The sequence below is a fragment of the Eretmochelys imbricata genome, chromosome 27 (assembly GCF_965152235.1).
Source record: "Eretmochelys imbricata isolate rEreImb1 chromosome 27, rEreImb1.hap1, whole genome shotgun sequence".
Lineage (NCBI taxonomy): Eukaryota > Metazoa > Chordata > Testudines > Cheloniidae > Eretmochelys > Eretmochelys imbricata.
In genome coordinates, this window is record NC_135598.1 from 5,863,929 (window position 1) to 5,935,333 (window position 71,405).

Here is a 71,405-nt window from a genome sequence, read left to right on the forward strand (position 1 = left end):
GCCTGACTAATCTAATCGCCTTCTATGATGAGATTACTGGTTCTGTGGATGAAGGGAAAGCAGTGGATGTATTGTATCTTGACTTTAGCAAAGCTTTTGACACGGTCTCCCACAGTATTCTTGTCAGCAAGTTAAAGAAGTACGGGCTGGATGAATGCACTATAAGGTGGGTAGAAAGTTGCCTAGATTGTCGGGCTTAATGGGTAGTGATCAATGGCTCCATGTCTAGTTGGCAGCCGGTGTCAAGTGGAGTGCCCCAGGGGTCGGTCCTGGGGCCGGTTTTGTTCAATATCTTCATAAATGATCTGGAGGATGGTGTGGATTGCACTCTCAGCAAATTTGCGGATGATACCAAACTGGGAGGAGTGGTAGATACGCTGGAGGGCAGGGATAGGATACAGAGGGACCTAGACAAATTGGAGGATTGGGCCAAAAGAAATCTGATGAGGTTCAATAAGGATAAGTGCAGGGTCCTGCACTTAGGACGGAAGAACCCAATGCACAGCTACAGACTAGGGACCGAATGGCTAGGCAGCAGCTCTGCGGAAAAAGACCTAGGGGTGACAGTGGACGAGAAGCTGGATATGAGTCAGCAGTGTGCCCTTGTTGCCAAGAAGGCCAGTGGCATTTTGGGATGTATAAGTAGGGGCATAGCGAGCAGATCGAGGGATGTGATCGTCCCCCTCTATTCGACATTGGTGAGGCCTCATCTGGAGTACTGTGTCCAGTTTTGGGCCCCACACTACAAGAAGGATGTGGATAAATTGGAGAGAGTCCAGCGAAGGGCAACAAAAATGATTAGGGGTCTAGAACACATGACTTATGAGGAGAGGCTGAGGGAGCTGGGATTGTTTAGTCTGCAGAAGAGAAGAATGAGGGGGGATTTGATAGCTGCTTTCAACTACCTGAGAGGTAGTTCCAGAGAGGATGGTTCTAGACTATTCTCAGTGGTGGAAGAAGACAGGACAAGGAGTAATGGTCTCAAGTTGCAGTGGGGGAGGTTTAGGTTGGATATTAGGAAAAACTTTTTCACTAGGAGGGTGGTGAAACACTGGAATGCGTTGCCTAGGGAGGTGGTGGAATCTCCTTCCTTAGAAGTTTTTAAGGTCAGGCTTGACAAAGCCCTGGCTGGGATGATTTAATTGGGTATGGGTCCTGCTTTTGAGCAGGGGATTGGACTAGATGACCTCCTGAGGTCCCTTCCAACCCTGATATTCTATGATTCTATGATACTGCTGCACCTTGGGAAGGGGTCTTGCTGGGTTTTGGCAAATCTTAATGGGTTGGGCCAACCCAATGCACCCAACCTGATTGGCATGATAGGCTCACAAGGCTTACAAGGAGGGAGAGACCTTAGCCAGCAGTTCCTGTTGCAGTGAGGAAGGGCTGAGGTCGGACTTCTCCTGTAAACTGCCAGGACCTCATTGTGAGTGGGATCAGGCACGTCCAGATACACACCATTTGAGGTACAGCAGATTATACAATTTAATTTACACAGCAAGTCTTTTCCCAAAAGGTTAGCAGGTGAACAAGGGCTTAGGAGGAAAGCATGACGGTCAAACAAAGGACCGATAGAAATGGACAGAGGTGAAGAGATGGAGTGGGGAATAAGAGTATTGCCCACCCCTACCACTTTTGGATCGACCAGGGTGGTAGGGACATTTACTGAATCCAAAAAGAAAAGGAGTACATAAACCACCAATTTATGTGGTTAGTATGCATCCGATGAAGTGAGCTGTAGCTCACGAAAGCTTATGCTCAAATAAATTGGTTAGTCTCTAAGGTGCCACAAGTACTTCTTTTCTTTTTGCGAATACCGACTAACACGGCTGTTACTCTGAAACCTGTCATTACTGAATCCAATGGCCCATTTACTTGCAATAGTAACACACACCATCACTGGGTCCCTAGGGCAGGTGGACGGTGGGAACCTTGGCTTGGCCTTCCCCTTCTCCCCCCGCAATGGGCAACTATTACGGGGTCCCTGTATGTTCTGGAGCTGGAAGGTCATTAACATAGTTTTAATGTGGCTGTGAGAGTATTGGGTTTTACTTAAACTTTTATTTTTACTTTGTTTACAGGTGCTAATTTTTGCTCCAGTCAGCTTTCTTTGGGCAGGCTGTGAGAATTTTATTTAACAGCTTTTTTCTGATTTTATTTAACCTTTTTAGGTTATGGCCTGGATTTTGCTTGGGCCACTGAGCTTTTTTACAAAGGCAACTCAGTGTTTCCCTAGGCATGACCCTTCATAGAAGGTGGTTTACATCTGCCCATGTAGGGTTATAACAGTTTATAACAGTTTTCAATTTCTTTTTTAATTTAACAGGGTCCTCTTTTATTTTTGGAAAATTTTAAAGTAAATTATACAATTTTGTAGGAGACCAAGGTGCATGTGCAGACACCGAGGTCTTATGACCCGAAGCACCAATGCCTGGGAATTGGCGCAAGGGGAACATTTTCTCAGTACAGGGAGACACTGTCTGAGGGGTGAACGTAAGGGGCTTCTGTTGTTTAATATTTTTTGTCGGCTTAGTTGGATTTAAATTCTTTGCCAATTTTTTTTTAATCTCTTTTAATTGTGTTGTAAATTTCTCCTACTCCTCATTTGAGATTCACGGCACCGTTTTTTGTTTTGTTTTGTTTTTTCCTTCTGTTTTTTCATGCCAGTAGAAATATGCCTCACACTGACACTGGCCAGAAGCACACTTTTGAGGTGCACAATCTTGTCAAGGTCGAAGCTTTCCCTCTAAGGGAAACCATAACTTAAAATTATCCCAATCCCTGGTATACCAATTCCAATTTTTCCAGAAACTTGCAAGTGAACTAGTGTGTGCCTTTTGGCAGGACAGTGATCCTTTTTGACTCACCGGCCCCCATTTTAGCTGACGAGTGCAGGAATCCCTTTTGGACCCCCGGCTCCCAGAATCCCTACGGATCTTTTACTCGTCCCACTCGAGTAAACAAACAAAAGAAGGTTTGTGTAGGGCCTCCACGACTGTCTTACAGCCACCCTTAAGCAAAGAGCATCGGCTGGCACCGCATACTCTGTCGCTTCGGGTGAGGTTATCAGACCAGTCAGTGGCTTTTCAAACCGCCTTCAGGCGGAAACCAGAGACAGGGGAGGAAAGAGGGTACAGAAACAGACTGTCCGAGGACGGAAGGGATGGGATCACACACTCCTAGACCCAGACAGGCCCCTCACCGGTCATGAGCCCACGGCTTTGCAGGGTGCTCGGGGTGTTTTCCTGTGACTCACACTCACACAGGTCTATCGACCTTCACTTTCACACTGGCACACGGAACCAGGTCTATCCACAACCTGCCCAGCCACCCTCAGTGGCTCTTCCCAGGGAAACCAAACCTGGATGGGACTCTGACCCACCCCAAGGGCGTCAGGCATGTCTGGCAGCAAAAGTCCAGATAGAGTGTACAACTTACCCAAGCCCAGAGCCTACGGGCAGTCCTCCACCAGAAACCCAAAACAGAGATTTCAAAAGGTCTCTTACCTTTCAGATGGGCCCTCGGTCTGGCGGAGAACTGCTCGTGGTCCTCCAGTTCTGGGGGTCGGCTGTCTATTCAAGTCACGGCACCAAGATTTGTGGTGGAAAAATTAACCACGCGTTGTGTTTGGATCAGAACCAAGCCTGAGGCTCCTTTATTGATTACAAGTGCAGGGAGGTAACAGCTCTAAGTAGCTGCCCCGCCGTATACAGAAAATACAGGAGCTTATATTGCTGAAAACCACAATTTGTTAAATCCACTTCTTTTAACAGCATTTTCCTTATTTGTCATATAATTCAAGTTTCAACAGTAGCTTTGCCTTAGTTGGAGTTTAGCAAAAACAAGCTTTTCCTGCTATTGACAGGTGTTTTCTTTGCAGTTAATGGTTTTTTTCTAACTTCTAACAGTTATGGTTACATTTCTTAAGCTGTGCTGTTTGCAATCACCCCTTAATGGAATTTTTCACACTCTTTTCTTATGCTTTATATACACAGTTAGCCTGACCAAAGTTTTAGGCCTCCTTGGGAAATTTAGGCCTACTTGGGTCCACTGAATTTTTCCTCCACACCAGGCATCAGGCCTCGCTGGGCTCCTTGACTCACCTCAAGGGACTTTGTCAGTGGGGCTCAGGATCCCAAGTTCCTAAGTCTCTTTTGAAAACAGGATTCATGTTCCTAAGACACTTCAGTCCAGATCCATGGCAGATAGGCACCTAAATATTTTTGAGAATCTGGGCCTTTGGTGCCTTTGAAAATATGACAACCTGCACCACTCTTAATTATAGGAGCTCTTGGTTCAAAAAAGAGCTAGATAAGTTCATGGAGGATAGGTCCATCAGCGGCTATTAGCAAAGATGGTCAGGGTGCAATTCCATGCTCGGAGCGCCCCTAAACCTCTGACTGCCAGAAGCCAAGAGAGGAAGATGGGGTGGATCATGCCAAATTGCCCTGCTCTATGCACTCTCCCTGAAGCTCTGGCCACTGTCAGAGACAGGATACTGGGCAAGATGGACCATGATCTGAGGTGCGTGGCAGCTCTTACGGTCTTCTGACCAGCCTTCCTCTGTAGATTGAGATTCTAGCCCAGATTTTCAAAAGTGGCCTGAGATACGGGGGGTGCCCCAGACTTCAGGTTCTCAACCTGACACGCCAGCTACGGGCTGGATGTTCAGAACGTACTGAACCGCCCATGCTCCAGAAATCAGGTCCCAGGCAACTGTCTCCTTCAAAGCATCCCACCTTCAAGGACCCCAAATCACTAGACACCTCTGAAACACTTGACTAGCCTTTCTATTTAATGCTTGAGGGTGTTAGATGTGAAACCGAGAAGGAGCTTTTAAAAAATGTCAGGCCTGATTTTCATTGATATCAAGGACAGTTTGCACTGCGTAAAGGGGCCTGCAAGTGAGAGTGAATTCTGTCTACCCTTGTTTGGATGTCTTCCACACTGTCAGAGACTTAACATCGATGCAAATCAAGGCCCATGAATTTTTGTCTTGAGATACCCTGGTGATTGGCTCTGTGAGGTCTGTGCTGAGATCTTGCATTTTCCTTTTTTTTTTCGCTGCTTTCTTAAAGATTTAATAAAAAGAAATTAAAAAATGAGACTCCTGAAGCAGGGCTGAGATGTTATCGAGCGCAGGCTCATATGCACATTCGGTATCGGCTGCCTCATCTCCTTGCAGGGCTTTTGTGGCCAACAGCTCCCCCTGCAGATTCATTGTGCTCCTCTGCCCCAGGCTCCTCCAGGCCAGGAAGAAGACAGCTGCAGGTACCTGTGAGCCCTGTACTATAAAAAAGATGTCAAGCAGCTGACTGGAATCTAAAGAAGGGCAGCCAGATGGATGAAAAGAGGCTTGGGGAACCCAACCCCCCACAGCCAGATGGAGAGAGGCAGTAGGATAGTGTGGTTAGAAACGCTACCGAAAAACCCAGCGAGAATCTAGCATGGTGTTTGCAAACCGTCACTCTCCTCACGTGTTACTATAGTTCTTCCTCCTGCCCTATGCCTGTCTTGTTTACAGAGTCTGTAAGCTCCTCAGGGCAGCGACTACAATAACAATACTGAGCTCTTTCATCAGTAGATCCCAAAGTACTTTACAAAGCAGTGACCCTCAGCGGCCACGAACTTCCAGCTGATCCACCTTCGTTGTGTCTTTTCTCCCACAGAGGAAGAGCAAGCTGCATTACCACATTGCCGTCATCATAAACTACCTAGGACACTGCGTCTCGCTAGGAGCCCTGCTCCTTGCCTTTGTCCTCTTCATGCGATTGAGGTAAGAGACCCAAGAAGCCCAGGGCTGGTGTCCGAGTGGCATCCAGGCTTTGTTCTCCTCCTTTCTCCTGCCAGTAAGCAGCCAGAGACAGGTTCTCTTGTGCGGCTCGCTGGGATTGAGACAGAAGAACTAGACTTGGTCAGAAAATAGGGAAGAAACATTTTTGTTTCCATCTACATTTTCCATGGAAAATTTCAGTATTTCAGCAGAAATTTGAATACCAACAAATTTCGACCAAAAACCTCAATATTTTGATTTGGAAATGCCTCATGGGCATTGTAGTTCTGGCCTTCATGCCTCCATTCCCTTCTGTAGGCCAGGCTGTCTGGTTGGACTACATCTCCCAAGATGAACCACAGCCTTGGGGATGAAGGGTGATGCATTATGGGAGTCCATCCCAAGGTGCATCGTAGGAGATGTAGAGCAGCTGGGGAGCCTGGCCCACGGAGGACAATGGGGACATTAGACACCTGAACTATGGCTCCCATGAGGCATTGCTGCAGCAAATCCAAACTGAAATGTTTCAGGTTTTGGCTGAAATATTTTGATTTGGGTACATTTCATTTTTCAACAACAAAATTTCCAAGGAAAGCAGGCATTTTTCACACAAAAAATTGTTTAGTTAAAATCCAATTTTCTGACACAAAAACAGTTTAGACAGGAAATTTCCAAGCAGTTCTAGGAAGCACTGTTTTGAGCCCCTGCCCGCACTTCCCATCTTGTCCATATTCCCCAACAGTCACTCCACACAGACCTATAACTCAGAGAGCTTGGGGAATGGATCGCGACCTCTGTGCCTGAAGAGCGAACTGCTTGTGTCTTTTTTTGCTCCGTTGAGTTGGTGGACAATTTTTCAACAAAACAATTTTTGTTCGAAAATTCCGATTCTTTGAAACCCAAACTGTTAGCGGGAAAGAGTCTGATTTGACAAAGTTCCCATTTCAAAACTTTTCTAAAAAAAAAAAATCACATTTGTCAAAACGTCCCATTACAACATTTTCTAAATGAAAAGTACCAGGTTGAAAATGACTTTTCATTTCAAAATTTAAGCTCATTTATTGTACAAATAAATAAATAAACAAGGTTGAAATGTTCTAAAATGATTAAAATGAAATATTTTGATTGATACACACACACCCCAACTGAAATTTTCTTTTAGAGTTTCAGTTGGTGGAAAATTTGGAATTTTTGATTTTTTGTCCCAAATTGGGAAAGTTTTTCAAAATTGCAAAATGTTCATGGGACAGGAGAGCCGTTTCCTGCCCAGTTCCACCCCTGAGCTGGGTAAGCGGGTTCTGACAGGCACGGGGCTGGACTTCGATGCAGGTGCTCAGCTTGGGAGACATTCTGTGCGGCACAGGGCAGGACAGCTCAGGGACCTGAGTACAGGAGCTTTTACTCTTCAGAGCCAGGCCAGCAAACACAGCCTGATTCAAGCCAATGGGCGTTACTTGTACCTGCAGTAAGAGACTAAGGCCCCGGGCTGGTATCAACTGAAAGTGATGGTGGCTAGGTGGCCTGCGTGCAATGAGTTGGGTGCGGAGAGGGAAGGAGGCAGGCCCCCATACCACAGAAACAACCGCCGGCATGAACCAAGAACCAGGAGGGTTTACTAAGGGGACTTGGCTGGCACGTTGTCCTGGCTCACACACACACACACACTCGCAGGCACACGAACAGGGGTCTTGCAGACACAGAGCTAGAGGATTTGCTAAGGAGATTTGGCCAGCATGTCCTGGCTCTCACACACAAACACAAACACACATACAGGGCACTGTGGAGAGGCACCACTAAATCCCCTCTCTACAGGAACTTAGGGTACCTCTACACAACAATTAAACACCCACAGATGGCCCGGGTCAGCTGATTCAGGCTTGCAGGGCTCAGGCTGTGGGGCTGTAAAACTGTGGTGTAGACATTCGGGCTCGAGCTGGAGCCTGGGCTCTGGGACCCCCTTAAGTCCCTTGTAGGTCACCAGTTTGACTCCAGCCCAGCTCAGTGGGGATAAAGAGCTGCTCCCACCTAGTAGAAGGTTGAGATGAGTGTCACAGTGTTTGGGGTGATATCCAGATGGGGGAGGGGTTGTGTCACCCTTTTAGATACAGAGTATAACCCCTAGTGTGTTGGGGTTCACTGAATTGGTCAGGCCAGCTGAAACTCATCATCTGCCACCAGTGAGCCCCTTGTCCTCTGGCAGTGGGGTGCTCTTAGGGTCACAATGAGTTAGGTGGGCCTCAGCTCCAGCTCCCTCATCACAAACTCACCCCCGTGCTTTGCACTGATTGGCCAGCTCCGCAGGTGGACATCAGGGAGGTGGGGAAAAGATTGGATAGGGCAGAGGATGGTACTGCTTTGACTCCAAACCGCAAAGGTGTCCTAACAGCCCCTTCCCTTCCCCTCTTGTGTGCACAGGAGCATCAGGTGCCTGCGGAACATCATCCACTGGAACCTGATCACAGCCTTCATCTTACGAAATGCCACCTGGTTTGTGGTGCAGCTCACCATGAACCCGACCGTGCATGAAAGCAACGTGGTGAGTCCAGCAGCAGCCAGTGTGGGTGGCTACACACCCAGTGTGCCGGGCATTTCCCAGCTCAAGTCACAATCGCAGTAACGCTGCAGCAGCACGAGATAGTCAAGTGGCCCTAGGGGAGGGTGGGCAGCCTCCACTGAAGCTCCCGGCCCCACATCTTTGCTGCTATTTTTAGACATGTTCTCTAGATTAAAGCTAGTGCTGGTATGGTCACCCGGGCTGCAGTCACACACCCGAGGTGCAGTGGAAACATACCCTGAGGGCGCTGGGCACTGCCTTGGGTGCCATGTTGCACACCCAGCATACCGGGCACTGCCCAGGGTGGTGTGTGATACCCAGTGTGCTAAGTTGAGGTTAGCCATACGGGGTGGTGCTGCCCATGTGGCGTAGCACGGCGCATGAGCGAGGTGCTGCCCAGCCCGGTTGGGCTGTGGGCCCTGGAGCCGAGAGCTGTCAGAGTGACAAGTAGGTGCCGTTGCAGTCAGAGCTGCACTAACCAAAGAGGCAGGTCGTGCCAGCCCTGGCCTGTGTCTGCTGTGTGGTTGCACGTGTGAGTTAATCCCCTGGAGCAGCCTGGCTCCGGGATGTGATTAAACTGGCGCTTGGCCTCCGGGAGACGTCCCGGCCCCGAGGCCCCACGCGGTCATCAGAACCTCAGCAAGTTAGTGCGGAGGGGAGGAGACATGTGCCCCTGACCTTTGCCCGGGGAGGCTGGCAGGGGCACCAGAGTCAGTCTATAGCCTAGACCAAGTGCTACTCACCCCCAGCCCATAGATCTGCTTCTGAGCCCCCAGGGCCCCTCCACCTGCCCCTCTCCCCCACGGACCTGGCTAGTTTTCTGCAGGCAGATTTGCAGCTCCTTGGGTTCAAACCCTTCAGGCTGCCCTGGCTGGCCCAGCTGGACTCCCAGCAGGGTCCCCCAGGACTGCAGGCCAAGGTGTAACTATCACCAGCTCCCACCAGCACCCACGGTGAGAAGCCACCTTGCAAACGGATACAGAGTGGATCCCTTAGCACTCCAGAGCTTTGCTTCTTGCGGCTGCGCCGGATTCTTCACAGCCGGCAAAGAGCTGAGAATGCGGGTAGGTGCTGGGCAATCTCCCCTGCCCTCCACTCTGCTGATACACCTCATGCCTGATCCACAGCCCCCTGCTATTCTAACCCTGGGCTGCCCCCCAGCTGTGCCAATGCACCTCTCTCCTGACCCACAGCCCCCTGCTATTCCAGCCCTGGGCTCCTGATACAGCGTTCTGCCAATGCACCTCATGCCTGACTCACAGCCACCCCGTCCCCAGCACCCCGAATCTGTGCCCATGCCAAGATTGAGGTGCATTGGCAAAGCCTTGCAGGGCGAGGATACACAGGTCCTTCCTACACTGTTAGGCCTGGCTCTGCCCAGTGCTTTTAGCTCCTTCCATTCCCGGAGCAGGAAATTCACCCCCATGATATGGTTCACAAAAGGTGGGGGGTCCGTGTCCATGACCCTTGGCACCCAGCTCCTTTTCTCCCCCATCCTCCGGCATCACCGCGCAGCGTTCCCCCGCACAGGCCTTGCTGCACAATAGTCCAGGTCTAATGCCACGGGAGGGGGAGGTGAAGAGGGGAGAGGCGAGCGGGTACAGGACATGTAGAGTCAGATGGGAAGGCTGGGAGGGAGTTCGGGACAGTCTGAAAGCTGAGGCTGGAGTTTCCGTACTGCAGAGGCGGAAGAAGCAAATTTGGCCCAAACATAATTGGCCAGGGGTCAAACTCTGCCCTACACAAACCCCACTGACTCTGCTCCGGGAGTAAGTCAGCCCAGAATTCGTCCCTAGGGGGACGTTTACATTGTGAGTGGCAGCCCGGCTGCGAGTCTCAGCTCCCAGGCCGACAGAGTCACGTTTGCGGGGCTGGATCTCAGGCTCCAGAACCCTCCTTCCTGCCTAAGCTTCAGAGCCTGAGCTCCAGCCCGAGCTGCGCTGTCTCCACAGCTGCTCACTGCCGGGGGCGGCGTAGACGGCGCTGGGCGCTGCTGGCGTTACCCAGCGCTGCAGGGCCATGCGCACGGCACCGGGCCCAGGCAATCAGGGAAGGGAAGCTGGTGGCCAGCAGGCCGCCTGGCAAGAGAATCGGGGACAAGATAGGCCAGTGGCAGGGAGGCAGGTGTACTGTGCCAATGCCTCCTGCTAATCCCCCTCCCCTGTGCAGAGCACGCTCCATCCCACAATCCCAGCACCGGCTCCTGCTCCAGCCCTGCTGACTTGACCGTCGACCCAGGGTCTGCTCTGAAGCATTCCAGAGGGCTTGCTAGTTTTTATAGCCAATGTCACTTGGGGGCTTTGGCGGCTAAGAGGAAATAGATGGGAGTGGAGGCCTGCTGAAGGGGGGGCCAGGGAGGAAGAAGCGTCCCAGACGGCAGTCTGACAAGATGAGGGCTCAGATCCTTGAAGGTATTTAGGCACCCAACTTCCATTGATTTAGGCACTTAAATGCCTTTGAGGATCTGAGCCGAAGTTCACGCGGCTGCACCCAGGGCTGGTGTGTGTCCAGCAGGACCGGCCCCTCTAACCCTCTCCCAGCAACCCTCACTTCCAGGTCAGCCCGGCTCCAGCCTGGCGTTGGGGGCGGTGATTTGAGGGGTTACATGGTCTCTGTGAGAGGAGGGGAAAGCGGGGCATGGAAGCATAGCAGAGGAGAAGAAGCCATGTCCATGCCCAGGCCACCCCTGGAATATGCCTGTGCCAGGGGCCTCTCAACAGGGAATCGCCCGTGTGAGATGCACTATGCGCAGTCAGCCCTGGGGGTGGGTATCACAATGCAAGCAAGTCGCACCTCGCTTTAATTTACTGTATGCGGAAGGCCATAGAACTACCCCGAGAGGCGCAGGGGACTAGCCTGGGACTTACGTGACCTTTGTTCAAATCTGTGTTTCCCACTGAGCGCTTGGGTTAGTTTGTGCCTCAGTTTCCCATGTGCCCCAGAGGGATAATAGCAGCATCCAGCTTCACAGGGGGTGTTGTAAAGATAAACATATGAATGATTGTGAGAAGCTTTGATGCTACAATAATGGGGACTAGATAAGAACTAACATAGATTCAAGTGATATGGGGTCTCTGCCACTGACCCAGTGGGTCTCCCTGGGCAAGTCACTTTCTCTGTGCGCCTCTGTTTCCCCTCGGTAATATGGAGCTGCTGGGGCTTCCTACCTTTGAGCTCCTGTAGAAAGAGTACTGTCTCTGTTCAGCACCAGATGAATCAAGCAGCCCAGTGGGGAGAAGAAACTCTGAAATGGCTGAGCTGTTTGTTTTATTGCTTCATGGTCTGTTCCTAACGCACACCCTCTCCTGCTTCCTTTGTATCCCTCCCTGCCGTGGCAGGCCTGGTGCCGCCTGGTCACAGCCGCCTACAATTACTTCCATGTCACCAACTTCTTCTGGATGTTCGGCGAGGGCTGCTACCTCCACACGGCCATTGTGCTCACCTACTCCACCGACAAGCTCCGCAAGTGGATGTTCATCTGCATCGGCTGGTGTAAGTCCCATGGAGCACGGGCAAGACTGGGGCATTCACTGCGGTTCTGACTTTCTGTGCAAGCCCTTTCCTGGTTGGGGCCGGCTGGTGAGCAGTGGCCCCGGGTGCGAGTTGCACCACCACTATCACTCTCCAAGTGCATCATTGCGTCCTGCAGGGCAGAGACAGATGGGAGAGAAATCAGTGCAGAAAATTCAGACCTCACAATGTGTGCCCCGGGGTGGGCGCCAGCCCTGCACGCGGGGGATCCGTGCGGACACCGGGGTGGGCGCCAGCACTGCACGCGGGGGATCCGTGCGGACACCGGGGTGGGCGCCAGCGCTGCACGCGGGGGATCCGTGCGGACACCGGGGTGGGCGCCAGCCCTGCACGCGGGGGATCCGTGCGGACACCGGGGTGGGCGCCAGCCCTGCACGCGGGGGATCCGTGCGGACACCGGGGTGGGCGCCAGCGCTGCACGCGGGGGATCCGTGCGGACACGGCGGTGGGCGCCAGCGCTGCACGCGGGGGATCCGTGCGGACACCGGGGTGGGCGCCAGCGCTGCACGCGGGGGATCCGTGCGGACACCGGGGTGGGCGCCAGCCCTGCACGCGGGGGATCCGTGCGGACACCGGGGTGGGCGCCAGCGCTGCACGCGGGGGATCCGTGCGGACACAGGGGTGGGCGCCAGCGCTGCACGCGGGGGATCCGTGCGGACACAGGGGTGGGCGCCAGCGCTGCACGCGGGGGATCCGTGCGGACACCGGGGTGGGCGCCAGCGCTGCACGCGGGGGATCCGTGCGGACACCGGGGTGGGCGCCAGCCCTGCACGCGGGGGATCCGTGCGGACACCGGGGGTGGGCGCCAGCCCTGCACGCGGGGGATCCGTGCGGACACCGGGGGTGGGCGCCAGCCCTGCACGCGGGGGATCCGTGCGGACACCGGGGTGGGCGCCAGCGCTGCACGCGGGGGATCCGTGCGGACACCGGGGTGGGCGCCAGCGCTGCACGCGGGGGATCCGTGCGGACACCGGGGTGGGCGCCAGCGCTGCACGCGGGGGATCCGTGCGGACACCGGGGTGGGCGCCAGCGCTGCACGCGGGGGATCCGTGCGGACACCGGGGTGGGCGCCAGCCCTGCACGCGGGGGATCCGTGCGGACACCGGGGTGGGCGCCAGCGCTGCACGCGGGGGATCCGTGCGGACACAGGGGTGGGCGCCAGCGCTGCACGCGGGGGATCCGTGCGGACACAGGGGTGGGCGCCAGCGCTGCACGCGGGGGATCCGTGCGGACACCGGGGTGGGCGCCAGCGCTGCACGCGGGGGATCCGTGCGGACACCGGGGTGGGCGCCAGCCCTGCACGCGGGGGATCCGTGCGGACACCGGGGGTGGGCGCCAGCCCTGCACGCGGGGGATCCGTGCGGACACCGGGGGTGGGCGCCAGCCCTGCACGCGGGGGATCCGTGCGGACACCGGGGTGGGCGCCAGCGCTGCACGCGGGGGATCCGTGCGGACACCGGGGTGGGCGCCAGCGCTGCACGCGGGGGATCCGTGCGGACACCGGGGTGGGCGCCAGCGCTGCACGCGGGGGATCCGTGCGGACACCGGGGTGGGCGCCAGCGCTGCACGCGGGGGATCCGTGCGGACACCGGGGTGGGCGCCAGCGCTGCACGCGGGGGATCCGTGCGGACACCGGGGTGGGCGCCAGCGCTGCACGCGGGGAATCCGTGCGGACACCGGGGTGGGCGCCAGCCCTGCACGCGGGGGATCCGTGCGGACACCGGGGTGGGCGCCAGCGCTGCACGCGGGGGATCCGTGCGGACACCGGGGTGGGCGCCAGCGCTGCACGCGGGGGATCCGTGCGGACACCGGGGTGGGCGCCAGCCCTGCACGCGGGGGATCCGTGCGGACACCGGGGTGGGCGCCAGCCCTGCACGCGGGGGATCCGTGCGGACACCGGGGTGGGCGCCAGCCCTGCACGCGGGGGATCCGTGCGGACACCGGGGTGGGCGCCAGCCCTGCACGCGGGGGATCCGTGCGGACACCGGGGTGGGCGCCAGCCCTGCACGCGGGGGATCTGTGCAAACAGCAGGGGTGGGCGCCAGCCCTGCATGCGGGGGATCCGTGCAGAGCAGACAAGCTGCCAGCTTTCCCCCAAAGGGGAATGTAACAGCCCCTCCCATGGTACCTCTTGCCGGTCTTGCCACGATGAGCCTGGATAGATTCTCTCATGGTCGTGAGGCCCCAGCTCTGGTTGGCCCGGCTGCCTTGCCCTACTGCTGAACCACATCTTCTCGCGGCTCCTAGAGCAGCAGGAACTTGGAGCATTTGGAGGCAGCACCCACTGGTGGATCAACCCCGCACTGGACCCAGATTCCCTCAGGGCTTGGCACAAATGATCTGCAATCCCCCGGGGGCAGCCCACAGTGTGTGCTCAGCCACAGAACATCCTGTGGGCAGCAGAGGGGAGGGCCCCGGACCAGGAGGTATTTCTTCCTGCCTAGCCCCTGAGCTTGTAGTGTGGGGCAGAGCTTTCCCGGAATCCGAGCTCCAGGTCTCACTGGGGATATTCAGGGCAATTAGCGTCTATCTGCATTGCACGGGCAGGCAGCGTCCTGCACGAGCATGTACCAAGCTCAGTGCAAAATCCAGGACCGGAGCTGGCCGTAGCAAAGGAGAAACCTTTCCCCAGTCGCGTTGTCTTTGTTTCAAAACTTTCACCTCATTTTTTTCCTCATTCACACTTCCAAAGTGCCTTGGCCACCCCAATATTGGGTTGAAAAACAAGGAGGCGGAGGGGGACAGGTCCTGAAAACATCGCCAGCATTTTTCCCCAGTTCCCAGATTTTGAATTTGTAAATTTCATTAGAAACCATCTTCCAACCAGAGCCGACACTTTGGGGGCAGCGTCTTGCGAGTGCCCCCCAAGTCCTGGTCACAAATCTGGAGTAGATCTTCCCAGGACCTTCATCTGTACTTCTGCCACTCAGACCGATATGTTTCTTTCCTCGCAGGTATCCCTTTTCCCATCATTATTGCCTGGGCCCTGGGAAAGCTGTATTATGACAATGAGAAGTAAGCCTGTTTTCTACCACATCTATTAGCACTGGGAAAATATTGATATGGTTCACTGCTCAGGATGGCTGCTGAACAAACAAAGAGGTGGATATGTTCCCACCCTAAAGAGTTCACAGAAGGCCGGCTACATGCAAAGGGTGGGGAAAGACAGACAAGCTCCTTCCTTGGTTTGGTGCACGAGCCCTAGTCCTGCTCAGTGACTGGCTGCTGCTGGGCTTTCCCCGTGAAGTGATAAGTGAGGACTGAAGGGGAGACGTTAGCCTGAGCCTGGGATCCTACAAAGTGTTTGCTAAATGGAGCTGGGATTTAATCTGCCAGCAGAGTTATACATTGACTCCACCTGGGCCACTTTCACAGAGACCTGCTAATGGAGGACTTAGCTGGAACATGATGTGTTCTTTGTGTGAACAGTGGCATTAAAATTAGCCCATTTCGGTGCCTAATAACTTGCCTTGTTTTCCAGCCACGGTTTTGCCTCGTGACTCTAAGACCTTTCCCACTCCTGCACGATTTGCACCGGTTGAGATGTGTGGCAAAAGCCAGGGAGACACTCTCAGGACTTGTCCCCATGGGATGTTAGACTTGTATACTTATACTGCTTTGGTTATACCCTTATAACTGCCCGTGTGGATGCTGTAATTCTTGAATACCAGGGTCTCTTCAGTTTAGATTAGACAACTTACAAAGCAACATAAACTAACCCAGCAAAAGGCCCTCTTAAAGCTTGCCTACACTCTCAGTTTAATTCAGATTAGGGTAAAGTGCGAATTTAAAGTGCATTGCTCTTCCTGACTAACTCCATGTGTACGCCCCCTTCTTCCAGAATAAGCATGCTTGATTCCTCTTTAGTTAAATTAAACTAAACCAGAGCAAGGTCCTTTAATTCCAGAAGAAGCACATCCACACATGTTGCTGATCAGTAATAGCTATTCCAGAATAAATCCAGTAGACAAGCCTCTATTCCAGATTAAGAGTCTCCACACGGGCAGTTATACCCAACTAGTTATTGTGCTTTAAATTCACACCCTACCGTACACCGATATAACTTCCTATGTAAACAAGGCCTTAGGAGGGGCTCTTCCAAGGAAGTTGTGCCTAGATTCAAGGCCCTGATGCTGACCGCCCCATTCGCTTGACTTGCAGATGCTGGTTCGGGAAGCGAGCAGGAGTCTATACCGATTACATCTACCAAGGCCCCATGATCCTGGTGCTCCTGGTAAGAACAGATGTTCTTGCTCACTTGATGAGCTTCAATCTTGTTCTGATTGTGGTGGCCACATTCTCCTAAGCTGCTCCAGCCTCTTGAGCCAGGGAGAGCTGCTCTGCCCATGGGATCGGTGAAGGGGGAACATTTCTTAGGAGATCATCTGCCTCAGCAGACTGAGGTCTTGGAAATAACCACAACCCCGAAATGCCCATCAGTGTTTCACCCCGATGTGCCGAAGCCAGCCAGTCAGGGTGTCTGACACTCAGCTGCTTCTGTGGGGTGCCTTGGGGAAAGCCTGCAGGTCCCATGGCAGCCGTTGTACTGTGATTGCTGGCAGCCCCCTGACAGGGTGACGTGAGGGGAGAGAGCAAAGGATAAAGAAAAAGCAGAGCAGGAATGGAGCTAGCCAGCCAGCATTGCTTTGAGCAAGGAAGGACGGGTTAGAACGTAATGTAACTGCCTGGGTCAGCACTGGACGTCCCATCCAGTGCAGTCGAGCGGCTAACTAGACAAGGCCCTCATTAAACCGTTTGATCCCAACCCAGCTGCTAAGCCCCCACCCTCCAAAATCTGACTCCCTTGGCTCTCAGCTAATAAACTCTTTAGGCATCTTGGGCTGTCTTCTGTTTGTACAGCTCCTTGCACCCTGATCCTCCAGGTGCTCCCACCATATAAACCATAACAGGTAATCACACTGAAAATCGCTCCCCTTTCTGCACCTGCTTCGGCACCCCCAAGCTATTCTTCACCCCAACTTCCAACTCCTACCTTTTCACCCTGCTGGTAGGAGACCCTACCTGCTTGATTCCTCTCCCAGCCGGAAACCACTCTCCCACTTGTAACCCCGGGTCTGTCCCTCCCATTCCTGCCCCTGAAATACCAAAACTCCCCCCACCTTGCAGGTTTATCACTTCTTCTCCCAGCTGCCAAACTCCTTCTTGTGTCTGACTCAGGTCAGCTGTACAGTGTAGACAGATCACTGACCACAATGGACATCTACCAACCATCCCAGATGGGCACCATCCTCAATTCCATGGCAAAGTGGCTTGCCCAGATTAGTAACATTATCTATTTGTTGTATTCTTGTAGCATTTCCAGGCCCAAGGCATGGATCAGGGCCCCATTGGGCTAGGCACAGTACAGACCCAAATGACAGTGTCTGCCCCAAAGAGGATCCCCCAAGGATAACATTGCAAGACAACAGGTGTCTGCGACAGACAGGGGAATACAAGACAACCCTGGTCGGCAGAACAGAGAGCGGGTGGTATCAGCACACCCGCTGCCTAACTGGCGCCTAGTTTTTTTCAGGCTCACGGCAAAGGGGAGTTGTGAGGAGGACAAGAAGGTGGTTTTGTTGATGTTTATGGGGAGCACGAGGGGCCGCACTGGAGAAGGCACGAAGGTGCTTGTTAGAAAGTGGCACAAACAGGCACCGGAGGCTGGCGTCTCTGGGCAAGCAGAGTGGGGCGTCAGCGTCTGGGGAGCGAACGAGAGCTGAGGCGGGAATAGGCCGTGAAAGCAAAGACGAACGGTTTGTGTTTCATGCAGCGGAGAAGGGCAGGCCAGTGGAGGGGCCCCAGGGCAGAGTGCTGGGAATCAGCAACTGAGACAGCACTCTGGTCACTGGCGAGCCCACTCGGGCCTGAATGAGGAGATCAGATCAGATTGGGGGGGGAAGCGAATGAGCCCATTAACGAGGAGGCCGTGTTGGGGGAAGGAGCAGAAGAGAAAGGCTAGTAGGTCTGACAAGAAGGAGGAGACACCTCTGCTCCGCCCACCTTCGGAGAAGGGGCAGTAAAACTGGGGGGTACTGTAAATCCAGCCCCTGCACTAGTATGTCGAAGGTGGTGGAGTGAAACACTGCCCAGTGGTATAGGTCTGTGCCAAGCAGAGGGTGCGCCGTCCCACCCCATCCCAGAGGGGTTGTGGTGACATGCCAGGGAGATGCTGTTTGAATGGACTGATCCTGTAGGGATGCCAAAATATTCCCCGTGCCTGGGAAGTTCCTTTTTCACCTTTAAAATGGTCACAAAAGGAGCATCCGTTCCACCTCATCTTTGCTAAACAGCTCAAACAGCACGCATCAGACCAGCCCTGGCTTCTCAAGGCCTGTTGGTATCTGAGTGCGTTTGGCGAGGAAATGAATCGGGACTCACCAGACGGGATTCATAGAATCATAGAATTTCAGGGTTGGAAGGGAGCTCAGGAGGTCATCTAGTCCAACTACCTGCTCAAAGCAGGACCAATCCCCAACTAAATCATCCCAGCCAGGGCTTTGTCAAGCCTGACCTTAAAAACTTCTAAGGAAGGAGATTCCACCACCTCCCTAGGTAACCCATTCCACCCTCCTAGTAAAAAAGTTTTTCCTAATATGCAACCTAAACCTCCCCCACTGCAGTTTGAGACCATTACTCCTTGTTCTGTCATCTGCTACCACTGAGAACAGCCAAGCTCCATCCTCTCTGGAACCCCCTTGCAGGTAGTTGAAAGCAGCTATCAAATCCCCCCTCATTCTTCTCTTCTGCAGACTAAACAATCCCAGTTCCCTCAGCCTCTCCTCATAAGTCATGTGTTCCAGTCCCCTAATAATTTTTGTTGCCCTCCACTGGACGTTTTCCAATTTTTCCACATCCTTCTTGTAGTGTGGGGCCCAAAACTGGACACAGTACTCCAGAGGAGGCCTCACCAATGTTGAATAGAGGGGAATGATCACGTCCCTCAATCTGCTGGCAATGCCCCTACTTATACAGCCCAAAATGCCATGTCTTTGCAAGGTGTTTGTGATGCCAACCTGGTCATTGCCCAGCTGACCGACCCTTGTAAACAGAAGATGTGAAGGAGTGTGACACACTGGGACTTGGTTTTGCGGTGGGACTTGGGATGTGTTGGCAGGAGGGGAAAAGCCATGTGAAAGGCCCCCGTGGCTACTCCTCCCTTCCCGCCGATCAGTAATAATACCCAGGGCTTTTAATCACCGGTATCAACTGGCCTCCCCTCGATTCCTCTGTATAATTGGGCCTGGCTTCTCATTTCCAAGCCCTTTAGGTAGCCAGACTGTTTTTAATCTGTGTCAGTTTTGCTTGGCCCTGTCTGCAGCTCCCCCCATGACCTCATTAATGGAACAGCAATTAGGGAAGCTGCCAGGCAATGGATTGATTGCCTCCAGGACTCACAGAAGCTTATTCACCTTTCTCTTTCTTTTCCTTCTTTTTCTTTCTTCCGCCCCTTTCTCCACCCCTCTGTCTTTTAACCCTTCCCTTCCAGCTCTCCATCTCCATCTCCCACCACTTCTCTTCTCCCCTGGAACAAAGTCCAGATCTGACACTGAAGTTGACCCCCGAATGTCTTGCTAATAAAGTGCTTTGAAGATGCTAAATGAAACTGCCCCCTTCCCCGAGTGCCATCCAGCCTGTGTGTTGAACGAGGCGGGGGCCTGTGGAAATCATGGAAGTATTAAAGACTCCATCAGAATTAGAGCAGGATTGACATTTTTTTCATCAAAGCTTTTTTTCCAGCAAAAAATGTTTTTTTTAAATAAAAATTACATTGTTATTTTTGAGGTTTTTAGATGAACCACCCTCCCCCCCAATTTTACAATATTGAAATGACTCCATGAATTTCCCAAAACATGGAGGGAGAAAGGGTTTATAAGTGTGTGTAATAAAGCCCATGTGAGACTGCAAGACTGGAGCAACTCAGTGATGCCACATCACATGGGCCCCATTTAAGATCAGAAAGATCGTTTTCCTGCAAACACCCACTGGGATCTAAGAGTCGAGCTGGGTCTTTTCCTTCTCCTTCAGCATCCCCAGGAATAAATGAGGCCCTCGGTTGTATGTCAACTGAATTGTTGGCTAAGTTCTAGTCTTATACACTTGGCCAGCCCTAGGGGCTTGAGTGAGTTTCATAGGATCATAGAAGATTAGGGTTAGAAGAGACATCAGGAGGTCATCTTGTCCAACCCCCTGCTCAAAGCAGGACCAATCCCCAAGTAAATCATCCCAGCCAGGGCTTTGTCAAGCTGGGCCTTAAAAAGCTCGAAGGATGGAGCTTCCACCAGCACAGGAGAGGCTGACTGGAACTTAGTCCTGTCGCTGAGGCACGGGAAGGAATCGATTGTAGCTCACTTGCCCAGAGCTCTGCTGGCTCTACCAGGTTCCTAGCAGCGACAAGCTGATGGTCCCCCCAGTGCAAGGGAGATCACTATGGAGGTAGTGTAGCTAGCCTTATACCATTACCCCAAGGTAGGGTGCATGACTCAGGGGACATGCTGTGCTCCAGCCATCCCCAGAAACCCAACAGCCCCTTGAGGGTCATTAGCAGCCAGCAGACAACAGAGACGCTCTGAGGATGCTCATAACTTGCACCACAGGCTAAACCAGCTCCCAGCAGCCCTGGGGATCTGAGGAGTGGGAGCAGAGCATGCACCAGCTTTTCCACCTTCCCCACGGCATGCCGCACTTAGTCCAGCTTGGCTCCTGGGGCACGTTATGCTTGCTTATGCCAGACTTGAGCCTGGTCCTTTGAGATCAGCCCTGCTGTCTGGAGATGAATTCTGGGCACCCAGCTGGCATAGGGCAGGTGGCCTGGCTCTCAGAGGGTCTGCTCCCCTCTAGGGCCTGGTTCCCCCTGCCATGCAGCAGCATCTACTCCTGTGTGCAGTGAGTGAGTCTGATGCCTGCCTTATGCCAGGGCAATCACTGACACACAGCTCAAGGCAGAGGGGGATCTGGATGGCTGGGCAGCAGAGCCTGTCTGCTCAGAACTGGCCCGCGGGGAGAGAGCACTCGTCTCCCACCAGCATATGGTAAAGAGGCCTTTTCATCCCCTGCCTGCCACAGAGGCAGAGCGGCACAGCCGGGCAAGGCTGGCTCGAATCGATGCCTCCTTGGCACCACAGCTTTCTCTGCAAGTTTCTGCCCCTGGGGAATGGTTTTCCCCCCGGATGTGATGGCACTGAGCAGCCATCAGGGTAACTGCATTCTCCAGCCAGGTCCTGTCGCTACCCCGGGAGCAGGAACAGAGAAGTGGGGGGGAGGGGGGCTGTGCTTTTTCCCACCATCAGAAGAGAAACAGCATTAAGGTTTGAGCTTCGTCTGGTGACCAAACCCCAAGAGACAGGAGCTTGGCTGCATCTCTAACTGGAGGGGCTCTGTCACAGAAGATTTATAGAGGGGCTATTTGATTCCCTGTTCTAGTCTGACCTCCTGTATATCACAAGCCCTTAAAGTTCACCCAGTGATGCCTGCATTGAGCCGAGCAACTGGTGTTGGACTAAAGCATTAGCCATCCACCTCTCCTGTCAGCCAGCCTTGGCTCTCTGGACACATGCCTGGGCCTGACCTGCAGCCAGATCCAAGCAACCTTCTTTCTCCACGGTCAAGGAGGCAGCCAAGCTGCGCAGCCCCACGCAGGAAAAACCGCTCGGCCGGAGATGCCTCACAGACTGACCAAGAGGCCCCAGAAACACTCAGGAAGCCTGAGGGGCAAAGCATTTGAGTGACAGACGTAGCCATGGCTGGAGGGGACAGGTGCGGAGAGGAACCAGCCAGGGACTCCAGCTGTTCAGAGTAGAAGCAGCCAAAGCAGGAACTTTGGGACATTCAGAGAACTTTCCATTGCCCCTGCCCTGTCCCCCTCCTCCCCTTCCCTTCCCTTTTCTTTCTGTTCAGCTGATCCGCTCCGAACTAACCCCCCACAAGAATAGTTGCTGCCATCCCACAGCTAGTGTGTTTCTACCCCCACCCCAGGTCTAGCTGCTCTGTTTCAATTGTGAGCAATTTGGGGCAGGGACCAGCAACTATTCCATGTCTAGCACCTAGCACAGTGGGGCCCCATTCTTAGGCATGACCATAAGAAATGCAATAAATAATATATGTTATTAGACTAGCCACTGGAGGAGGATTTGATGCGCGCTTGGCCAGTGGGTTGCAAACTACTGCTAGCCTACAGGAGAACAGTGGCGAGCAGGAGTCCAGACTCTGGGTGGGGAGTATGGCCTAATGGTTGGTGCCGATTAGTGACAGACTAACCAAAGCCTGTTGGCTTTGAAAGCCTCGGGACTGAGTGGATTAGCTGCAGAGCTGCCGCGTGAGAGGTCTGGGTGCTATCCACAGCTCTCAGTTGGGGTCTGAGGCCTGGGTCAGTAGAAGGGTTGGGAGCAGCACAGAAACAGAACCAGCAGCCAGGTGAGGTGAGAATTAAGCGCCTTGGCTTCTGGCTCTGAGCTCTGTTGTCCCCTGGGCTACGAGGTGTTTGGGGAGGAGCTTGTGCCTGACAGCCAAACGCAGGGCACATCCTGCAAAATCCAGTAGGCTTAGGAGATGTGACACCCCATCCCCTGCTGTTACAGCCCTGAGCTCCGAACCTGCAGCTCTGTCCATAAACCCCAATCTGCCTGCTAGTCCGCTCCCGATCCAGTCAGGAGGGACCAATTGTGCCAGCTTCAAAGGGAATGTAATGCTATGTGTTAGGGGGCTTATTCCTTCACCCGCTTCCTTCCCTGGTCCTTCTTGCATGAACAGAGAGCATCAATACCCGAAGTCCAAAGGTGCAAACAATTTGATGTTTATTGGGGTGAACTTCCAGCAAGCATGATTCCAGTTTCCTTCCTTAGTGTCCTCCTTCCCAGCTCTGACACCACAGAGCCTTACACCTGTGTCCTTGTTCCCATTCCTGCCCTTAGCCAAACATGATACCAATTTCCTTACCCCCATTCCCTGTTCACATCTCCCCCTTTAGCAAAACATGATTCCAATTTCCTTACCCACATTCCCTGTTCCCATCTCCCCCACCCACACACCCCCCCCCTTCCTGATTGACTGCAGACTAGATAGTAAAACTTGAGTTCTGCTTAGCTATACCTTAACCAATCATTTTCCTGAAATTTAACTAACCAATCCTAACATATTGTAACATGATTATGTAACCAATTATATCCCACCACCTTAATTAGTTTACACCCAGCAAAATTAACTATACAGCAGACAGAAACAATCACAGAACCAGACAGAGATTATACAGACAAACAATAGCAAAGTGGGAACTATAATGACAAAACAATACAGAAGTGAGGATTTCACAGCCCAGCTATTGATAAGTGAGTTCTTGCCAGGCAGGATGCTATCAAACTAAGTTTCCTTGTACATTTTCTAGGCACTTCCCTTTCTCTGGAGGTGATAGGCACTATCAGAACAGGATTGTATCCTAACAGCCCAATAGCACCTTATTTCAATGTGACTAGTTTGGAATGTGAGGATGTGACCGTTCACTTCCCAGCTTATGGCTGCCTCTGTTGCTTAGCCAAAGGCCTTAATCTAAGAACAGGGCCTCAGACTGTCACAGTAAGAGAAGGACCTTACATTGGCAGACAGTGATTTTGATTCTTTCTTTTATACCCCTAACTAGCCAAGTGATAAGAATACACCTAAATTCTTCGAGTACAGGCCTTTACCGACAGGCCTGAATATCTATATCCTAACACTATGGACAGATGCCTGCTAGGAAATGGAATGAAACACCAACCTCATTTCCCGTGGGCGTGAAATCAGGACCCAGCGCAGGTGTCCAGCAGCAGAAGGCGAGTGCTATGGGAAAAGGCTCTGCAAGACTTTCGGCAGTGGTTCTCTGGGCACTAGATTTTATTTTTTCTGGAGTCCTTTCAGGATTGTTCCGTGGCTCGCGGGGTGAGGCATGGGAGACGTGTGAACACTGGCGACTTTCCACCGTTTGTCTCTTGCAGATCAACTTCATCTTCTTATTCAACATCGTCCGAATCCTCATGACTAAGCTCCGAGCCTCGACCACCTCGGAGACCATGCAGTACAGGTAGCAGCATGCCTGCCAGAATGCCACTGGCAGGACGCACTGCAGAGGGACAGATTGACTGAGGGGGGCCCCAATTCACTTCTTTCCTGGCGTTTAAATAAAGTAACATGGAGAGCTGCCCTGACTAGCCACTGGCTGCCCAAGGCCTCTCTGGGCCTCTCAAAAGCTGGGCAGGAGTCATGGCATGGGAATGCCCTGGCCTTGCCTCCCTGGTCTACCTTTGCCATGGGCTGCTCCTTGTACTGGGGCCCTGGACACTGGCTCCCTGAGTTCATTAATCTAATAACTCCGGCTCCAATGCCTGCACCCCTTAGTACCTCCTGCCCCACAACCCCCTGCGCCAGCCCTGATCCCCCTCCCACCCTCCTAACCCCTTGGTCCCAGCCCGGAGCACCCTCCTACACCCCAAATCGTAGAATATCAGGGTTGGAAGGGACCTCAGGAGGTCAGCTAGTCCAACCCCTGCTCAAAGCAGGACCAATCCCCAATTTTTGCCCCAGATCCCTAAATGGCCCCCTCAAGGATTGAGTTTACAACCCTGGGTTTAGCAGGCCAATGCTCAAACCACTGAGCTATCCCTCCCCTCCTCGCTATCCATCCCTCCCCACCATCTCCAAATCCCTTCATCCCCAGCTCCACCCAAAAGTCTGCACCCCCAGCCAGAGCCCTCCCACACCCCAACCCCCTGCCCCAGCACGGAGCCCCCTCCCGCCCTCTGAACCCCTTTTCCCAGCCCAGAGCACCCTCCTACACCCCAAATCCCTCATCCCTGGCCCCACCCCAGAGCCTGCACCCCCAGCCAGAGCCCTCCAATACCCCTGCCTCAGCCTAGATCCCCGTCCCACACCCTGAACCCCTCATTTCTGGCCCCATCACAGAACCCACACTCCCAGCCCAGAGCCCATACCCCCTTCCACACCTCAACCCTCTGCCTCAGCCCAGAGCCCTCTCCCATACTCTGAACACCTCGACTCCACCCCCCATCCCGGAGCGCCCCCTTCTTCACCCCAAACCCTTCATCGCCTTTTATGATGAGATTACTGGTTCTGTGGATGAAGGGAAAGCAGTGGATGTATTGTTTCTTGACTTTAGCAAAGCTTTTGACATGGTCTCCCACAGTATTCTTGTCAGCAAGTTAAGGAAGTATGGGCTGGATGAATGCACTATAAGGTGGGTAGAAAGCTGGCTAGATTGTCGGGCTCAACGGGTAGTGATCAATGGCTCCATGTCTAGTTGGCAGCCAGTATCAAGTGGAGTGCCCCAAGGGTCGGTCCTGGGGCCGGTTTTGTTCAATATCTTCATAAATGATCTGGAGGATGGTGTGGATTGCACTCTCAGCAAATTTGCGGATGATACTAAACTGGGAGGAGTGGTAGATACGCTGGAGGGGAGGGATAGGATACAGAAGGATACTAGACAAATTGGAGGATTGGGCCAAAAGAAATCTGATGAGGTTCAATAAGGATAAGTGCAGGGTCCTGCACTTAGGATGGAAGAATCCAATGCACCGCTACAAACTAGGGACCGAATGGCTAGGCAGCAGTTCTGCGGAAAAGGACCTAGGGGTGACAGTGGACGAGAAGCTGGATATGAGTCAGCAGTGTGCCCTTGTTGCCAAGAAGGCCAATGGCATTTTGGGATGTATAAGTAGGGGCATAGCGAGCAGATCGAGGGACGTGATCGTTCCCCTCTATTCGACATTGGTGAGGCCTCATCTGGAGTACTGTGTCCAGTTTTGGGCCCCACACTACAAGAAGGATGTGGATAAATTGGAGAGAGTCCAGCGAAGGGCAACAAAAATGATTAGGGGTCTAGAACACATGACTTATGAGGAGAGGCTGAGGGAGCTGGGATTGTTTAACCTGCAGAAGAGAAGAATGAGGGGGGATTTGATAGCTGCTTTCAACTACCTGAAAGGGGGTTCCAAAGAGGATGGCTCTAGACTGTTCTCAATGGTAGCAGATGACAGAACGAGGAGTAATGGTCTCAAGTTGCAGTGGGGGAGGTTTAGATTGGATATTAGGAAAAACTTTTTCACTAAGAGGGTGGTGAAACACTGGAATACGTTACCTAGGGAGGTGGTAGAATCTCCTTCCTTAGAGGTTTTTAAGGTCAGGCTTGACAAAGCCCTGGCTGGGATGATTTAACTGGGAATTGGTCCTGCTTCGAGCAGGGGGTTGGACTAGATGACCTTCAGGGGTCCCTTCCAACCCTGATATTCTATGATTCTATGATTCTATGATCCCTGGCCCCACCCCAGAGCCCACACCCCAAGCCAGAGCCCTCTCCCGCCCTGTGCCCCAACCCCATGAACCAGCCTGGTGAAAATAAGCAAGTGAGTGAAGGTGGAGAGAGTGAGCAATGGGGGGGGGGCGGGGGTGGAGTGAGTGGGGGAGCCTTGGAGAAGGGGTGGGGAAGGGGCGGGGCAGGAGGCGGGGCAAGAGTGTTTGGTTTTGTGTGAATAGAACGTTGGAAACCCTATTTAAAGATCCTTGCTCCTGGCTATAAGAGCGCTCTGGTTTTGCCTGCTGTTCCTGGCCAAACGTTCCCCATTCCTCCCACGTACTCTGCCACTCCCCACCCCAGAGGTGGCTGCATTTCGGCAGCACTGTCTCTGAAGCCGCCTGGAACTCTCATTAATGAATGATCTCCTTTGGTTCCTGCAGGTGCATTGTGGCCCCAAGGGGGGCTGGCAACTTTCACACTGAAGGGGACTCAGGCAAAAAGGACAGTGCAACGGGTCTTGGGGTGTGAAGCTTTCAGAGGCTGGGGTCTACCTTCGAAAAGCACCAACATGACTTCAGAGCACAGCCCCCATTAACCCTAATCACCCTAATCACTCAAGGCTTTTGAAAAGGCAGCCAGAGAGCCCAGGCCAGAGACCTGGAGCTGCTAGGTCCTCCACTAAAGGGAGCAATTAGCAGCTGAGTAATGGCCTTTGCAGAAGCCTCCCGCCATGGGAGCAAACCTTCTGCTCCCCAAAGCTGGCCCTCCCAATCCCGGCACGGAGGTGAGAATTAAATTGCCACTTGGGAGCAAAGCAAAGGACTAATGAGGAGGAATTAATCGATGCAGCTCAAACACCTGCCCGCCAGAGCTTTTGCCGGCACATGGCACAGAAAATTTAACCCTCCCTCTGCTGAGTAGCACTTTCCAAAAAGAGACAATCACCAAGTCCTAAAATTCCAGGGGTCTTGCAGGGATGCTGGTGCAGATTTTTAAAAATATTTAGTGGTCTCATTCCCATGGGACTGCCTCTATTACAGGAGCTCAATGTTATTGGGGGATGCTTCCCCTTCAGGAGAGGAGCCAGATTGTACCTAGCACATGGTTGAGATGAGGATGGATTTGTACTTACCTAGACAGCTTCTGAGGCTTAGGGACAGCCAGAGCACAAGGTTGTGTCCGTGCCCATCCTGGCTAATAGCCACTGATGGACCTATCCTCCATGAACTGAGTTAGTTCTTTTTTGAACCCTGTTATACTTTTGGCCTTCACAACGTCCCCTAGCAATGAGTTCCACAGCTTGACAGTGTGTTGTGTGAAGAAATACTTCCTTGTGTTTGTTTTAAACCTGCTGCCTATTCATTTCATTGGAGTGACCCACGGTTCTTGTGTGGAGGGGTAACTAACACTTCCTTATTCACTTTCGACACACCAGTGATGATTTTATAGACCTCTATCATATCCCCCCTTAGGCTTCTCTTTTCCAAGCTGAACAGTCCCAGTCTTTTTAATCTCTTCCCATATGGAAGTTGTTCCACCCCCTCATCATTTTAGTTCCAGGTCCAGGTACACTATATCGATTGGATCACCCTTGACCACGTGTTTGCTGAGCCCCTCAAAGAATTCTAATAGATTAGTGAGGCATGATTTCCCTTTACAAAAGCTGTGTTGACTCTTCCCCTGCATATAGTGTTTATCTATGTGTCTGATAATTCTGTTCTTTACTATAGTTTTAACCAACTTGCCTGGTACTGAAGTCAGGCTTAGTGGCCTCTGGAGCCTTTTTAAAAAATCAGTCTTACATTAGCTGTCCTCCCGTCACCTGGTACAGAGGCTGATTGAAGTGATAGGCTACATACCAGAATTAGTAGTTCTTCAGTTTCACATTTGAGGTCCTTCAGAACTCCTGGGTGAATCCCATCTGGTCCTGGTGACTTATGACGGTTTAATTTATCAATCTGTTCCAAAACCTCCTCCTATTGATACCTCAATCTGGGACAGTTCCTCAGATTTGTCACCTGAAAATAATGGCTCAGGTGTGGGAATCTTCCTTGCATCCTCTGCAGCGAAGACCAATGCAAAGAATTCATTTAGCTTCTCACAATAACCTTGTCTTCCTTGAGTGCTCCTTTAGCACCTCAATCATCCAGTGATCCCACAGATTGTTTAGCAGGCTTCCTACTTCTGATGTACTTAATTTTATTTTTGCTGTTAGTTTTTGTGTCTTTTGCTACTTGCTCTTCAAATTCTTTTTTGTCTAATTATACTTGACCTGCCTAATTATACTTTCCTTCTTGACATACCAGAATTTATGGACCTTTCTATTTGCCTCTGTAGGATTTGACTTCCAGTTTTTAAATCCTTTTTGCCTCTAACTGCCTCTTTTACTCGTTTTTTAATGATGGTGGCATTTTTTGGTCCTCTTTTTTTTTTTAATTTGGGCTATACATTTAATTTGAGCCTCTGTTAAGATGTTTTTTTAAGAGTTTCCATGCAGTTTGCAGGCATGTCACTCTTGTGACTGTTTCTTTTAATTGCTGTTTAACTGGCTTCCTCATTTTTATGTAGTTCCCCTTTTGAAGTTAAATGCTACTGTGGTGAGCTTCTTTGATTTTTTCTTCCCAACGAGGATGTTAAATTAATTGCAGGATGGCGCTATTACCAGCAGTTCAGCTATATTCACCTCCTGGACCTGACCCTGTGCACCACTTAGGACTGAATTAAGAACTGCCTCTCCCCTTGTGGGCTCCAGGACTAGCTGCTCCTTGAAGCAGTCTAGAAAGCTTGGTGTCTAGAAAATGTATCTCTGCATCCCATCCTGAGGTGACACATACCCAGTCACTATGGGACTAGCTGAAATCCCCCATTATTATTGGCAAAAAGAAAAGGAGAACTTGTGGCACCTTAGAGACTAACCAATTTATTTGAGCAGTGAGCTGTAGCTCACGAAAGCTCATGCTCAAATAAATTGGTTAGTCTCTAAGGTGCCACAAGTACTCCTTTTCTTTTTGCGAATACAGACTAACACGGCTGCTACTCTGAAACCTGTCATTATTATTGGGTTTTCTGTTTGTTTATCCTCCCTATTCTTCCTGTCACCAGACTGGTCAGGTGGTCGGTAGTGTATTCCTACTGCTATACTCATATTATTCAAGCATGAAACTTCTATCCAGAGAGATTCTATGGGACAGTTTGATTCATTTAAGATTTTTCCAATATTTGATTCTGTGCTTTCTTTCACATACAGTGCCACTCCCCCACCAGTGCAACCTACTCTGTCATGCCTAGACATTTTGTACCCAAGTATTACCGCATCTCATCGATTATCATTGTTCCAGCAAGCTTCTGTGGCTTCCCCACTCCCCTGCTCACAATAATCTGATTGCCGTACCTTTGTCCAGTAAGAGAAATTGATCCCAGCCTCCCTGCTCAGATCTGCCTGGGGTAGTGGCAGGGGGAGGAATCAGCTGCTGTGCTGATGTGGTTCAACCCTGTGTTCATTCCTCAGGAAAGCAGTGAAGGCCACGCTAGTCCTGCTGCCGTTGCTGGGCATCACCTACATGCTGTTCTTTGTGAATCCAGGGGAAGATGAGATCTCCCGGGTCGTTTTCATCTACTTCAACTCCTTCCTGGAATCTTTCCAGGTATGCGCCCCGGCGGTATGCGCCCAGCATCATCCCCGCCTGGCCAGAACCGTGCATGCACCGGCAGGCCCTGCTTTACCAGTCCATGCCCCTGGCCAGAACCATAGCCAGGAAATATGTCACCCAGCTGGAAAATGTGCCTGAAGCTGCATCAGACGCACATCCTGGGGATGCTGAGCTCGCCCGGCCATATCGAGACCGGTGGCCACCCTCACTGACGTCACTGCTGGGTTCTACACCAAACCCTGTGAAATGGCAAGATTTTACCCAGGCTGGCCCCACAACCCAACAAACCGGAGATTGGCTTAAAAATCACGAGATCAAAGATATGAATTGAGGGGGAGTCTATTTCTTTGCCTTCTGATTTCTGGGCCTGTCAGTCACACCCCGGTCACATTTCCAGCTTTTCTCTGCAACCACAAGGGCTAGAAACTTCCTGTTTTGTTTAATGACAGCCAAGATTCTTACTCCATCACTTGACTCCAGGAGCTCGGGCTTTAAGTAAAGCACCTGTGACAAGAATGGACATGTCTGATCAATGCAACGCAGGCGGCTGTCAGCCCCAGAGTAGCCCGTGGGCCCTGGTCCCTGCTTAATACAGTTCATAATTACTGTGTTTCTTTCTTCCAGGGCTTCTTTGTCTCCGTCTTCTACTGCTTCCTGAACAGCGAGGTGAGCATTTCCTTGTGAGGTGAGGGGATGGAGGGGGATCTCTCATCTGTACAGCTTCCACATGGCAGTTCCCGCTGTACCTGACAAATGAAACAGCCCTGCCTGCCCAATCTAATGACTGTATTAATGGATGGGGAGATGGGCCCAGGGCTGGTCATCCTGGGAGACCTGGGCTTTCCTGACACTTGAAGCCATAATGAAACAAGTGTGGTGGATTTAACCTGGTCCCCAGTATTTCTGTGTCCAAATCGGCTGGCAGGGGTAGTAAAGACCAGGGACTAAGGTGCATCGGCAGAGCTGGGTGTAGTTCCAAGACTGGAAGGGCAATAGTCAACTCATCAGTGGGAGTCACCTTCTCCCAGCAATGCCAGATCTGTTCCCGCAGAGCTTGTAATCGGCACTACTCAAAAATACACCAGCTCCCTGCCCTGCATTTCAGCAACAAACTGAGCACTGCATCGTCTGGAAGGCCAAGAGACGGTCACAGCTGTGTGCAGTTGCTACATTCCCTGCCTGTGCTGAACAGATTCTGGGTTTGTTGCCCTCCTTGGGATTAATTTCCAAGGTACGAAACTGTGTCACCAGGAAACACACACACACACACACACACACACACACACCCTCCTAATATCACTTCTGGGGAAAGTGGGTCAAAAAATGGCAAGTATTTGTCATGGGAAAATCTCAGGCTTGAATCATTTTCATCAGAATTTCCCATTAAAATTTCTTGGGTTCGGGGTTTTTTTTAACAAAAAAGAAAAACTGGAAACAAACATTTTCAGTGTCTTGAAAACATTTATGGGGGTGGGGAAGTTGGGGGGGTTGGTTAAAAGGGTCAGATTTTGCAAAAACCAAACATTTTCCTGAAAACTGAACATTTTCCCCAAAGGCTTTTACTGTAAAATCATAGAATCATAGAATCATAGAATATCAGGGTTGGAAGGGACCTCAGGAGGTCATCTAGTCCAACTCCCTGCTCAAAAGCAGGACAAATCCCCAATTAAATCATCCCAGCCAGGGCTTTGTCAAGCCTGACCTTAAAAACTTCTAAGGAAGGAGATTCTACCACCTCCCTAGGTAACGCATTCCAGTGTTTCACCACCCTCCTAGTGAAAAAGTTTTTCCTAATATCCAACCTAAACCTCCCCCACTGCAACTTGAGACCATTACTCCTTGTCCTGTCCTCTTCCACCACTGAGAATAGTCTAGAACCACCCTCTCTGGAACCACCTCTCAGGTAGTTGAAAGCAGCTATCAAATCCCCCCTCATTCTTCTCTTCTGCAGACTAAACAATCCCAGTTCCCTCAGCCTCTCCTCATAAGTCATGTGTTCCAGACCCCTAATCATTTTTGTTGCCCTTCGCTGGACTCTTTCCAATTTATCCACATCCTTCTTGTAGTGTGGGGCCCAAAACTGGACACAGTACTCCAGATGAGGCCTCACCAATGTCGAATAGAGGGGGACGATCACATCCCTCGATCTGCTCGCTATGCCCCTACTTATACATCCCAAAATGCCATTGGCCTTCTTGGCAACCAGGGCACACTGCTGACTCATATCCAACTTCTCGTCCACTGTCACCCCTAGGTCCTTTTCCGCAGAACTGCTGCCTAGCCATTCGGTCCCTAGTCTGTAGCTGTGCATTGGGTTCTTCCGTCCTAAGTGCAGGACCCTGCACTTATCCTTATTGAACCTCATCAGATTTCTTTTGGCCCAATCCTCCAATTTGTCTAGGTCCCTCTGTATCCTATCCCTGCCCTCCACCGTATCTACCACTCCTCCCAGTTTAGTATCATCCGCAAATTTGCTGAGAGTGCAATCCACACCATCCTCCAGATCATTTATGAAGATATTGAACAAAACCGGCCCCAGGACCGACCCCTGGGGCACTCCACTTGACACCGGCTGCCAACTAGACATGGAACCATTGATCACTACCCGTTGAGCCTGACAATCTAGCCAACTTTCTACCCACCTTGTAGTGCATTCATCCAGCCCATACTTCTTTAACTTGCTGACAAGAATACTGTGGAAGACCGTGTCAGAAGCTTTGCTAAAGTCAAGAAACAATACATCCACCGCTTTCCCTTCATCCACAGAACCAGTAATCTCATCATGGAAGGCGATTAGATTAGTCAGGCATGACCTTCCCTTGGTGAATCCATGCTGACTGTTCCTGATCACTTTCCTCTCATGTAAGTGCTTCAGGATTGATTCTTTGAGGACCTGCTCCATGATTTTTCCGGGGACTGAGGTGAGGCTGACTGGCCTGTAGTTCCCAGGATCCTCCTTCTTCCCTTTCTTAAAGATTGGCACTACATTAGCCATTAGCCTACATTAGCGGCTGTGATTGCAGAGCCATTGGCCATTATCTTTGAAAACTCGTGGCGAACCGGGGAAGTCCCGGATGACTGGAAAAAGGCTAATGTAGTGCCAATCTTTAAAAAAGGGAAGAAGGAGGATCCTGGGAACTACAGGCCAGTCAGCCTCACCTCAGTCCCTGGAAAAATCATGGAGCAGGTCCTCAAAGAATCAATCTTGAAGTACTTGCATGAAAGGAAAGTGATCAGGAACAGCCAGCATGGATTCACCAAGGGAAGGTCATGCCTGACTAATCTAATCGCCTTTTATCATGAGATTACTGGTTCTGTGGATGAAGGGAAAGCAGTGGATGTATTGTTTCTTGACTTTAGCAAAGCTTTTGACACGGTCTCCCACAGTATTCTTGTCAGCAAGTTAAGGAAGTATGGGCTGGATGAATGCACTATAGGGTGGGTAGAAAGCTGGCTAGATTGTCGGGCTCAACGGGTAGTGATCAATGGCTCCATGTCTAGTTGGCAGCCGGTGTCAAGTGGAGTGCCCCAGGGGTCGGTCCTGGGGCCGGTTTTGTTCAATATCTTCATAAATGATCTGGAGGATGGTGTGGATTGCACTCTCAGCAAATTTGCGGACGATACTAAACTGGGAGGAGTGGTAGATACGCTGGAGGGGAGGGATAGGATACAGAAGGACCTAGACAAATTGGAGGATTGGGCCAAAAGAAATCTGATGAGGTTCAATAAGGATAAGTGCAGGGTCCTGCACTTAGGACGGAAGAATCCAATGCACCGCTACAGACTAGGGACCGAATGGCTAGGCAGCAGTTCTGCGGAAAAGGACCTAGGGGTGACAGTGGACGAGAAGCTGGATATGAGTCAGCAGTGTGCCCTTGTTGCCAAGAAGGCCAATGGCATTTTGGAATGTATACGTAGGGGCATAGCGAGCAGATCGAGGGACGTGATCGTCCCCCTCTATTCGACATTGGTGAGGCCTCATCTGGAGTACTGTGTCCAGTTTTGGGCCCCACACTACAAGAAGGATGTGGATAAATTGGAGAGAGTCCAGCGAAGGGCAACAAAAATGATTAGGGGTCTAGAACACATGACTTATGAGAAGAGGCTGAGGGAGCTGGGATTGTTTAGCCTGCAGAAGAGAAGAATGAGGGGGGATTTGATAGCTGCTTTCAACTACCTGAAAGGGGGTTCCAAAGAGGATGGCTCTAGACTGTTCTCAATGGTAGCAGATGACAGAACGAGGAGTAATGGCCTCAAGTTGCAGTGGGGGAGGTTTAGATTGGATATTAGGAAAAACTTTTTCACTAAGAGGGTGGTGAAACACTGGAATGCGTTGCCTAGGGAGGTGGTGGAATCTCCTTCCTTGGAAGTTTTTAAGGTCAGGCTTGACAAAGCCCTGGCTGGGATGATTTAACTGGGAATTGGTCCTGCTTCGAGCAGGGGGTTGGACTAGATGACCTTCAGGGGTCCCTTCCAACCCTGATATTCTATGATTCTATGATTTTCCAGTCATCCGGGACTTCCCTCGTTCGCCACGAGTTTTCAAAGATAATGGCCAATGGCTCTGCAATCACAGCTGCCAGTTCCTTTAGCACTCTCGGATGCAACTCATCCGGCCCCATGGACTTGTGCACTTCCAGCTTTTCTAAATAGTCCCTAACCACCTCTTTCTCCACAGAGGGCTGGCCATCTATTCCCCATGTTGTGATGCCCAGCGCAGCAGTCTGGGAGCTGACCTTGTTAGTGAAGACAGAGGCAAAAAAAGCATTGAGTACATTAGCTTTTTCCACATCCTCTGTCACTAGGTTGCCTCCCTCATTCATTAAGGGGCCCACACTTTCCTTGGCTTTCTTCTTGTTGCCAACATACCTAAAGAAACCCTTCTTGTTACTCTTAACATCTCTCGCTAGCTGCAGCTCCAGGTGCGATTTGGCCCTCCTGATTTCATTCCTACATGCCCGAGCAATATTTTTATACTCTTCCCTCGTCATATGTCCAACCTTCCACTTCTTGTAAGCTTCTTTTTTATGTTTAAGATCTGCTAGGATTTCACCGTTAAGCCAAGCTGGTCGCCTGCCATATTTACTATTCTTTCAACTCATCGGGATGGTTTGTCCCTGTAACCTCAACAGGGATTCTTTGAAATACAGCCAGCTCTCCTGGACTCCTTTCCCCTTCATGTTAGTCCCCCAGGGGATCCTACCCATCCGTTCCCTGAGGGAGTCGAAGTCTGCTTTCCTGAAGTCCAGGGTCCGTATCCTGCTGCTTACCTTTCTTCCCTGTGTCAGGATCCTGAACTCAACCAACTCATGGTCACTGCCTCCCAGATTCCCATCCACTTTTGCTTCCCCTACTAATTCTTCCCGGTTTGTGAGCAGCAGGTAAAGAAAAGCGCCCCCCTTAGTTGGCTCCTCTAGCACTTGCACCAGGAAATTGTCCCCTATGCTTTCCAAAAACTTCCTGGATTGTCTATGCACCGCTGTATTGCTCTCCCAGCAGATATCAGGAAAATTAAAGTCACCCATGAGAACCAGGGCGTGCGATCTAGTAGCTTCTGCGAGCTGCCGGAAGAAAGCCTCGTCCACCTCATCCACCTGGTCCGGTGGTCTATAGCAGACTCCCACCACGACATCACCCTTGTTGCTCACACTTCTAAACTTAATCCAGAGACACTCAGGTTTTTCTGCAGTTTCGTACCGGAGCTCTGAGCAGTCATACTGCTCCTTTACATACAGTGCTACTCCCCCACCTTTTCTGCCCTGCCGGTCCTTCCTGAACAGTTTATAACTATCCATGACAGTACTCCAGTCATGTGAGTTATCCCACCAAGTCTCTGTTATTCCAATCACGTCACCAAAATGATTCGGTCTTGGGAAATTACAGCCGGAACAAAACTTTCCATATGAATGTTCGGTTTGGCCCCATTTTTCATTCAACATCCTTTTCGATAAGGACATTTCAGCAGGCTCTGCTCCTGTGACCAGAGAAAGGCTGCTGCTGGGCTGGCTGAAGGAGCGTGAGGCTATTTTGATACAGTGCATGGCAAAACTTCCGCAACAAGACCCCAGTCCAATTTGTCCATTAGTTAGTGTCCCTGTAAACCCTTTCCTAAGATGAGCAGAGTTTGCCAGGGCAGCACACCAGTGTCGGTTGCACCATCTGTTTGAATACAGGGATCATTTCACCAAACCTACTGCATTGTGACCCAAGAGAAACGGAACATGTATAGCCAAACAAAAGCCCCTCTCTGGGCTGATCGGTTGTGTTTCCGTGTTTCACACAGAATCAGAGGACTGGAAGGGACCTCAAGAGGTCATCTAGTCCAGTCCCCTGCATTCCTGGCAGGGCTAAGTATTATGCCTCCCTGTAATTGCTTTCACACCTTTGCTAGCTGTAAGAATGGATGGCTGGGTACAGGACAGAAACAGCAGATCCCGCGGGACGGGGAACATAAAAAGCCTTTTCCGACGCTGAAGGAAAACACAGCATCTCTTTTCTGTATCCGTCCATAGCCTTCCCTTGGGGAGAGACAGCTCCCAAGCCAGCAATTCTGTGAGCTAACAATCTGGTGTTTGCTAAAGAACTCACCAACCAGGGCTGCTTTCTGTCTTGGGATCTTTGTGGATGGATTTTTTTTTATTATGATTATTTTTAAAAACTTTCTTTTTAAAACTGTTTCCCACCTTCTGCAAAGCAGCAAAATAATCTAGTTAATAATTCAAGGATGAGATTGGCTTTGCCCTCCCCGTCACCAAGGCGTGAGCTTTTGTTCAGTCACTGAGGATGAGTGATGTTCTGAGCCCCTTCATGGCTTATGCTTTGATAACAGGCAGTTTGCTGTGGTCAGTCAGGCTAAAACTGACCAAGGAGCAACCAGGGGAGCAAATCACTGTTCATTCCCTCTGAAACACCTGGCATTGGCCACTGTGGGAAGACAGGAGACTGGGCTAGATGGACCTTTGGTCTGACTCAGTATGGCCATTCTTATGTTCTGAATAGGCCCAGATCCCCAAAGGTGTTTAGGCTCCTAACTTCGAGAGGAAGTACTTGAGAATTTGGGCCATAATGCTGGGCACTCAGAGAGAGCTCAGCTATTTACCAATTCATCCTCACAACACACTCGTGGAGAATTAGCGTGGCCCCTCTTCACAGAGAGGGCACTCGGCCCAGGCAGAGAAGTGACATGGCCAAGGGTTGTGCGGTGAGTCAGTGGCAGAGCTTGCAGTGCAACTGGAGTCCTGATGCCCACTTTCCTGCTGTAACCACTAGCCAGCACTTTCTCCCAGAGCCAGCAAGTCCCACTGCAAGTCCCTTCCTCTAATCACCTGACAGCATTCCTGCCCCAACAGCCACTCCCAACAGGGAAGGAACATTAGCTAGAAAGGGGCTGAAAAGATAAATGTACTGGACTGGCTCCCGGGGAGCTTGAAACCCCGAGGGAAGATGTGGGATGGGATGAACTAGGAATCCAGGGGACTTTGCAATGCATGCTAAGATCAGCATGGAGGGGAAGGGACAGACATCTTGGTGACAAGATGCATTGCTGCAAATTAGCCAGGGCAGCGGAGGAACTGAAAGTGGGACTTCCAAGAGGGCCTGTTGGGAAGCATCTCAGAATCCTTCCTGAGCCCACCACAGGGCAGCCAAGATGGAGACAAAGGAAAGCCGGGGCTCTTTTTTCCAGATTACCCATGGAGGGTTTTAATGCAGTGTGTTGGAGACCAGGGAGCCGATGTGTGATTCTGTTATTAGCTTCCCTGCAGGCTGACTTGTAAACCCCTTGGGGCAGAGCCATGACTCCTCTGTGTGGCCTGAGCCCTGTTGGCTTTCAGTATGTGGTAAATAATACCAGCACCCCTCTGCGGAGAGGTTGCAGATGTCAGGACCATTCCTGTTAGAGGAGAAATCAGTAATGTGGAGGCTGGGGATATTGGTGTAATTTGTTTATTTACTGTATATTCACCAGTCCTGGAACAGAGGTGGGCACAGATAGCACACAGGCCATCTCCTCTTTCAGTACACTCAGCCCAAATCCCAATGCCAGCTCCCAACTCTATCCCTGGAACAGACTCTACTTACAGAGGTTAAGGCAGAGAGCAAACTCTCCTGCTACTTGCAACAGCTCCCCCCAAGGAAACCGCATATGAAAACCAACAACACGGCATTTCTTCCAAGACTAAAAACTTCCTCACACACTAAGAAAAAGAATGTGTAGGTCTATATGTAGCACTGCCATCTGATAACAATGGCAGGGCTACATATAACATTATTTGAGATAACACTGATATTATTTGAGATGTCTGTTCCAAAGCATGTTTCCTGTCTAAGTCATAAAGAAACACGAAGCCCAGAACAAGGGGAAGATGCTGCCAGATACTGAATTTGTAGCAGGTGGAGAGAGGCTATTTCTTTCCACATGGATCAGATAAAAAGCTCCTTTCTCTGACCTCCTGTTGCTGTGATCTTTGACCCTGAACTCCCCTTCCCCTATGTTGCAAATCTGCCTGGCATTTCCTTCTGCAGCCTCCCCCATATGTTACAACTTCCCATCTGCCTCTTTCCTCCTTGGTTCCTACAAGTCTATCCTCTGCAGCGGCTGCTGTCCAGCCACATCCGCAGCCTCCCCAATCACAGCTCTCCAGAGTCTAGCAAGTGCAGAATGCTGCCTCCCTCTTCAAAGAAGCATGGCCCCGTACACCCCACTCACCAGCACCGTTTAGACCCAGTTCAAAATCCACCCCACACTCTGCCTTTGACCTGTACTGCCCTCCCCACTCCCTTCCTTTAGCATTGGTGTCCTCTCTGCCCAACCCTTAGACACTGTGGGTGCAAGAGTCTTCTCTTCTGCAGCTCACACCATCAGCAGCAGCTTCCTTGTGTCTCTAAGTGCAGGACTCTGCACTTAGGACAGAAGAATCCCATGCACCGCTACAGGCTGGGGACCGACTGGCTAAGTGGCAGTTCTGCAGAACAGGACCTGGGGATTACAGTGGATGAGAAGCTGGATATGAGTCAGCAGTCTGCCCTTGTTGCCAAGAAGGTTAACGGCATATTGGGCTGTATCAGTAGGAGCATTGCCAGCAGATCGAGGGAAGTGATTATTCCCCTCTGTTCGGCACTGGTGAAGCCACATCTGTAGTATTGCGTCCAGTTTTGGGGCCCTCGCTACAGAAAGGATGTGGACAAATTGGAGACAGTCCAGCAGAGGGCAGCAAAAATGATCATGGGGCTGGGGCACATGATTTACGAGGAGAGGCTGAGGGAACTGGGGTTATTTAGCCTGCAGAAGAGAAGCGTGAGGGGGGATTTGACAGCAGCCTTCAGGATTTATTTTGGAACCTGAAGGGGGGTCCAAAGAGGATGGAGCTCGGCTGTTCTCAGTGGTGGCAGATGACAGGACAAGGAGCAATGGTCTCAAGTTGCAGTGGGGGAGGCTTAGGTTGGATATTAGGAAACACTATTTCACGAGGAGGGTGGTGAAGCTCTGGAATGGGTTACCTGGGGAGGTGGTGGAATCTCCTTCCTTAGGGGTTTTTAAGGCCCAGCTTGACAAAGCCCTGACTGGGCTGATTTAGTTGGTGTTGGTCCTGCTTTGAACAGGGGGTTGGACTAGATGACCTCCTGAGGTCTCTTCCAACCCTAATCTTCTATGATTCTATGATTCTCCATCTCATCACCATGCTGTCGGGGCCTCCCATAGGATTGCAGCAGGGCAAGCCGGGCTAGCAGCTGGCGCTTGCCCCAGTGAGCAAATAACAGGCAGCTTAGGACTGGACCTCGCTGGAGACAACCTGGGAATTTCAAAGCCCTCCAGAATTTCCGTGCTCGCCCAGGGCCATGAAGCGCTGAGATGCAGACACGCCCAGTAGCCATTACATAGACCAGGCTCCTCGATCCCATTCCTAGCTCCACTGTCAGACAGGACACGCTGCTGGACTGCACAGAGTGTGTGGCCTGGTTCTGCTGCAGAGCCCACAGCGCAGGCAAACAATGCGTTGAGACTGGATTGAGCTGGGGGGGCTCCATGGGAAACAATCGTCCCCTGCACTAACTCGGGACACAGCTCGGAGCCAGGGGAATGGAAAGGGGGCAGAGCCAGCTACTCAGCAGCCCCAGCTGTCTGGGTGTTAGATATTTGGAAGGCTAATGACGGGCACTAAGAAATCTGTTCCCACGCAGCTGTTTCGTCCACCCTAGCACCCGTTGGTGGAATTCGCACCTTGCGGTCAATAAAACGCCCTTCAGCAGTAACTCCAGGAAGTATTCTTTGCATCATACGGGAGGTCAGACTAGATTAGCACAATGGGCCCTGCTGTCCTTGGAATCTGTGAATCTCTGATATTTACCAGCCAGCCAAGGCATCTGCACTGCTGTAAGTTTGAACTGACACAGATGCGGACTAGACAAGTAATAAAGAAACTCTGTGAGCCCATCGCTCGCTTACCCTCTATCACACACTAGGCAGCCTCAGGTTTATTAGACGCTAGCTCTTTTTTTATAGCTGAAGTCCAGATTTATCTCCTGCTGCTTGTCTTTCACGTTCCTGGACCCGGGTTCATTTCTCTCCTTTCCTGTCAGACCTTTAAAGTCAGGATTTATTGAGGTCGGTGTCCAACAATGGAGAGTGACTAGCCGGGAGTGGGAGTCGGGACTAGTGGGACCTATTCCTGGCTCTGGGAAGGAGGCTGCCTTGTCAGTTAGAGCAAAGGTTTTGGAATTAGAACTGCTGGGCTCGAATCTCCCATTGCAATGACCCAGTGGGGTGACCTTTTGCAAATGCCCTGTCCCTGCATCTGCCTCAACTCTCTCCCCGTCACACTGGGATAAGAATTTTTCACAGATTCATAGGCTCTGGGGGGATCAGAAGGCTCCACTCTGATCACCTAGTTTGACCTCCAGCATAAGGCAAGCCCCAGAACTCCAGGGTGACCTTGGGCAAGTCATGTCCCTGCTCTGTGCCTCAGTTTCCCCATCTACAAATACAGGATAATGCCAGGAACTGTTCCTTCCTGGGGAATTTGAGGGCGTAGTTCATTGATGTCTGTAACCTGCTTTCAGCCCCTTAGCTCTAAAGTGTATTGCAGTACTGTGCAACGGGAGAGGGAAATCTTGCCCTAGTTCTGCCGCAGGTCTCAGGAAAGCCCTCGCCAGCAGCATGGGTTGTAAATGCCCTGTGTCCTCTGCAATGTGTTGGCAGGTCCGTTCTGCTGTCCGGAAGCGATGGCACCGGTGGCAGGACAAGCACTCCATCCGCGCCCGTGTGGCCAGAGCCATGTCCATCCCCACGTCGCCGACGCGCGTCAGCTTCCACAGCATCAAGCAGTCAACGGCTGTCTGAGGGGAGGAAGCCGTCGCACGGGACGGGAGCCAAGGTTTGCAGCAGAGCCTCTGCTGCTTGTACTGCACACGGCGTGCGGGCCATGTACTTCCAGGATGGAACCCCAGCCCACGAGCCCAGCAGAGCCCGGGCAGGGACTGTCTGACACCAAAGAAACCCCTTGCCAGTGTCCACCCTGGGAGACTAGCTCTCAGAGCACCTCTTTCTTATTTTCCCAAGCCCTCGTGAGGCCAGAACCTCCCTTGCCCAGGACTGTGGGTCTGGGCAATATCTGGTGGCCCTGGCAAGGCCTACAGCAACTGAGGACAATGGTCCAGTGAGGACTTCACATTATCCCAGGGTCGGCTGTGGGCAGAGCCATTCCCCGAGCGATGCCGGGTGTGCTGGAGATATGGCAGAGTCCAGCACCCGCCCCGATCCTGACCTAGCAGCCGGCGTAGTGGAAACCTTTGTTTGTCCGGTGAGAGCCCTGGTCCTGCTAGCACTAGTCACATGGATGGGATGTGGCCAGTCTGCATTTTTGCCTCTCTCCCCATTCCCATGCATGTCACTGCCCCTCTGGGGTATAAATTCCTCGCTCCGGTTCAGCGGCTGCACAGCAGGTCTCTTTGGAGTGACTGCCTTCAAGGGTGTCGTGAAAGCTCCGTTTGCGGCACATGGCGATGGCATCTCTGGAACAACCCTGTCAGAAGCCACTGCCACCGCACGGCCTTGCTAACCCGTTCTGGGGGGGCAAGCCTGGGAAATCCGCTTCCAGGCTCCTGCTGCCAGTGCAGATGCCCTGAAGAACCTCTGCAAGCTGCGGTGATGGGGAGGGATGCCCTGATGTGCGTTAACCCAGAGGACAGACCAGCTGCTTGGGCCGTGAATGTAGTTTGCCTGGTGCCATTTCTGTGCTTTGCCTTATGCCTCCGTTTTATTACGACCCTGAGAGTATTCATCCCCCCACATCCACCCTGCCCCCCTGCTCCAAGCAGGATACCTGGCGAGGTCACGCGGCAGCCCCTGCCATGCAGTCTGCTGCAGAGCTGGGGTCGCCCTGCTGCCCCCTGCAACTCCAGCATGTGGTGCCTGGCGAGGCCCCCCGGCAGCCAGGCCTGCACGTCGCTGAGTGAATGCAGCATTTGTGAGAGTAACCTGAGCCTGAGTCTTCACTGCAGCGTTCGCCCAGTGACCGGCCCTCGCACTCGCTCCTCTGGCGTTAGCCCAGCTCGAGAGTGGGCATGCTAGCTGCGGACACGTTGTGGTAACGCTCGCAGGACCCCGCCAGGCCAGCCCACGCCAGCGGAAAGCCCCTCTGCACCCGCGCCAAGGTGGCAAGAGCCAGAGCCTGTAGGGAACAGGGAGATCGGACACCAGGGGAGGGAGTGGGTCACTGGCACTCAGTAAATGAACACCAGGTGAGCAATGCCAGTGGAGATACAGCAAGTGGGGGGTGAGATGGTTCCTCCCAGAGCAGAGACCTGGCATGATAGGGCCCCGGGCTGGGTGTGAAGAAGAGGAAGGCAGCTCCCATTGAAACCCCAGGAAAACATTGAATGGGGGGGGTTGGCGTCTGCCCATGGCAAGACAAGGATTTGGAGGACACCTGGGTTCACACCCGGATCCTTGGGAAGAAGGCGTCAAAAGCTACACAAAAAATCTTTTAACTTCTCCCAAATACACATGCACACATACACCCTACCCACATATGCACTCTCATATGCACACATACACACTCACATACATGCAACTCACACACACACATAAAGCACCTTGGTTTTATGCCTCATCAGACAACACAGCTTTGATGTATTTATTTCTAAGATAAGCAAAATTTGGTCCAACTCTGCTGCGTTGTCTACAGGCCGCAATTCCCGCAGGATCACTGTCGGGGTGCAGAAGGGGACATGGGGCTGAGCTGCCCCCTGGTCTCAAGCTGCTCCTCTGGGCTTTCTTTCCAAAGGGTGTACAGCTGAGATGGAGAACTACAGAAAGCACTGAGGAGAGACCAGTAGGTCGTGGGTGGCGTGTTCTGAAACCTGCAGTTTTACAATCCAGTGACTTCTGCATATTTATGCATATTCATCCAGTATGCAAATAAGGATATTGAATCATTTGCATAAACCCTCCAGATTTCTGGATCTTCGGCCTTGTATGGCTATACCCTCTGGTGGGTAGAACTGTGTGGCAAACATTCCCAGCTGCCCTGAACTGCTTTAGCTGAGAGCCAGGGAGCAACTCGTTTGTGGGCAGGGTTTGCTTGTGCCTTCTCTACAGAAAGATTGCAGATGACTAACAAAGAAATGCAAATCCTGTTTTTCTCAGCCCGTAAACTCATGGCAGTGACAGTGGAATTTGTCGATGTTTTAATCTTTCGTATTTTAATTCCAAAAATGTCCATTTTTCTAACCTGCAAGTTTTCTCAGGAATGGCTGGGTTACGACTAATTCCTCAGTTGTTGAAAAGCAAGTTTCAAAGTTCCAAAAAGGTCCCATTTTGACGTTTTCTAAATGGTTTTCCAAGTCAAAAGGACTTTTTGTTCAGAAATTAAAGCTAATTAGAGTGACAACATTTTTAAAAAAATATGATTGAAATTGAAATAAATGTTTCAAACGGCCCAAAGTGAAATTTAGGAGAGGGAGGTTTGGTGGGGGAGGGTCATGAAAATGTTCTAGATTTCCACTTTTCATCCCAACTTGGGATGGGAAAAATGTTCAAAATCTGAAAAATCCATTTCCCATCCAGCCCTACGTGACAAATCTGCACGCATCTCCTTGTACTGACCTTCCTCCGATGGTCCTTGCTCAGCGCTATTAAGTTCTACCAGGAGTGCCAGCATCTCCTCTGAAATACCCCTCTCATTCCATGGCCCTACCTCCAGCTATGGCCTTGGAGAGACTATATCCGGAGCCAGTGTCCACACTTCAGAAAGGATGTTCAACAACTGGCAAGGGTTTAGAAAAAACCTATAAGGTTTATTCAAGGTCCGCAAAACCTGCCTTCCAGTGACAGTCTAATGGAGCTCCAGCGGCTTAGTTTATCTAAGATGGTTAAGAGGCAATTTATTTGAGTAGGGTTCTATTTTTCAGGGTTTATTAATTTCATTGGGGAGGGGTATTTTTAGCCATTTTTGAGTTCTGTGTAGATGTCCAAAAACTGGGTTATTTCCAGGGCTTTCCCTTTGGATATTCACCTCAGACTGTTTCAAACTGCACCATGTTCAAGTGCAGTAGGGAAACTAGTGCACACCAGCAAGGTCTACATGGACCAATTAATGCGCAAACAGTAGTGCGCTTTAGAAGTCACACTCCTGTAGTCTGCATTGGTGCTCCATGGAGACAAGCCCACAGAGATACAAGCCAGTGAGTAGAGACATCACCTCTGTAAACACACAGGGCTGGGAAAGGGGTGAAATCCACATGAATTGAGAAAACATTTCTGGTGTTTACTGGATAAACACTGGTTTGTTCTGGGGTTCTGTATCCGGGATGTTTTATCAGTGTTTATCAGTTAAAACCTAAAATCAGAAGCCCTATCCATCCATACCTATGCCAAGAGAATATATCAGTCCTAGAGAGCTCTTTTAGGTAGCTGGCAGAGGCAGAATAAAACCCACCAGCTGGAAGCTGCAGCCAGGAAAGTTCAAAAGGGCAACCAGCTGCACCAAGGGGAATTAATTCTTGGAACAGATCAGCAAGGAGCCTGGCAAATTCATCATCACCGGGAGGCTTTAAATGGAGATCAGCCATCCTACTGTCAGAATCACAGGGTGATGTTTTCAAGACTGTGTTATACAGGAGGTCAGATGAGCTGATCATCAGAGTCCTTCAGGCCTTAAAATCTATGACATTACAAGGCCATGCCATTCAGAGAAGGACAACCAGAGGTTGGTAACCCAATGCTAACCAGGCAGCATGTCTCATTCCAGGAAGTAACACTCTGGGCAGGGGACAGAGTGACCCTGTACTGGGCTTGGTTCTCTCTGAGGTCCTGGCCAATTCCCCTGATGGCCATTTTTGTGCTTGTTTGAACTGCCCCATGCTCCATACACACACGTCACATTTGTGTCTGATGGTTCCACATGGCTGGTGAGCCAGCAGTTCTCACAGCAGAATATTTCCCGGATGGATGGGTGAAATTCTGACCCCCACTGAAGTCAATGGGTGTTTTGCTATTGACTGCACTGGGGCCAAGATTTCATCAGTGTTGCCACTATAGATGAACAAACAGTTCTAATAGGGGCAAGGATGATGCAATGGTTAAAGGGCAGGATGGTGTGATGGTTAAAGAACTGACCAGAATAGCTTTCTTCTGCTTTAGGAGATGCATCATTCCTGAGGACCCCAGGGTTTTAATCCCCACTCTGCCACTGACTTACTGTAGGACCTTGGTCAAGTCACTTCACCTTTATGTTTTATAGTTTTCTCCACTATAAATTGGAGCTAATGATACTTCCTCAAAAGGGAGTTTTGAGGCTTCACATTAATATGCATAAAACACTTTGTTATCCTGGAATGAAAGCTGCTAGAGGGGAGAAGGAGAAAACACACTTCAAAAACCTCCATCCAACCTTCAGGATGTTCCCTGAACTGAACTCTACCCATGACCAGCTGTCACATGCCCAGAAATTGCTCCATGACCCACAGGTCATTGAAAGAGCCCTAAATCAATGCTGAGGGTCATAGTTACCACGTCCTAATTTGAAGACGTTGCTCTCTCAATGGGGTGATTCACTAACACATGGTGATGCAGCAATGTCATGGCATCCAAGTCATATCACTAACTGAAGACACAGAAGTTCATAGATACCAAGGCCAGAAGGGACTATTGTGATCATCTAGTCTGACCTCCTGTACAACACAGGCCTTAGAACTTCCCCAAAATAATTCCTAGGTGCTGCAGCATTGTGGAGAAATGAGTAGAGCTAGGCAGGACCTGGATTTTCCAGTTCAAAAGGAATTCCCCAATTTCTAAATTTGTTCCCTTCCAAATTTGGAACAAACAAAAAAATTGAATTTTCCTGCGAAAGGGAAATTCTGGGAGGAAAAATCACTTTGTGTCCATGGAAACGTTTCATGTTGGTAAAATTAAAACATTTCATTTCAATTTCAACCTTTGGAAACCCTTTCACTTTTTTTAAAAATACATTTCATGTCAAAAATCATTTCAAACTGAAAAATCACAGCAGTCCACGCCAAAAATGTTGAGCTAGGATAATATCGAATCGCTTCGTTGCGGGAGGTTTTGCGAAACGCGCTGTTGTCAAATTGACACTTTTTCTCAGCATTTTGATATTGGCAAAAAATATTTCAATAAAAACTTGGAGCCCAGCTCCAGGAACGAGGCAGTGGCTCGGTACTTTGCCAATGGCATGTCAGAGCCAGGAATGGGACCCAGGAACTCCTTGTTTCCAGCCGGGTGGGATTCACTGCCCTAGGGCTGCCGTGTAGAACACCTGATTCAAACAAACCCCTTTACAATAGACAGAGTCAAACAATGCTCACCTGCTCCAGGGTGTGAAGGGATCTGATATGGAAAGTGAACTCCAAAAAGAATGAAACAAACGCAAGCAGAACCAGGAATGGCATTCATCAGATTTCAGTGAAACTGAAGCCAACGTGCGATGCCCAACTTGCTGTCAACCCTACGTCCTGCCAGCTCTCTGCCAGTGCAGTGTGGAATGGTGCCCCATGATTTCACAGCACCTTCATCATATTTTTGCCCTGTAGCCTAACACCTTGTCAAATAAACTAAACAATCATTGCCATCCCACAAGCTATAAAAACTGCTGCGTAAACAAACCATCACCTCCAGTGATTCCCACCCATCGGGATACACTTCAACACGGAAATCCATCAGCCCCGAGGGACCAGTGCACTCCCTCCTTGGGTTCCCCTCTTGCAGGCCAATGCCCTTGGGTGCCCAGGAGAATGGATGCAGGATGATGCTAGTTTGGAAGACCTCAAGCTGGCTGACTGATCCCTTTCTCCCTCACCCTGTATCCAGCTCCCAGGAGAGCCAGCGCTCTGCGCATGCCAGTGGCCAATGCGGAGGGGTCAAACGACAACAAAATGCCCAATGTGGCCAATGTGGAGGGGCAAAACGACAACAAAAGCAGCACTGTGTGGGTGTCACTATTTACTTCATCCTCCTGTCTTACGATTGTTCAGATGTGCACAATTTGCTTTAAAAAAATCTGTGTGTTGCCATGCGTACTCTCAACTCTGTTTGATTAAAATGGCTTTTAATTATTTCATGGGGACTTTGCGTTTGTCTCCCAGAGAAGGAAGGGTTGGTTCAGTCATGGGATCTTCGCACCTCTTGGATGGGACCCTGGAGTACTGCCTTTTCTCCCCACGTCTAGAATATCTCAAGAGGGACTGCTCCCAAAAGACCAGAGCCAGGAAGGAGCTGAATACCCTCAAATCCAAGGGCGTGGTCTCCAGGTTCCAGCCCCAGATGGTCATCAGAAAGCATCAGGGGTTGAAGCCAGGGCACAAAATACAAAGCAGAACCTGCTCCTGCTATTTATTTTTGGGTGCCAAATGAGCTAAAATTGGGTGGTGATCTGTAGAATTAACCTGGCTACTTGGAGGCAGTGTGGCCCAGTGGACCTGGGTTCTCTTCCCAGCTCTGCCCCAGGGCAAGTCACTTACCCGCTCTATGCTGCCATTTCCCCAGCTGCAGAGTGGGGATAAGGAGACTCACCTCCGTTGACATCTACTGCTAACAAGTACTCTGTGGGTATTACTATTCTTGTCACTTTAATGTGAGAGGGGCCAAGCTCCCACAGCCAGCCCCCTTTGCACCTCTGTTCCCCATCTGTTATGGGGGTCACGATATGCGAGGAGAGTTGGGTGGGATCAGCGGTGTGATTTGCAGTCAGGAAGTGCCAGTTATTACTATTCTATGTTTGAAAAAATATTACACATCTCAAGCTGTCAATTTCTACATGTAGGGGAGAGCGCCTCCTACCACTTCCCCCCCTCACAGAGCCACCTAGCACTGCACTGGGCTCAGCACTCAGATGGCAGATTGCCCCCTATTGAGACACCAACACCACTCGCTGCAGCACAGCATCCCCCCTATCACCACTTTGGGGCATTTTAATGAGGGAGGAGAACGCCCCCTACTGAATCCCCCACACAACTCCCTGCAGAACAGTGCCCCCTAGTGAGTGTAATCTAGTGGGGAGATTGGTTCAGAACTAACTCGGAGGCTGAGCAGTAGCCACAACGCCATTTCAGGCAGAAACCAGGTTGACCCTTGGCCTCCCTCCCCCTGCCTCCCTTTAAACTGTGAGCAAGTTCACAGGCTGAGGTGGTAGGGCTGGAAAACCACAGTGGTATTTGAACTTCTGCATGAGGCCTCTGAGGCTGTTCCTCACTAGCTGGGCCAAGCTACAATAACGTTGCAATGCAGTTCCTCGGGGCGAGACCAGTTAAAACTGAATGTCATGCCACAGATCTCTGTTTACTGCTGAAATTCAGACCCAAACATCTCTTTCTGGTCAGGTTAGTCTTATGCAGAATTAATTCATGTGTTGCACCGAGCTTGAGGAGCAGAAGCACTAGGCACATAAATATAAATTATATATAAATATATTAATTATATTATTAATAATAATTATAGGTTCCTACTGATTACATGATGATTATTTTTAAGAGAGACAAGGTGGGTGAGGTAACATCTTGTATTGGAACAACGTCTGTTGGTGAGAGAGAAGCTTTCGAGCTATACAGATCTCTTCTTCAGGTCTTCAGCTCTGTCTAAGCTCGAAAGCTTGTCTCTCTCACAAACAGAAGTTGGACCAATACAAGATATTACCTCACCCACTTTGTCTGTCTAATATCCTGGGACCAACACAGCTACCACAACTCTCCAAACAATTATAACTAAAGTTATCGATTCCCAGATTAATGAGCTGTTGCTTGCGGTCCTCAGATCTCCTGACAAGCTTCTAGCAGGGCGAGATGATCCTATGGTAACCCTCTAATCATGTCCCGGTATGTCTCGGGAACAAGAGATGCACTGTTAGAACACAGGGCGTAGGACTGGAAGGGACTTCCTGGGTAACTGAAGCAACCCCATCATATCATCCCATTTATAAATTTATCAAGCTCCATCGTCACAGATTCTAAAGCCAGATGGGACCACGATGACCATCCAGTCCGGCCTCCTGGGGTCTCCTGACCCCACTGCTCTTACTGGCAGGCTGTTCCAGAACCTCCTTCTGCTGCTGCTTAGAAACCCTCTTCTCATGTCGAGCCTACCTTTATTCATGGCCACTTGATCCCCGTTTGTTCTTGTGCCAGTCTTGTCCTTTAGCTCCAGTACCTCTCCTCCCTCACGGGGGTTTTCCCCAAGCCCTCCGCATCAAAGCAAGCAAGGCTTAGAAGTCAGTGTCTCTATGACAGGGCTCTGTAGTGGTCACTAGATGGGTCTTTGACTTGGTTTAGTTAAACCTGCGGCCCATGGGGTCACATTCATTCAGAGACGTTGTATGGGCCACCCTTTGGCTTTTTTAATCGTTTTATGCCAAAGGAAGGCAAAAAAAAAAAAAAAACACACAGGAAGAGAAAACCTCCACAGCCACTCTGAGGAGCGTAGGCAGGTGGATGACTAGCAAAATCCTCCCCCGGCAGTGAGGGACTCTCCCCAAACCTAGGCTGAGCTAACAGGTACCCGTTCAGTTCCATGTGGACTCATGCCTTTGTCACATGCACACGCCCCCGCTGTCTCCCCATATCTCCCCTTCCTCCCACAGGCTTCAGCCCAGCCACAAATGATACACGGCCCTAGCACACGGGCCTGCCGTGTGGGCACGGCACGCTCTGGCAGGAGGCTCCCGTAGCTGAAAACACTAGCAGCACAAGGCAGAAGGAGGCACCGTGCTCGGTGACAAGTGGTGACAAGGGACAAGCGCTGTCCTTTTCCCCTTGGGTAAGTGACCCCCCCACAACAGAGATGCCTGCAGGAGTCGCTGTGAAACACTCCTTGGGTGGAAGTCACAGAGGGTGCAGTCCTGGCCGGCTTCCTTTATATAGAAAAGGGGGTGTTTTGACGGGGCCAGACTGAGCCCTGGAGACCAGAGGTAACCTTTCCAAAGTGCCCAAATCCCACTGAAAGTCAGTGGGACATAGGTACCTAAATCACTTAGGTGCTTTTGAATGTTCCCCCTGGGCAGGTATTGTCCCCACCCATCAATGTGCCTCAGCCGGAGGGGTCAGCTGGTAGGTGAGTTTCTATGGCCCACTTCATCCTTAACCTCTAACCAATGCTGCCAACCAAGGCCAGTTTTCACTTGCCCAGCTCCCCAGCGGCTCCCCGTTGACCTCAAACACTTGGGAAAATCTGGCCACCCCATTTCACTGCCTAAACAGGAGTGGCGCGCTCTGGAGAACTGGGCTGAGGGGCCCAGTACACTAGGGAAGAGCTGGGCTGAGGTCCCCAGTCGTGTTACATGAGCCAAGCAGCTGGCAGGCAGGTGGTGATGAGTTGCAGTTGCTACCCAGCCAGGGTGGCTTTAAAGCAGACACCTAAAGATTAAAAGCTCCATAGGGTCTTGCTAGTGCCCTGGGCTACCCAGTTCCCCAGACCCTTGCCAGCCATTAACCCCTCCTGTTATTGTAAGTGCTGTCTTGGGCGTCTGGATGCCCAGGTCTTGAATTCATCCTCTGACTGCATCGGAGCATGGAGCATTTTACAGAGTGGCAGAGTTTAATGATTTCCCCCAGCACCATATGAGGCCAGAGAATGATGTGGGAGGAGGTTCAGCAGGACAGGGGTATCCTGGGGTCCCTCTTTGGCTGGGGGCTGAGGCAGATTAAAACCAGGAACCCCCATGAATTCCTTCAATGGGACGACAGCACAAAGCCCAGAATGCAACGTGGGGACACAGATGGCAGGTGGCATTTCATTTTACTCCCTTGATTAACAAACAAAGCCCTCTCCAGGGGCTGCCTCCTGCCCCACAAATCGCGCCAGCTCAGCCTTCACCATATGGGATAGTGTCAGGGTGACATTTATCACACTGCTCTCTGTCTCCTGGGGACTGAGATCTTGGAAGACAGCCCTTCATTTACAGTAGTTACAAGAACCAAAAGAAAGGAAAGGAAAGAACTCCAGAACTCTTTGTCCATCGCTGGAATTTACCCCTTTGCTGACAGCACCCCTCTACTATTAACAGGCCACATCTGCAGATAACAGATGCAATTCCAGATCTTGTATAAACCTTGGGGAGCCAAACTAGAACCCAGGGCTTTGGCTCCAAACACACAAGTCCCTGAGCTAAAGGAGTACTCTCCTAGCTGATATGAACAATACATCTCTTATTTTCTCTGTTTGCCCAGCTACTTGAAAGGGACAAAATACATACACCCTACTTAGCTATCTTAAGTACGTCTACAGCCCCCTATTACTGAGCATCTCCCACTCACTGCATTATTCTCATAGCTGCCTTTTGAGTAGGACAGTGTTATTATTCCCATTTTCCAGATGGGAACAGAGGCCAGATGACTACACACACAGACAGTGACTCGAATCTGGGGCTCATAAGTGCTAGACTAGTACCCTAACCACTGTACCAGCCTTCCTAGCAGCATGAGACTTCCATAATCCAAGGAGCACGCAGCAGGACCCACAGATCACTCAGGGTTGCCCAGTGGGTCTAGGAGTGGCTGGCCCTGCTCGGAGAAAGGAAGACCCTTCTCTCCACTGGAGCCTTTGCTCATTGCCAGATCTGAATGTCAATCAAACCCATGGAAAGGCTTTGAAGTGTCCACATGACTTTGTTTCCCTCCCATTTATTTTTCACCTTTGAAAAAAAATCTCTCCGGGACCCAGCCAGAGGTTCCAACTCCCCCGTGCTCCAAGAAGTCTGTTTCCATGCCGGAACCCCATCATCCAACTAATCCCTTCTCCGTCAAGGTGTGCCAGGGTCAACCTCCCCATTTTACAGATGGAGAAATGGAGGTACAGAGAAGTCAAGCGTTTTGCCCACGGTCAGGAAGTCAGTCCGTGACAGAGGTTGGAATCGAACTCAAGTCTCCCGACACACCCAAACTGATTCACCAGGCTGCAAAAAAGTGCCTATACCTTCCGTGCTATGAATTAAGCCTCACCTCCTGAATGCAGGGTCATCCAGGACACGTCTCCATGCCAAGCCAAGGCCTAAGCTTGGCCACAGTCTCCTTCATGGTGCTTGCTCTGTGGTAGCAACATCAGAACCAGGCTCTACATGGAGTTCACCATTCAATCAGCCCCACACACTGCTGGGACGGGTGTGGGCTATTCCACCCAAGTGAAGAGGGCAGGGGAGCCTGGTTCAATATGGCACCAGTGGAGAGTTCGTTGACAGGATATAGCAGGTTTTTTGGGGTGTTCTTCAGAGGCCAGCCACCACGACAGGCACTGCACATGTTCACTGTCCCTATTTTAGAGCCTGGGTTTGATCACGTCACCTAGGCAGGATGGTGGCCCCCGGTCGCACAGTCTCTTGTGGCAGATTCATATAGGGCATACAGTCCAGCTCTGCTTCTGCAACGGCTTTGCTACAAAGGGGATGTCTACACTGCAGCCTGCACCCATGTCTGGGCCAACCCAGCTTCCCAGCATCCACAATGCAGGCTGCACAAGGCTTAGACATCGACCTAGAGAAGTGACAGCCCTAGGGCAGGACCCTGGGCAGGGGAGCACAGAAAAGTGGTGATGGAAGGAGGAGAAACACCAAATTAATGTCGCAGCTTGGTGTGGGACAGAGAGCGTTCCCCGTCCCAGTGGTTAGCATTTCCCCAGCACAGCACAAGGTGAGTCATTATCTCCCCAGGACAGAGAAAGGAGAAGGGGCTTGAAGGTCACATGGTGAGTTAGTCAGGAATGGAAACCCCCCACAATTCCCCCCGCCCATTCTGGGGCCCTGTGCCTGGCCCCACCCAGCCAGCGGTTCCATCATTTACTCAGAGCTGGCGCTTGGATTGCACACTCCACCAAAGGGCTCAGCTCTCTCTCAAAGCTCTCATCAGTACAACTGCCCTGGGAACCAATACCCAGAGTAATATAGGAAATGCGAGAGGTGTTCAGGCCTCTTAGGTATCCTACTAAGCTCCAGTGGTGTCCAGTAGCACTGAGTTCCGCAGGCTACGTATGCAAACATATTTCCTTTTAACAGTGTAGCTTCCTGGGTGGGGAGGAGGGGAGAAATACCATATAGAGGTGTGGCCCACTGAGGTGACTGGTCCCAGAATGTGACTTTGTCAGAGGGCTTTTTAAAATCCCAGTCAAATGATGCCAGCCAGTTCTGCTGACACCCTCTAGGCGATTAGAGTGGTGTGGAAGGCATGTGAGACGAGTTCTATCACAGTCTATTCAGCTATTTACAGAGGTTCTCAAACTTCATTGCCTCTATAGAGTCCCCTGCTTAGTAAAAAAAACCCAAGATGTAAATGGCATTGGTACGCAGCGGCCACAATCAGGGCAAGCAGGGGTTAAGTTCATCCCTACAGGCTGCAGGGGAAGGGGAAAATCTCATTTCCTGTTACAGCTGAAAATGTCTAATTTGAGCATTTTTATTGCCGTTTGCCCAGAGACATCTCCCCCTCCCCCCTGTATTATTATTCTGACCTCATGAAACTCTCAAATTAATATTTAATCCTTTAATTCCCACGTGTTTGTCTTCCCTGCTCCCCAGATGGAGCCCGCTCACATCTGTCAGAGCGGTCACAGGGAAATGGCAGCACTTTACTGCTCTCCTGAAATTTTCAAAGGGCCGGATTGTGTCTGTTTGGAGGAAACATAAAGGCAGGAGACACAGTCCGGACATGGCCCTGGGAGATCAGTATGTCTGAAGAGACTTTTTAGAGGGCTGGTAAAACATGCCAGATGGAGAGCACTGGAGGCTGATGTTTGGACCCTATTTCCAAACCACTTCCCCCCACCCAACACCTTGCTCCACTCCTGTCACTGAGTCATCAGCAACCCCCTCCTGCCCCTGTCTCTGGGCTACAATGACAAAGGAGAGCCTCTGGCTTGGTGTCACTGGGGTCTGCTCCCAACTAGGCAGGAGGCTCAGAGAAGCAGCTCCCCTGCATCTGAGACCACCCCAGCACTCTACGGGGACTAGCTGAAAGGAAACCTATTTCTAAAAGCATCAAGTCTCCTGTGCATGGCAGGGAGGGGGGAACAGACACTGGCTGTGGTCACAGTTATGTTCTTTCCCTGCCTTCTACAGGTGGCTGGAGCCCCTCTGATCCTTAAGCCTGCCAGCATGATGGATAGGCCTAAGCCATCAACCACTGCCCTCTCAGAGCTACCCAAGCAGCTTCAGACATGTTAGCCTTTCCTGCTCTCCATGCCAGGGGCTAGAAAAAAAATCCTAGCCCTCATCACTCTACAATGGAGGGGTGGGATCATTATCACCATTTTATAGATGTGGAAACTGAGGCACAGTGACTTGCCTGAGGTCGTGCAGCCAGGCAGTGGCAGAGATGAGAAGAGAACCCAGGTCTCCTGACTCTCAGGCTTGGGCTTTCACCACTGTGCCCTCAGGGCTAGCAAGGACTGCTACACAGCACCTTTCATCAGAAAGTACTTGGGCCCTCAGCAAACTTCAGAAGCTGGAAGGGAGACGAGGTCAAAGCCTGAGCCATGAGTGGCTTGGAATCCTTCTAGACGGCACCATATAGAGGTGTGACCCACTGAGGTGACCGGTCCCAGAATGTGACCCCCAATTTGACCCAAATTGAGGCACTTGGACAATACCTCATCCAGTGCACTAAATGCCCCAGTAACAATTACATGGGGGAAACCAGACAATCCCTACGCTCTTGGCTGAACTCACACAGGAAAATGATAAAAGGTGCAAACATCCTATCACCTGTGGGTGAACATGTTTCACAAGGCGCTCACTCTAGATCTGACCTATCAAAGGGAACCTGTGTGATGCTTTCAAAAGAAGAGCCTGGGAGCTTAAATTTCATAACTTTGCTAGACACTAAAAATCATGGACTCAGTGAAGACACTGGATTTATGGCTCATTACAACAACCTGTAACCCACTGACCCTCCTTTGGCCTATGCATGCAGAGATGATACCTGCCCACTTCACCGGGAATGGTCTCTTGCAAGATATGTTAACTCCTTATGCTTAACAATCCATCTCACCTTGTATTTAGCTGTGACACTCGGATTGCCTTTCCCAGGCTGAAGAAGAGCTCTAAGTTTGAAAGCCTGTCTCTTCCACCAACAGATGTTGGTCCAACTGTCTACCTCAGAGAGCGATGTAGAGATTCAATTAATTGAAGTACATAAAGCACTTGGAGAACTTCAGGTGGAAGGTTCTGTAAGGAAGCTAAATATTTTATCTGGCTCCACCAAGACAGAGATTACTGGAAAACTCTCCCTTGCAAGACATCTCACTCAGTTCTTCAGATCTTTCTAAGGTTTGAAGGAACATGTAAAATGTAGGGTGATTATCCACACTGAACCTTGAACTCTTTGGGTGTTCACTACCCTCCCTATTTTCCAACTCTTCACAACATAAACTGACTTTTACTATGGAATTTTCCTCTCCGACAACTGGTTCACTAGAGCTCCTGAATTCCTCTAGCAACAGTAGATGATAAGCACAATACCAAATTTATTAGACTATTGTTCAAGGATTGCATAAAAGGGGTAATTATCATGACAGCTCTGAGTTAAAGTTTGGACTTAGCTTATAAAAGAGAAAAAAGGTTTACTAATATAATCATTTCTCACATTTTCATAGTCCATTTTGTCAAAGATCTCAAAGTGTTTTACAAAATACAGAGCATACATAGGAATCAGCAGCCGCGCAAACCCCAGAGAGAAGCAGCTTGCTTGCAGACTGAGTACCTCCTGGATCCATTTCTACTTAGGTCCTTAAGACATTCTGGCTAAATGCTCAATCTATGTCCATCACTGGCGATCTTATCGCACCACCACAGCTTCTGGCAACCATCGGATTGCCGGCCATGTAACAGCATCCCTTGGTAAACACATGTCATAATCCATTGGTCTTTGATTCTAATGATAAATATAGGAATAGCGTGCAGTAAATAAGGCATAGGGCCACACACTGAACAATGAGGAGAAGACAATATTGAATAGCTAGCTGTTCATTCAGTGACCATCGTCCATCCTGTGCACTGAACGAGACCACGGTCCTCCAGAAAAAAAAACTCCAGTGTGTGATCATCTAATTAAAGTCCGTGGTTTAATGCTTATGCACAAAGGGAGCAAAATAACATTGCACAGGCCACCTTAATTCTGGCATTTCCTAGCTTTGGGGTGCTTGACTTTTCCTGCTGAAGAGAGCTCTTTAAGGTAGTTTTCTTGTGGGCAATTTTCTAGGCTTTTAACAAAACAGAAATTCCATCATATCAATAAGGGTCATCTGCAGGGTTGGAAGCTTTAGATCCACCACCCAGACCTCTGCCGTGAGCTAACAGAGTGACCGGTAGCAGCACTAGGTTGCCATCCCCTAGGTGGCCCAGCACTAGAGGGAGAGGGTGGGTTTCACAGATATTTGATGACAACAGAGGAATGGTGAGATTCGGGCTCCTCTGGAGGGAAGCATGCTGTACCGGGCACAGACTCTTCTGCCCATTGCTCCCACGCTCCCACCCGCCAGCAGGTCCCTGGCACAGTCCGTTCTCCTCACCTAGCCAGTTCCAGTCTCCTTCCTTCAGCTTCTCTTCCCAGTCTCCTTGCCCAGCAAGTCCTCGTCTCACCCCTTTGGACTTCCCCCAGTCTGTCCCCCCACACCCAGTCAATCCCCTTGGTCAGCCAATCCCAGTTCCCTCTCTTCCTCTGATCTTGCCTCCAGTCACCTCCCTCCCCCACCCATGCTTCCCATTCCCACTGGCCCCCAGTCCCAATCTCCCTACCCTGGCTCCAGAGTTGTTGGGATCTTTGAGGAATTTAGCTGTGAATGTAGAAGTCTCTACTGAATGTGTGCAAACCGCAATTTTTCATAGGCTTGTAACTTGGCCAAAGGTGGACAGATTTTCATGGGCTTAGCAAAAGGCACATCCCTGACCTAAAGGCCACCTCCGGGCCGAATTTTAAATCTGTGCTCCAAAGCACAGGGGTGCTAGATCATCTCAAAAAAAGTTCACCAGAATGTTTTTTACATGGGCAAACCAATGTTTTTTCCCCCTCACCTTGTTCTCAGAAACAGCTGAACCAACCATTCTGACTGAAATTTTCCAGAAATATTCAGCCAGTGGGAGACACCTGGCATGGAAAATTTCAACCAAACAATAAAATTCAGCAAAGTTCTAAGTAACTGAAAACAGGGTCTTGTAATGGGAAGTATCAAGCAACCTTAACACTACCAGCCCCGCCTAGATTATAACTACCACTGTCCTGACTCCATTTTTGAAGATGGCACCTCCCACAACATATCGCCCCCTAGTGCCATGATGGCACATTGGCATCAGCATCAGATGGGATAATGAACTAGAAACAGGGTTCTCCTTGGAGGTTTCATCTCCAAGGTCTGAGCAGGCTATCCCAGTTAAATATGAGAATCATAGCCCCAGGGAACGCATACATAAAGATCAGTAAAAACGAGAAGACAGGGCAGATTCATCCACCTCAGGCCTTCAGTGTCTTGCGTCTACAGGAGTCTCACCAGCAACATTAGACAAAAGCAAAGCGCGGGCGGTAGAAAAAGCTCATGTATGACAGCAGGTAGCAAACGTGTGCAGGCCCATTAGGCCATCAAGGTTTCTTGGCAACTACCTGAAGAAAACTGCCAAGGGAGAAGGACAGTGCAACACATCACCAGTGCTATTATCCTAAATTGCAGTTATAAATATTAGTCCTAGAATGCAATCAGAACCATTTATTTTCTTGGCCAGGGAACAGAACAATAAGTTGATCATCGTATCAAGCACTCAGCACTGGCAACCTACTACTCCCCGCAAGCAGAGACAGCAGAGAGAACTGCAGTCTAAATTCGAGCCCAGAGAGCAGGGGAAACCACTTGGCCTCTCCTCTGATCTTTGTGCTTTTGAAATTCCCTGTCTAATCAAAGCTAGGGAGCAATTTCTTTTTTTTTTAAATTGCTTCCATGCAAGTAACAGGTGCTGGATTAGCAGTTCTGAAAACTGAATCCCTCTGATAGCCACGGAATGGGGACAGAGATTCAGCAGTGCTGCAGTCTGGCCAAACACCCTTAGCACTCAACTAAGACACTTTAAGGCCAGAAAGGGACAATCATGACCTAGTCTGACCTCCCACATGCCCCAGGCCACGGAATCTCATCCACACACTCCTGCAAACAGGCCCAGAACCTCTGGTTGAGTTACTGACTTCCTCAAAACCTGATTTAAAGACTTCATGTTACAGAGAATCCACCATTTATTCTAGTTCAAACCTGCAACTGAGCCGTACACCGGGGGGGGGGGGGGTAATAGGTGCCTATTTAAGAAAAAACCCCTAAAATGGGGACTGTCCCTATAAAATCGAGACATCTGGTCACCCTAGCTGCAGGGGAAGGCGACAAATGCCCAGGGCATAGGCTGCAGATATCAACGGCCAGGATAGGCTAAGCCTCCCCTGACCCAGGCATGGCCCCACCCATGTTCTGCCCCGAGGCCCCACGCTCCCGCCCCATCTACCCTTAAGCTGGCAGGCTCCAGCCCATAGCCTGGAGCTCAGGCCCACAAGAGGCCTGGGGTGGCACTCGGAATGGCCGGGGGGAGGGGAAGTCAGGCCAGCCTGGTGGGGGCGGGGAGAAGCTTGGGCCAGTGGCCCAGGGTGACGTTGGGGCCAGCCTAGCGCTGAGAGGGTCAGCAGCTTGCCTTGGTGTTGAGGCAGGTGGCCCAGCACTGGCACACTGGTGGGGGCTCACTCGCCACCTATGCCCCAAGGTCTCTGCCAATCTTACCCTGCGGGAAATTCCTTTTCCACCCCCAATATGGTGATCAGTTAGACCCTGAGCACGTGGGGCAGACCCACCAGCCAGACACCTGGGAAAGAATTCTCCAAAGTAACTCAGAGCCCTCCCCATCAAGTGTCCCATCTCCAGCTGTTGGAGATACAGAGAGTGGGACGTCTGTGGGTCAGAGGAAGTGAGACTGCATTCAGGCCACAATGCCCATTCAGTACTTGACCTCTTGACATTGCCTAGAAGATGCAGTCCGGTTCAGGAGCCTGGCCCATCGGGAAGTACTCAAACTACAGCTCCCACCAGGAACTGCGGCAGCTCAGGCCAGCACAGATTAGCATTGAGCTGACCCAAAATGAGCTGTTTTGATTCCGGGTGACCCAAATATTTCATTTCTGATGTTTCCCAATGGAAACCTGAAAAGTTTCAGCTAAGGAAACCATGGAAAATATATATTTTCACAGAAACCACATCTTCTGTCAAAAATAAATGTTTGGATGGAAGATTCCCAGCCAGATCTATCTTGCAACAGCATCTAATTCAGACCAGATTTTGCAAAAACGCAATAAACTCATTTCTGTTCTTTGTTGCCACTTTGTAATAAACTGTTCCCCGAGAATCCGATTTTACAAGTGCATTTCTGCCCTGGGACTACTTAATCACAAGGAAATATTTGAGGGCAGTGAAATGGCTCCAGACATGATCCAAGCCAGAGCAGCATTCATGTCAGCAGCAGGGCCCGTGCTTGGATGGCAGAGGCAAGGAGACAGTAGAAATACTGGGCAACCTATGCAAAAAGAGCAATTAAATCAGAATTAACTGGATTGCAGGAGGGGAAAATTGCTTCTTTCACTTTTCTTGATTCTAAAGCTGCCATGGCCCAGCGCTTCCACTGCGTTTCCCTGCACCCAACAGCTGAAGAGGCTGTTAATCAGGATTGTCAGATGCCTTCCCAAAGCTGAACATCCTTGTACAGACCATGGTTCAGTGGTCCCATTCTCGCTCTCTGCCTCTGCCTCATCTGTTCTGATATTAGCCACAGAAATGTGGGCTGGAGAGGGGGGACATCTTTTGCTATTTACACAGGGGAGGAATGAATAGTTCTTGCTCGGGATTAGAAGTTAATTTCCCTGGCTAGATATAATGAAGACAGATACTATAGAAGAATCTATCCCTGGCTCTGCTCATCTACGTCCACCACAGTCTGCAGAGCACCTCCATTCTAGCTTGTAGCTCCTCTCTTACTGTACCGGTGAGAAACACCCTTGTGTATGGTCCTCCAGGCATATGCCTGGGTCTCCAGAAGCAAACAACATTCTGCAAAGTAACTCAGCTTTGGAGCCTAAGTCTGTGCTGAAGGATCAGTTTCTGCAGCTCAACCTGTGACCCACAGACACAGCTGATCTGGACATATTATGGATGTGAATGAGATTCCAGCACGGGGGTCTGAGACAGGGAGTCAGAGCTTCCGTTGTGTTCAGCTTATCCCTGGAACCAAGGGACGTTTAAGGCACGGGTCAAATGCTAGACTTGGTGTAAATAGGCACAATTCTGTTTAAGCCAGCTGAGCAGCACACACACCACCAGGCTGAATCCGCTCAGTGCCTGGTCCAGGAAGAAGGTCAATGCGAGGGCAGCATACGGGGTTTATAGCCTTCCAGGTCTCCCCTCCTCCAACTACTTCCCCTCCATCATTTCTGCATCCCGACCCCAACAAGCCTACAAGCGTTATCTGCTGCCTCCTCCTAGCTGGGAATGGGCAACGGGATGGATCACTTGATGATTTCCTGTTCTGTTCATTCCCTCTGGGGCACCTGACATTGGCCATTGTCAGAAGACAGGACACTGGGCCAGATGGACCTTTGGTCTGACCCAGTCTGGACATTCTTACATTCTTCTGCCTGTGGTGTGTCTTAGTGCAGCCCTTTGGGGCAGGGCATCGGTCACTCCCAGCCCCAGCCGTGCACAGCTCTGGAGCAACGGGAGAAGGAGTGAGGCTATGAACGATAGCTGCAGAGCAGGGCTGCAAAGGGTGGAAGGGAAATACACATGTGCTCCTGCTGATCGGGCACTTGGCTTTAGCTCCTGCCAAATTAAAACAGCTGGATCAAGCCAAGGGGCTGCAGCAGGGGGTGGGGAGAAGGACATACTGGTCCAAGGCTGGCTGCTGTGGGCCGATGAAGGCTCATGTATTGTGTAAACATCTGTTACCAGCCACATGCAAACAGCTCCTCCAGGAGCCCTGGTCACAGACCCCACCTTCTGGCCGGTGCGGAGTACGCTGTCCTGCCCCCATGTACCCACAGATATGCCTTGCGCGGCCGGTCACAGGGCACAGAGAGGGCCGCTGCAAAGCCAAGGGGCAGCGCATCCCGAGCGAGCAGCCTGCAAACCCGGCAGGGTTCTCCCATCGTTAAGGGGGCGGGGCAGTGTCAGAGGCAACGCGGGCAGCGCCCATGCTTGTAAATCGGTAGTCACCCTCCCAGCAAGGTGATTTAAGACCACGCTGAGCAGCAGAAAGCCAGCACTATGGAGATGGCCCTGGGAGAGGATCCTAAACCTCAGCAAAAATACAGGCGAAGGCTCCTGAGCAGAACAGAAAGCTGCTCCTGGCTCAGGGCCAGGGCGCTGGAACAATGTGTACAGTGGGGGTGCTGAGAGCCATTGAACCAAACCATAAACCCTGCATATGATGGAAACCATTTCAAGCCAGGGGGTGCTGCAGCCCCCCTAATTCCAGCACCTGTGCTCAGGGCCAATCTGCCCAGCAAAAGCCAGCAGTGGCTCTGCCCAGTGCACAAGCCAGGACTTGATCCCCTTCCACACACACAGGCAAGAGCCCCCAGGAGCACAACCCCCCCTCGCAACTAGCAACGATGTGAGGCCTTGGCCCTAAACCCTCCTCTCCAATGGCCAGCAAAGCAGGTGGCCAGCTGCCCAAAGGGCATGCGGTGCGCCCGAAGGAATTGCACAGCAGGCAGGCAATGTGGGCCAGGTTTTTAAAGGCATGTAGGCACCTAACTCCAGCGATGAGCTGCCAACATCTTAACAATGGGTTCCCTCCTCACCCCACGAGGGGGTCGTGGCCCACCCCTGCCCCCCAGGACTCCTGCCCCATCCAACCCCCCCACGTTCCTTGACGCCCCCCCCGGACCCCTGCCCCATCCACCCCCCTCCCCTGTCCTCTGACTGCCCCCAGAACTGGGCAGGAGGGTCTCGTGGGCCACCATAGTGGGTGCCCACCCCACCCCTAAGAGCCAGAGGGACCTGCCGGGGGGTGAGGTGGGGAGACCCGGCGGTGCTTACCTGGTAGCTCCCAGGAAGCATCCGGCAGGTCCCTCTGGCTCCTAGGGGCGGGGGAGCGGCCGCTCCCCCCACTGATCACATCAAAAGTGGCGCCTTAGGCACCGACTCCCTGGGTGCTCCGGGGCTGGAGCACCTATGGGGAAAACTGGTGGGTGCAGAGCCCCCACCGGCAGCTCCCCACCCTGCCCCACGCCCAGCCCCAGCTCACCTCCACTCCACCTCCGACTCCTCCCCTGAACACGCCGCCCCGCCCTGCTTCTCTGCCTCCCTCCCTCCCCGGCTTCCCGCAGCTGTTCGGCGGGAAGCCGGAGAGGACTGAGAAGCAGGCTGCGGCTTCCCGCTCAGGCCGAGCATGGTGGAGGTGAGCTGGGGCGGGGAGCGGTTCCCCTATGCCCCTCCGCCCCCCGGGTTACCTGCTTCGGCGCGGGTGGCCCTCCTCACGCCCCCCCCCCCCCCCCCGCCCGAGCTCACCTCTGCTCTGCCTCCCTGGGCCTGAGCCCGAAGCCACCGCCTGCTTCTCAGCCTGCCCTGGCTTCCCGCGTGAACAGCTGATTCGCGGGAAGCCTGGGGGGGCAGAGAAGCAGGGTGGGGCAGTGCATTCAGGGGAGAAGGCGGAGGTGGACTGGAGGTGAGCTGGAGTCGAGGGTGGGGCGGGGAGCTGCCGGTGGGTGCTCTGCACCCACCAAATTTTCCCCTTGGGTGCGCTAGGGCTGGAGCACCCCTGGAGTCGGCGCCTAAGGCGCCACTTTGGGCCGGTTAAATTTAGAAGCCCTTTTAGAACCGGTTCTCCCTCGCGGAACAACCGGTTCTCAAAGGGCTTCTAAATTTAACAACCAGTTCTAGCGAACCGGCTCCAGCTCACCACTGCCTAACTCCCATTGGTTCCCATTGGAGTTAGGTGCCTACATGCCTTTAAAACCAGGCCCTTCCTTCCCGCTTGGGAGCACTAGGAGATATTGCACCCCCAGCACTCCTGCTGGAGCAGGGCAGCGTGGTATCACCCCAGTGCGGGCTAGTATCGAGAGCCAGGATCTGATGAGAGACAGAAAGCATAAAGCCAGGATCCTGCTGCAAAGTTCCCCCAACATTTGGGGGTGTTTGGTCCGGGGTCCACAAGAGCCTCTGGAATAGCTTGGGGTGGGTGTCACTCACTTCAGTGGAGTGACTGCACTTCCCCCGGCAACCAGAATGTGGTTCAGTGCACTCATCTCCCTAAAGGACAGAGAGAGAGACAGTCACACCTCTGCTAAAAGAGAAAGAGGTGAATCTAATAATTCCCCTGCCTTCTCCTCCCCACTCAGTACCCCGCCTTGCTTGGGAGAACCCCCTGCTCTTTCAGCCCAGCACCTGAGCTACACCTGTCTGCCTGGAGCTGCGGCTTCCTTGTCTGCCAATTAAATACTTAAACTAATGCTATGGCATTAATTGCATTAATAAGAAACTAATCTCCTACCTGGGCCATGTAATCAGGAGCTAATTACCCAACCCGACACTCAGATCTACAGCTCCTCTCGCAGAGCTATTAGCCTTTGCTAAGTGTTTTTGCACCAATTACTGTCCTTGCAGCAAGCCTGGGGTTGTCTCATTACATCCCACGGCCAACGCTGCTCCAGCACCGGGAGTTTTTCAAGGTTGCCCGGCTCATTGTGCATGCAGTTGTATCTCTCTAAATGGCAACCACAGGAAACTGTAAAGTTCAACATCTACAGGCATAATTCTGCTCTGCATTGCAGATGCTATAGTGGCCACCTGGCTGGTTTTTAAGCAGCCTGGCTGGTTTTTGTACTGCCTTGCTGGTTGCTGGTCAAAAGATGTAATATGCTGGGGCGTTTGTTTGCTGGGCACAGGCACAGCTGTGCGTGCAGCGATCTTGTAACTACCGGCGATGCAAGTCACATGGCTGGGCGCACAGCCAGCACCTGGGTCTGCGTGCTGGCCCCTCGCCTGCACAACCATGGCAGCTCCTCTCAGTGTCAGAGCCCAGGAAGCAGGATGGGCCTGAAGCTTGCCAGCAGGAAGGGATAAGCAGTGCGGCGGAGAAAGCTGGGAGGGACAGTAGTGGGGTTCCCTCAAGGGCTCTGAAAGCAGGACAGACCTGAGATTCAGCAACTGGGTCAACTCTAGAACCCTTTTAGTTGGTAGAATCACAGAATATCAGGGTTGGAAGGGACCTCAGGAGGTCAGCTAGTCCAACCCCCTGCTCAAAGCAGGACCAAATCTCCAATTTTTGCCCCAGATCCCTAAATGGCCCCCTCAAGGATTGAACTCACAACCCTGGGTTTAGCAGGCCAATGCTCAAACCACTGAGCTATCCCTCCCCCTTAAAATTTATTTTTTTCTTCATTCCCAATGGCCAAGGCCACATCATCTTAAAAGTAGGGGATGGCCAGTTTTTCTGCATCTCAGGGGTAGCAACCCTATGTCTCTATTAACCCTCCTGCTTTGGGCCATAAGGCAGCCACTGAGGGCCAGATCCTCAAAGGTGTTTAGACACCTAAGTCAGGCACCTAAATACCTTTGAGGATCAGGGCCTAATTGCTTCAGGTTAGGAAGGAACTTCCCCTAAGAGCAAGTTATTCCATCAGTGTCCATTAGGGCGTTTCTTGCTCCTTGCTCTGTAGCATCAGGGGTCGGCCACTGTTGGAACCAGATGCTGGACCACACGGACCTGATCCAGTCCTGGCGTCTGAACAGCCCGAGTTGGGATCTGGCCAGGATGCTGGTGTTCACTCACTAGGTGTGAATGGCCTCAGTGTCTCAAGGATCATTCTACAGACAGTGCCTCCAGGCGGTGGCTGGGCATCTCACACCTGAGATTAGTGAGCTTGAGAAGCAAACCCACAAAAGGCAGTGTGCTCTACACACATAGCTCAAAGCCTAGGCTATGGAGCATTTTGCTTCTAAGTCACCAGTTCAAATCCACCCCAGAGCAAGAAGCAAGCAGGAGACATGGCTGTCTGATGGCAGTTAGGAGGCTCGAGTGGAATGACTTCATGGATGCAGATATGTCCACGTCACAAAAAAATCACCATCTCTGTGGTGCCGATTGGCTTCCTCGATAACCCAGAGGCCAAGGACTGAACAGGAATGGAGACAGAACCCTGGACAGTCCTACCAGGGGTGGGGGAACATGTGGGACACTGGTGCCACATGCTGGCTTAGTACAGAGGGGCCTGCTAGTGACTGACCCCACTGACTCTAACAGGGGTCGGCAACCGATGGCACGGGAGCCGATTTTTAATGGCACGCTGCCTGCCGGGTCCCAGCCGCCGGCCCCGCTCAGCCCGCTGCCAAACCAAGGCCGGGACCCCGGCAGGCAGCAGAGAGCCATTAAAAATCCTGCCCGCCCCGGCCCACTCTTCTCCGCCCCCACGCGGGCGGGGTGAAGAAGCTTGGTCCTGCCGGAGGCTGCTCCAGGGCAGGCAAGTTCCCCCCTGCCCCTCCTCTTCCCCCAGCCTGCTGGGGTCCTGCCCCTCTTCCTCTCCCTCCCTGCTGCAGATCAGCTGATGGCCCTTGCAAGGGAGGGGGAGAAGCGGAGTCGCAGCCCGCTCGCTGCTCCAGGGAGGAGGCAGAGAAGAGGTGGGGACAGGGCCTTGGGGAAGAGGGGTGGAATCAGGGCATATCCCCTCCAGCCCCCTGCCGTGAGCCACTCTGGACAGAGGGCTGGGACCACCCCCACAACCCCAGCCCTCTGCCCTGACCCTTACACCCCCCCCCACACACACACACACCTCAGCCCCCTACCCTGACCCCTGCATCCTCCTCACACACCCCCACCCCTCTGCCCTGATCCCAGCACCCCTCTCACACACACACACAGCCCTCTACCCTAACCCCTGCACTCCCCCCACACCCCATGCTCTGACTCTTGTACCCCCCACACATACCCAGCCCCCCCACACCCCATGCCCTGACTCTTGCACCCCCCACATTCTCACCCCCACCCTGAGCACCAAACGGGAGCTCCTGCACCACCACCCCCACATTCCTACCTGCACCCCTCGCACCAAATGGGAGCTGCCCAGGTAAGCACTCCACACCCAAACCTCCTGCCCCAACCCTGAGCCCCCTGCCTCATTATAGCTCCTGGCCAGACCCTACACTTCAACCCCCAGCCTGCTCCTTCACCCCCAGCCCTGTTCTCAGCACACTCCCACCCTCATCTCAGTGCAGAGAGAGGAAGAGATGGGCTAAAACCAGGGAGAAGGTAGGTACCCACTCTATGTGGGCAGGGCCAGGATCCCAGACTGGCAGCGGGCTGAGTAGGGCCCTGGCTGGCAGGAGCCGGCGGACAGAACCCCAGACCAGCAGCGGGCTGAGCCGCTCAGCCCACTGCCGGTCTGGGGTCCCAGCTGCCAGCCCCGTTCAGCCCGCTGCTGGTCTGAGGTTCTGGCTGCCAGCCCCTTGCCAGCCGGGGTCCCGGCTGCAGGCCCCGCTCAGCCCCCTGCCAGTCTGGGGTCCCTGCCGCCAGCCCCTTGCCAGCCGGGGTCCCAGCTGCAGGCCCCGCTCAGCCCCCTGCCAGTCTGGGGTTCTGGCTGCCTGCCCCTTGCCTAGGTGAACAGAACCCCAGGCCGGCAACAGGCTGAGCGGGCCAGCAACGTAAGATCAGCATTTTAATTTAATTTTAAATGAAGCTTCTTGAACATTTTGAAAACCTTGCTTGCTTTACATACGACAATAGTTTAGTTATATAATATATAGACTTGTAGAGAGAGAGCTTCTAAAAAATGTTAAAATGTATGACTGGCACCCGAAACCTTAAATTAAAGTGAATAAATGAAGTCTTGGTACACCACTTCCGAAAGGTTGCCGACCCCTGGACTATAACAACCTACTGCATACAGCTGCCGGACCTGGCTCTTTAACTGAAGTTAGGCCAGTCGCTGGGGGCGGGGGGGCTGTAGGTGGGATCCCCATTACACCATGGTGTCTCTCTGTATGCAGCTGTGGTTCACTGCACCTCTCCTGCTGGAGTGAGGTTCACACCCCACACCCAAGATATACCAGTCATACCCACTGGGAGTAGTTCCTAGCCAGTTACAAGAGATGGGACTGTCAGCTCAGTAATTTTCCTGAGTACCAAAGCCTTGGAGTGGACAGACAGATTGCATGGGGGCTAGCTATGGAAAGGCAAAGGGCCTTCCAGGATGATTTTGCTGAGGGAGCGGAAGAGAGATGGTGGGAGAGAGAGAAGGCAAATCTCATCCTTGCAGAAGATGGAGAGCACAGGCTCAGGTAGGCACACAGGGAGCTCTGACAAATCCCTTTGATTGAAGCCAGTGAGTCAAAAGCGCTGAGATCAAACAAAGAATTAGGAGTTATAGGTCTGCCTTGCAATAAATAATATCTAGGAAACAACTGGCTAGTGGATGAGTCAGGGCAACAGATTTGGGTACAGGGGGGTTGTTTAGTTCTGCTCCAATGTGAATTCAGTGCTTTATTTGTGCTTCTCTTCCCCACACACAACTCCTGATCTCAAGTCCTAGGTTCCCTCCTTTCACAGGACGCCATTTGAGCTCAGCAGCAACAATTCCTTTCCTGACCACAGGGGTCCCTGTCGAGCTAGTTTGGGATCAAGGGTGATATATGGTGGATATAGTGTACTTGGACTTTTGGAAAGCCTTGGACAAGGTCCCTCACCAAAGGCTCTTAAGCAAACTAAGCAGCCATGGGATAAGAGGGAAGGTCCTCTCATGGACAGGAAACAAAGGTAGGAATAAATGGTCAGTTTTCAGAATGGAGAGGTAAATAGCAGTGTCCCCCAGGGATCTGTGCTGGGACCAGTGCTGTTCCACATATTCATAAGCGATCTGGAAAAATTAAATAGTGAGGTGGCAAAGTTGCAGGGATACTAAATTGCTCAAAATAATTAAGTCCAACGCTGACTGTGAAGTGTTACAAAGGGATCTCACAAAACTGGGTGATGGGGCAACAAAATGGCAGATGACATTCATAGAAGATTAGGGTTGGAAGAGACCTCAGGAGGTCATCTAGTCCAACCCCCTGCTCAAAACAGGACCAACCCCAGCTAAATCATCCCAGTCAGGGCTTTGTCAAGCTGGGCCTTAAAAACCTTTAAGGATGGAGATTCCACCACCTCCCTAGATAACCCATTCCAGTGCTTCACCACCCTCCTAGTGAAATAGTGTTTCCTAATATCCAACCTAAACCTCCCCCACTGCAACTTGAGACCATTGCTCCTTGTTCTGTCATCTGCCACCACTGAGAACAGCTGAGCTCCATCCTCTTTAGAACCCCCCTTCAGGTAGTAGAAGACTGCTATCAAATTCCCCCCTCACTCCTCTCTTCTGCAGCCTAAATAAGTCCAGTTCCCTCACCCTCTCCTCCTAAGTCATGTGCCCCAGTCCCCTAATCATTTTGGTTGCGCTCCGCTGGACTTTCTCCAATTTGTCCACATCCCTTCTGTAAGGGGGGGACCAAAACTGGACACAATACTCCACGTATGGCCTCACCAGTGCCGAATAGAGGGGAATAATCACTTCCAACAATCTGCTGCCAATGCTCCTACTAATGCAGCCCAATATGCCGTTGGCCTTCTTGGCAACACAGGCACACTGTTGACTCATATCCAGCGTCTTGTCCACTGTAATCCCCAGGTCCTTTTCTGCAGAATGTCAACATTCAATGTTGACAATGCAAAGTGATGCACATTGAAAACAATCCCCAACATCCATATAAAATGATGGGGTCTAAATTATCTGTTACCACTCAAGGAGGAGATCTTGGAGCCACTGTGGATAATTCTCTGAAAAACATCTTGTCAATGTGCAGCAGCAGACAAAAAAGTGACCAGAACATTAGGAAAGGGAAGGAAGGTTCCGCTCAGCCATTCCTGCTAGTTAACATACACAGATGACATTTGCGAAGGTGTCCAACCACAGTCATTCCCAGAATTTAAAGACACCATCAGTGCAGACTTGATTAAGATTATCGAATACTGGAGCCAGTGGCGATTACAACCAAGTATGACCAAGACAGTTCTGAGCGTCTCCCATCTTTACAACACCAGAGCAGATCAAGAACTGAAATTTTCTCTCTCAGTGGTCATCACTTGAAACTGGAATCCCACCCAGTCTACCTCAGAGTAACCCTAGAGAGTTCTCTCACATGTCTTAACCAGCTGAGGGCTAAGCAGAGGATGTGTAACAATCTTCTAAGCAAACTGGGAGGACTTCCTGGGGAGTAAACGCTCAAACACTCTGATCATCTGGCTTAGCCCTCTGTTACCCTGCAGAGAATACTGTGGACCAGTCTGGCTCCATTCGGCTCACATCAAGCAATCTGATGCACAGCTATACTCAGCCATGCTCACTGTAAGTGGGACGATTTGACCTGGCACCCCGTGTTAAGCAACATCCTTCCTCCACAAGTCCATCATGAGGATGCTACAACCAGAATGGTTGAGAAGATCAGGGGAAACCTGAGCCCACTGCAGTACACAGACCTCTTCTACCCCCCAAAAGCAAGCTTGCGGTCCAGGCACCCGTTGTGGGCCCACTTGCCCTGCCCAGATTTCTCTGGAACGTCGAGGTGCTGTGAAGAATAGTCTGACATCAGAAACCAGAGTCTTACAAGTGACCTGACTATGTGTATACCCACTCATGGGCCCTTCTGAAGTGCTTTGGAACAGGCCAGGGTCTACATACAGCCAACCGCCGCACCTTGGGGCCAATGAGAGGATCCCGCTTGCGTCTGTGGCCAAAAAGACAGTGTCATACCAGACTTCATGGCCATGCCAGGGCTGTACACTTCGCTGAAGAGGCAGACGAGGATTGGATTGGCAGGCTCTGCCTCCGCTAAGAAGATTGCGGGTTGTTGACAGCCCATTGTGCAGCGTCTTCTAGCAGGTCCTGAACAGCAACCACAGCCTGGATCACACCAGAGATAGGCAGGTGTTCCTTGCTTACCTGCCTTTCGCAGGGACTCGCTAAAACCAGCCCCTCTCACCCCTGAGCTCCTCCTTTATCTGATCACCTCCAGCACATGAAAGCTGAGCTGGCTGTTCACGCTCACCGAACAGGCCTTTTCTTCCCAAGAGGGTGTCACAGCCTGGTGCTAAACATGCCATGTGGGTGGGAATGTCAAGCCAAGCTGCTCCTGTCACTGAACAGGCAATTAGAGATGCTTTGTCAGCACCACTTAGCAGCTGGAGCTTTATTGGTGACAGAATCTGGCAGAAGCAGCTTTGTCCCAGCTGGCTGTCTGCTGCACAGCCTGCTGGGTGGAAACTCCTGGGGTCTACTCCAACTCTCCTGTTAACCCTGGGCAAGACACTCAGCCGCCCTGTGCCTCAGTTTACCCATTATAATGTTAGTATAATAAAAATAATAAACCAACCCACCTCCCCTGGCTTATTTCATGAATATTTGTAACATGCTGTGAGATCTGTGGTTCGTTATTGATGCACCAAGAGGTGGTGGCTGGATAATTGCTAGAGAACCGTGAAGAAGGGGTGTTCGGCTGCTCCCATCCCTCACTGGTTTGTCTGAATGCAGAGGTAAGAGGCCCGGTTAAATGATCCCCCACTTTGTCTGCTTCATTCATTTCCACCCCTACCCCAAGCACATCAGCAGCACCGCCCCAGGTGTGATGCCTGGAAATCAGAGTCCCACAGCCCATCAAGTCTCAGAGGGGTGAGGACAAATCACCTCGGCGCATCATTGTTAAAATGTCTCCATGAACGGAGCACCATCCCCTCAGCCCATCCACAGCAGGACTTGCTTTTCTGCTGCCATTCTGCAATTCACTTGAATTAGAAGGTCACCGAGTCCATTCGTCTTTGCAATGTGACTGCACAGCATTAACAGAGCGTCTATAGCCACATCCATTGTACCTAGGCCAGGGGTTATAACTGCTGGCAAAGAACAGCCCGCAGGGCAATGGATGCGGGTTAGGCTGGAAAGAGCAATGACAAATACAAATCAACCCTCATATTGTGGTTTTGCCCAGAAGCCCCAGGCATGACTCAAGGACCCTGTTGTGGTCAGCACTGTATGACTATTGAACAAAAAGACTGTCCCTGCTCCTACAACCATATGGGCCATACCTATATGTATGGC

General features: G+C 51.4%; 1 protein-coding gene across 1 annotated transcript; it reads left to right on the top strand.

The window, feature by feature from the left end:
* The first annotated feature begins 8,279 nt into the window (after positions 1-8,279).
* Positions 8,280-41,124, top strand: LOC144257967 (corticotropin-releasing factor receptor 1). Its single transcript, XM_077806246.1, has 8 exons — positions 8,280-8,309; positions 11,666-11,819; positions 14,813-14,873; positions 16,020-16,092; positions 23,825-23,910; positions 29,645-29,780; positions 30,411-30,452; positions 40,984-41,124. The coding sequence occupies exons 1-8, from the start codon at positions 8,280-8,282 to the stop codon at positions 41,122-41,124; spliced, it is 723 nt and encodes a 240-aa protein (XP_077662372.1).
* Positions 41,125-71,405: the final 30,281 nt, after the last annotated feature.

Bases quoted from the DNA above. Each gene is read 5' to 3' on its own strand.
- LOC144257967 (XM_077806246.1), top strand. From the start codon at position 8,280: ATGAACCCGACCGTGCATGAAAGCAACGTG. The intron at 23,911-29,644 runs GTAGCAGCATGC...TTCATTCCTCAG, and splicing joins TCGGAGACCATGCAGTACAG to GAAAGCAGTGAAGGCCACGC. The intron at 29,781-30,410 runs GTATGCGCCCCG...TCTTTCTTCCAG, and splicing joins CCTTCCTGGAATCTTTCCAG to GGCTTCTTTGTCTCCGTCTT.